The sequence below is a fragment of the Nannobrachium achirus genome (genome assembly GCF_963921795.1).
Source record: "Nannobrachium achirus genome assembly, chromosome: 19".
In the NCBI taxonomy this organism is placed as follows: domain Eukaryota; kingdom Metazoa; phylum Chordata; class Actinopteri; order Myctophiformes; family Myctophidae; genus Nannobrachium; species Nannobrachium achirus.
Window position 1 is genome coordinate 31238245 of NC_137826.1, and position 65439 is coordinate 31303683.

Here is a 65439-nt window from a genome sequence, read left to right on the forward strand (position 1 = left end):
TCTGACAAATTACTCTGACATATTGGTCAGATCGGTGGTGCGAGGCAGGTGTGAATTCTAGATGTGAGGGTTGCATAGCAAGCCAGTTGTTAAAGCTCGCACAACTGGCTGTTCGGTTGACAGGAGATGATTTCAAATCATGTCCTTTTTCCATACATACATTTACTCAAGTGGGGGACAACGCCTCTTGCAAGTTGATGATGATTTGTCCATGTGTGGTCCAGCCCTATGGAATTTATGGAATGCATGCACTAACTAAATAACTACTTATCTTTTCAATATTGAACTATGCCATTAATATACCTTAGAGGAGTTGTGTGGAAATAAAAAAAAAAGTTCCCCCTCTTCTGTGTTGCCTAGAACTGGAGGATTGAAGTTGGGGTTTGTATTGTAAAGTACAATGGTGTGATGTCATCACGTTGTGTGTGTAGAGGCCCTGGGCCTGGAGGGCCCGATAACATTTACATGAAATATCTAAACATTGAATGAAGCAAATTAAAAACTGTTCAGGGTGTTCATAAAAGCCTGATTAGACGATAAAATGACCAAAAGTGAAAATATCCCTTTAATACCTTTTTTTGTGTCTTTTTCTGCCTTTATTGATAGTGAACAGTAGGAAATGAGGAGAGAGACATGGGGAGTGACATGCAGCAAAGGTCATCGGGGTCGGGAGTCGCATTTGCAGCCTAGATGCCTGGAGACGAGCCACCCAGGCCAAAAACAACTTCATACTAAGGTTAATATGAGCAAAGAGCATCAAAACAAGATTTTAAATAGTTTTTTTTTAGCACATGCATTCCATAAATGTCATTGGGGGTGTTGTCCTATTTGAGTAAAAGTATAAAAGTGTAAAAAGGTGTTCTAAAAACAAATCTATATAATTATCATGTACTGTATATTGAGGCATACCGTATAAGGCCTATTAGCCAGGGAACCTTTTAACCTGATAACCTGTGTGATGGTCTGCATTTCTATAGCACTTTTACCTAAAGCGCTTCACGTGCGTTCAGCCATTCATTCACACGCACGCACGCACGCACGCACGCACGCACGCACGCACGCACGCACGCACACACACACACACACACACACACACACACACACACACACACACACACACACACACACACACACACACACACACACACACACACACACACACACCAACAGCAGAGACAATCACGTGAGGCATCAACCTGCTCATTGGGAGCACTCGGTGGTTCAATGCCTTGCTCAATGACACTTCAACACAAAGCCCAGTGATGGAACCAGGAATCATCTGGTTCCTGGAGTGGTGCCCTACCAGTGCTGAGGCACCTGAGCCACTACTAAGCACCTCTGAGTGTCAGTCCAGTTGACACATGCTTTACCCTTTAGACATCTGTAATAGGAAAACTTCAATACATATGGCCTGGCTGACCTGATGAAAATCAACAATGTCAGACTCTATAGTACTGTGTATATTGCCACTGAGCTCACCAGAGGATCCCATAAAGTCACAGTGACATTAATATTCCATCAAAAGGAATACAATCAATACTTCCAGCATCCTTTCAAAGCAGGGGGCATCAATATGTCCGCACGCAGACAAATATGTCCGTGGTAAAGACTTGGTCTTGTCCATGGCAAATTTTCGATTTTCTGTTTTACACAACATTATACAGTATATGTTCTTATTTTGATCGTAAGACCCAATTACTGAATGTCAAGTCTCCAGGTTTTCGTCAGAATATGTATGACACTGATTTTTACTATGACACTATGGCATATTAGGAGTCCACTGGTTCTCAAATGTTTTATTTGCAAGGACCCCCGAAACTCAGAGAGTGAACAAATATGGGTCCATTTGGTTCACACCGGTTATGGTCATTCGGGGCTAGCTGTGTTTCTGGTCATATTATTGTCTGCTCATTTTGTATGTCCGTGGCGAAATAAACATTTTGACAAAAATGTTCACCAAAAGCCAGCATGGCGATGACCCCTGTTTCAAAGTCCATGGTTAAGAGCAGGGGTGTCACACCAAATTCTGGGCCCCGGGTACAAGGATTCACTGTGGGCCACCCATGAATGTTAACTATTGAAAAATAGCAGATCCCGAGTGCTCACACCGAGTGCCACGCTGTGAGCTTGTAGATCTGCAATTTTTCAATAGATAAAGTTATAAGGGCCCCTCCACCTTGGGCCCTAGTAACTCAGTCCCACTTTCCTACCCCTTGTGACGCCCCTGGTTAAGAGTGGAGATTGATCAAGCCGGGCTGCATGTTACAGATGGTATACGAACATAGTGTCTGTCAGTTCTGTAGTGGGCTGCTGAATCCAGGTCAGGCTCCCTCCCCTCCGCAGATTACTGATAATGGCCCCTGAGCATAAAGCCCATATTAAAGATTGCAATATCTATAATCTCCCAATGGGGGGACAGGACTAAAGTGGAAAAGTGAAGGGGCTAAAGGCAGACGGGGGTCACCCTGAGAGCTTATGGGGGCTGGGCAGTGCGAGTACCTCTCATACAGTGGATTATATGGCCCGGGGGCCCAGTGCACTGGGGGGCTGAGGCCCACTGGGGCTGATGGAATAGAGAGGAGATCAGAGCAAACTGCCGCCACTCAGGGCCTGTCTAAACCAGATGCACCACACACACACGCACGCACGCACGCACGCGCACGCATGCACGCAAGCATGCACGCAAGCACGCACGCACACACATGTAAACACACCAATTTGTGAGCTCAGACCAAAACAGACCCGCCACTCAGGGCCTGTCTAAACCAGATGCACCACACACACGCATGCACAAACGCACGCACGCACGCACGCACGCACGCACGCACGCACGCACGAATGATGTGTGTGTGTGTGTGTGTACACACACACACACACACACACACACTGGGGTAAGATAGGGTTGCCATGGTGGAAGTGACATTGGTGAGCTCAGACCAAAACAACATACACCAGTCAGCAATTAACAAGCATTTCACACTGAAAACTAATGTCAAATATATATTATGACATAACTGATTTTCTTCTCATACCGATAGACTAGGGGATAGGGCGCGTACCACTTGGCTGACAGCGAGTCCCTGGTTCGATTCTTGGTCAGTCGAACCACCTATCTATCCGTGTTTCCTGTCTCGCTATTGTAGCTATCAAATTAAAGCAGAGAAAAGCGAAATAAAAAGGAGCAAATATATAAATGTTCAAAAATCGAGTAGTTCACCCCAATCATTTACTCACCCGTTTACTCGACCAGCCAGGTGAATGAAAAAGCCAGAAGAGATTGGATGAAACAAGCAACAGTTCAGTCACATGAGGTCAGACATCACTAATCTAATAAACTCATCACAGCATGGCTGGATTATTAACAGGTAATCAGTCTAATGTTTAACCAAGTAAGAACCATTGCAAAAACACTTCCAAGAGTTGTAGGAGGTTTGTGTCTAATTTGTGTCACAGGCAACTATACCATGACCAAAGATGTTTGTAATACCGCCCAAAGTTTTATACTTAGTTATACTTAGTTGCGTGCCCGTGTTGCGCATCAGAAATAGCAAAACTACAAGCTCACAATTTGGGAAATATAGCTACAGTACTGCCATAAGGTAGTTCACAAACTGTAAAGCCAAGGTAGTTAAACACTTTCAAACTTGATGTTGCCTGTGAATTTGTGAAGTCAAATGTGTTCTTTGGAATTACAAAAAAGGTATGAGAGATTATGAATCGTGTTATTTTCTAGGACGACAGACCATGAGGCAAAGATTGTTTTGCCCTGTCTGTGGGTGTGTGTGTGTATCTGTGTTTCTTTGTGTGTGTCTGTGCACAAACTAATCTCAGACACCACTGGACCAATCAGCATAAAACGTTGCATGCACGCTCCCAGTAGGCCAAGACACCTCTTGGCCTCATCGTGGTGCTATACTAGGCCGCTTTATGTTTGACCAATAACTCTTGAACCGCAGGTGCAAAAAGAATATTGGATAATGATGCAAGTCCCCATATAGCCACGCCCATTTCAGTTTAACAAAATTTTCCACCATTTAGCATTATCTTCAAAACATATTTATATTCATTCCAATTGGCGATAATTGCCTTGCAAGGTTTGCGGGAGAGGCCTATCTCACAAAATGCCAAAGACCATGAACACAGTGTCCCATCTTGATCTATACAACACAGAGTCAAAAGCAATAGTACTGCCCCCATAGGGGGCATAAATATTCAAAATGTCACTATCGCTGAAATATGATTACCGTTTCGTCATATCCTGCCAGCTGCACCCACAACTGAAACAACCCTGGGTAGGTCACCCTGCCTGGTGAAGACCTGCGCTCCACTCCAAGGAGCATGCAGCTTTCTAGCTGCATCTAATTTTACTGCAGCTAATATCAGTTAAGTAAGTAAGTAATATTATTTAGGCATAGGTCTAAATCTACAAGCTCACAACACCTTGTGACACAATGCATTGTGAGCTTGTAGATCTATTTTCATTATTTAAATTAATGTTTTTACTTTTTTTTTTTTTTTTTACAAAAATTACAAATTATTTTGTTTTTACCTATATGACATGGCCAACATGGGAACCACAGGTTGAAAGTGGTTAGGTCATAATTGTCACAATAGGTAATCGGGTGTCCGGTGTCCCCATGTATTCAAGAGTCTCCCATGGAATTCTTTGGACTAAAACCAGTGACATGTGTCCATGGGGGCTTTAAAACAACCCAACAACCTGCACACGTGTTGCTTCTGTCAGCTCGGCTTGAATGTACAGACAAAAATGCAACACCATCCACTACTGCTCACTGAAAAGTGTTTTCTTGGCTGAGCACTGAAGGCCCGGCGACGGTGTTTCTCCAGCTGAGCCATGGGCTGTCAAAGAGTCACAGCCACTATTTTATACATCCTGCCAGAGAGCTCGGCCATGAATATGTATGTCAGAGAGGCAGAAGTCATAACCTATGCAAGGCTTCATCATGCATAATGCAGGTGAGCTAGTACGCCTCTCCAGTAGGCAAATGTGCACACAGACGCACACGCACACTCACAGGCATACAAACGCACACAGCCACGCACACACACGCAAGTGCGCGCGCACACACACACGCACGCACGCACGCACGCACGCACGCACGCACGCACGCACGCACGCACGCACGCACGCACGCACGCACACACACACACACACACACACACACACACACACACACACACACACACACACACACACACACACACACACACACACACACACACACACAGGGGTGTCGCACCAAATTCTGGGCCCTGGGTACAAGGATTCACTGCGGGCCCCTCATGAATGTTCTTCATAGGGAGGGGGTTTAACCCATTTAGACTGGGAACGCATACTATTACACGTTAATTTGTGCTTTAACTATTGAAAAATAGCAGATATACTGGGACCCCCCAGAAGCAAAATGTGAGTTAAAAATATATTCAAAGATTTGCACACATTTTCACGACTTTTCAAAAATAGCAGTTCTACAAGCACTCAGTGCCGCGCTGTGAGCTTGTATATCTGCTATTTTTCAATAGCTAAAATAATGAAGGGCTCTCCACCTTGGGCCCTAGTAACTCAGTCCCACTCCCCCCCCCCCCCCCCGGTAACACCTCTGCACACACACACACACACACACACACACACACACACACACACACACACACACACACACACACACACACACACACACTTAGAAATGATGCACGATGCTCACAACTATATATGTGAGGTAAACAAATGCCAGCGCCCGCCCCCCTCCCACGCACCCCCACGTTTCATGCACATTCTCACACCCAGTGCTCCCTGCACCCAACCAAACGCATGAAACCGCCAGAATTCCTGTTCTCTCCGTTTCGCAGCCTTTGCCTCGTTCTCACTTTAACCCTAGTGTGCCCAGCATGTGCACACGCATCAGCGCTCGGTGTTTTCCCACATCCACCCTCCCCTCCATCTCAAGTCACTCATAGGAATCAAACCCATGACACCACCAACGCATGTTACTGTACATTATGTATCACTACAGCCCACTGAGCTGCCAGGACCATGCCCCTCTCTCAGGCACGTGCACTGCACACATAGACATCAAAGGGGGCTTGAGTCCCTGCCCTTTTATCCGTCTGTAAAAAGTGCCCTCTCCAGACCATGGATGCAGTTTTCACTATGGTGAAAGAAATGCAAATGCCCTCTTTCCATGCCATACCTGAAGGCAGCATTCAAGAGAATTGCCTTGTCCAAACTCTCCTGAACTTGAACCCAGCATCTTAATGTTGAAAGAATTGCCCTCTCTGTGTAGAAATCCATGCCGTTACGCCACATCTCCGGTATTGACTTGATGATGCTTAGTTTAGTGTGGTATCAAGCACCGAAAATAGCTCACAACGTGTCGCGCTGCGACACATTGTGAGCTTGGAGGTCTGCTATTTTTTATGTTTTCACCAAAAGGCCCTTTTAGAAATGTGAGCCCCTGCCTCTCTAACATTCACTGCACGTCCCTGCCCTCTCTGCATTCTGCCACACAGAGCATCTTTTCTTACAACCTAACTCCAGTATTTTTGGGTGTTGTTTTTTCCACTAAAGCACTGGTTCCCAAGCACTGGGTCGGGACCCCTTCATTTTTTATTTCCTCCATTTTGTTTTTAATTATTATTATTTCAAAACATTTTCAAAAAACATTCAGGAAAAAAACACAATATTTCATGAATTAAAAACAAAAGTGTATACTTTCATGAAGAAATCAAAGAAAAATCAAAGAAGATTTAGAAGACAAATGTTTACGGAGTAGTGAAAATAGCCGATCTGTGAGCTTGTAGATCTGCTGTTTCCACTAGCTTGGGTCCCGGGCAAACATCTAATTTCTCTTTTGGGTCTCGAGCTAAAAAGTTTGGGAACCACTTAACTGCACTAAAGAAACCCCTCTTTCCCCCCATCTTTCTATTGGTTGTCATCCAGGTCTCTATCTTTCACCTTTGTTTTGCAACTCAAGGTTTTTCCTTAACCTCCAAAAAAAGAATAGTTGTGATTGCCACTGCGTTTGTGTTTTGTACAGTGGTGTAAAATAACTAAGTACATTTACTGTACTTAATTTTTAGGTATTTGTACTTTACTTGAGTATTTCCAATTTCCAATACTTTTACTTTTACTCCACTACATCTCAGATCCAAATATTGTACTTTTACTCCACTACATTATTATTATTTGAAAACTTTAGTTACTAGTTACTTTGGAGATTTAAAGTATTATTACAAAACACACATTACCCTCTTCAGATCTACAAGCTCACTTCCAAATCATTTTATATTGAAAACATGAAATGGAAGATTTCTGCTTCATGAGTACTTTTACTTTTGGTACTACATTTTGATGCCAATACTTTCATACTTTTCCTCAAGTACATTTAGAATTTTGGATTTTAACTTACATCGACTAAGCCCCCATGTTTCCACCCCCCCCCCCCTTTTTTTCCTCCCCTTTTTCTGCTTTTGTAAATGATGTTATCCTATCCTATGTTCTATCCGTCTGTCTTTCAGTGTTATATGACATACATAAAGTAGTTCCTGTGTAAATAAGCCGTAAAGCTTAGGCCTACTAGGATCTCCTGTTAGTTGACCTTGTTCCAGTGATTTGTGCTGTCATGAAACTGTACTTTTTTCTATTGCAAACTGAGTATTTCTAGTAGCCTACATCGCATTGATACTTGTACTTAAGTAAAACATTTGAGTACTTTTTCCACCACTGGTTGTGAATGTGTATGTGTGTGTGTGTGTGTGTGTGTGTGTGTGCGTGCGTGCGTGCGTGCGTGCGTGCATGTGCGTGTGTGTGTGTGTGTGTGTGTGTGTGTGTGTGTGTGTGTGCGCGTGCGCGCGCACGTGCATGTGCGTGACTGTGTGTGTGTGTGTGTGTGTGTGTGTGTGTGTGTGTGTATGCATGAGTGTGTTCTGTGCATGCAGAAGACGAGAGAAATTGAAGGGAACATGCACTATGGTGTGAAGTGAATCTATATGGATGCACAGACAGGGTAGGGGGCAAAGGCAGGGAGGGGATAGAGAGATAGGTGCAAGTTTATGAATAATACTTGTGGTCTGTTTATGTGTGTGGCGTGGTGCATGCGCGGGGTGGAGTGGGGGAAGGTTGTCGGGGGTTACGACCAGTGGTGTAAAGTAACTAAGTACATTTACTTAAGTACACTTTTGAAGTATTTGTACTTTACTTGAGTATTTCCATTTTCCAATACTTTTACTTCTACTACATCTCGGATCCAAATATTGTACTTTTACTCCACTACAATTATTTGAAAACTTTAGTTACTAGTTACTTTGCAGACATAAATTATAATATTATAAAACACACATAAACCACTTTAGCCCTATTTCACACCCAGGCTGTTTGAAAATAGTCGAAATATTTCTACTTTTACTTTTGGTACTTTAAGTACATTTTTATGCCAATCCTTTCATACTTTTACTCAAGTACATTTTGAATTCTGGACATTTACTTGTAACGGAGTACATCTACAGTGCAGTATTGATACTTTTACTTAAGTACAAAATGTGAGTACTTTTTCCACCTCTGGTTACAACTAATCAAGGCAAGGGTGTGCCCCCCCCCCCCACCTTCTACCAACACCCCCACCCCCACACACCCCAAAAAAAGGACCCCCACCTCCACCCCCGGCCCGTGCTGTGTCAGTGAAAAAAGTGTGCTACTTCAGCAGTCCCCGGGGACCTGCTAGGCCTCACATCAAAGAAGCCAGTTTCTCTCTTAATGTGAATATCAAATCTGTGGATCACAAGTCCCAGCACAGTCTGCATAAACTGCCCCTCCCCCAACCTTTAATTCTGCCTAGTGATGAGGGAGAGAGAGGGAGGGGAGTTACTGTGAGAGGAGAGGAGAGAAGAGGAGGAGGGACATGTGTGGAGAGAGAGAGAGAGAGAGAGAGAGAGAGAGAGAGAGAGAGAGAGAGAGAGAGAGAGTCAACCAAAACAACTACTTGCTTCTTGACATTTGCCAAACACCACATCGTCCAAATACCCCCAAAAACATGCAGATTCAAAACAATACATTTGAGGAGGGCATATGCTGCTCAATGTGCACATCTGCACCATGCAGGCATTATTCAGAATGGCTGCACAAGAAACCTTGCCAATAAAAATACTGCATTTTATAATATGTAAAAGAGCTTGTTTGCGTTCCCTTTATACACTTCTTCTTCCCACACTATAGTCAAATTGCCTTTGTAAACAGATCACATGTCGTGATGTTTAATACAGCGCAAAGTGACTGGATGGGGAAGCGATGGGAGGAAACAGAGGGACAGGGACTAAAACAGGAGAGCAGCAGTGCACAGTGACAGCACGGTGACATCTCATTGGTGAGATGGAACGCGTAAGCCCAATTTTACGTGTGCTCCGTCGGCACGACGGTGTCGCGCGCCAAAAAAACAAACAAACAAACAGCAGAGCTTGTAGATCTGCTGTTTTCGGGCGACGACGGAGGCACGAATCGCGGGCTTTAATGAGCGCTCCGTCTCCCCATTGCGCGCGCGAGCGCGCCAAGCCCGCGTGCAACGCGCCACTCCTGCACTGGCACACTTTTTTTTTTACCCACCGACATCAGCTCAGGCCAGTGGCGTCAGTTCAGCAAAAGCTAAGGTATGGCAACATGACTGGTGTCTTACCAGTCATGTTGCCATACCTTAGCAACAGGCACAATGAAAAGTACATTTTATTATTTCACCCTGTAGCCATGGCAGCTGCCATACCGTGCCATACCCAATTGACGCCTCTGGCTCAGGCCACGATGTTTGTTCTCCATTAAGGTGTACAAATTGATGCTTTAGTTTATCCTGTTCGTAACCAATTGAAAATTGATTTTCCTCTTCTTCTTTTTTTTTCATGTTGAAGAACTGTGGGGCAGTTCATTGTTGAGTCAATAAAGTCCAGGGACTGAAGAATCATATAGGCCTATAAGAAGACATTCAATAAATAATTTCCTGGTGAATCTTCTAAACCAGTGGTTCTCAATCTCAACCAGTGGTCCGGCCCGGGGACCACCAGTGGTCGCTGAGCGGGTTCCTTCCAGCCTTCCAGGTGGTCCCCAAATGAGGGAAAGTTGGTAACCAATTTAAATTATTGTTAAACATCTGCATTAATTAATGTACAAGAAGTCTACACAATTAGAGAATGGAGAAGTTATCTCTCCTATATATGGCACCAACATCATATTGCGCCAATAACAAGTTTCCACCAAAAATGAAATGAAATGTCAGTGCTGCTGCCTTAAGTTGGACTCGATCAAAGAGAATGTTCATGACATCTTTCAGAAAACACACCATCATCATGATGCAGTTTGAGAACACTTCTTTTTCGGCAGCCTGGCCTGGTGGTGCAACAACACGGCACGGGCACGCGTGCGCCGTGTGTGCGTGCGTGCGTGCTTGCTTGGCACCCTTCTGGACCCTGACGCTGTGTCATTGGGTGGTGCCTCAGATTGCAGCGCTAATTGTGCAGCCGAGAAAAAAAAGGCAACATGGGGATCTGGACGAGAGCGGAGAGGAGGGGGCGGGGGTGGAGGGGAGATCAATTTTGCATATTTCTATTTATGGTGGTTGCGGGGTGGAGAAAACGGCAGCTTGGCTGCCGGAGAGGGATTGCCTGTTTTTTTTTTTTTTGTTACCTTTAGCCCTCTACAGTCTAAATGTTCAATTTACAACATAGAACATCAAGCCAATACAAATATGTTTCTTTCATTGGGTAAATCGTTGTAAACTTTAGCTCCAAAAATAGGTATGCCTTGCCCTTACATTAAAAAGTATGTTTCCTCGATACAGGGTTATGGCCTTAATAAGGCCATAGCCTATCAAAACCAGCTATATACTGTAAGTTGTATGTGAATGTTGTAAAAAAAATAATCAATTAATAATTTTCGATGATAGGCCTATAGGCCTACTGTTGATTTCACACCACAAGAATAGTCAGGGGGAAAAAAGACACAATATTATATTTTCTCTAATTGGTTATTAGTCTAAGCTTTCAACAGATAAAAACACCCTCTTTAATTACCTTGATTGCCTTCTGGATAAAATTGAAGGCTTGAATGTAACTAACGTAATTGGACATTTTAATTTCTATTGTCCAGTAATAGTCGACTGAGATTTAAAGTAAACAGACGTGTTTTTTTGTGTGAGAATAAATTGGCTTCACATTATGTCATGTTGGTTCTAATGTAGGCCTATAAACGCTCTATACTATGGCAACCTAGAATTATTCCTGGTGAAATCAATCAAATTTAAATGTATGAACAACAAGCCGGGGGAGGGAGGTCCCGTTATTACATCCCCTCCTGCGCGTGGCGTGTGCCACTCACGCGCACAACACACGCAATTACGAATTCGCGCGTGCACGTGCACATGGGTTCAGGTGCTCTATTAGAGGGAATCGGGGGACTGGGCTAGTCTATATGCACCCCCGCACCTGGAGGTTCTCTAATTTAGTCAAAAAATTAAATCAATTTATTCTAAAAGACTGTGTTATACAGGCTGCTCATAAACCACCACTTTTCAATTCTATCAACCTAATATTTAACCACGTTTATTATATTTCGAAAGGGTTTAGCTTTAGAATAAACAGAAAGGAGACAGTTGTGCCATGTATGGGCACATTTAGCACTAAACGTGGCAGGCGGCAGCACATTCTCCCTGCATGCATGTGGTTTTAAGCGAAAATATTAAGTCTATTCTGTATATCTGAAAAAGCATTAATATAAAAGTCATCGAGAGTTGCCTACTGCCTATAAACCTATTGATAAACGGACGATTATTTGCTTTAAATTGTTGGCCTACAGGTCCAGCAAATTCAATATCTGACTTTGTGGGGAATAAAAATGCTGCACTTTCTTCCAGGCCTCTGCCAATAACGAAAGAATGAAGCCCAACTTATTATAGGCAACATGCATATATACACGTAAACAAAGGGCTTGGAAATGAAAATTGACGTAAAATTTGTGTTGAGTTTCTGTGTTATCTTTGCTGCAGATTTGTAAAGGATTATTATAATGCACTGAAATAGCAGAAGATCAACTTGGTAATAAGGCCAGGGATTTGCTACATATTGAAAAAGAAAATTATGTTTGTGTTATAACGCAAAAGTATCCATATATATTTATGAACAAAAATAGTCGACCAAAAGTACGAATAATGGTCATTTAATTAAAAAAGATACATGGGAAATGATCGGAATGCACTAATTGCGGGCTACACAGTGTTGGGTGTGTAGACTAGCCTATTTAATTTAGGCCTGTGTTAAATGGGCCCTTAATCTATTTTTTTTAATTATTTTTTTGGATTACATTTCTATTATTCCAACAAATTCTCATCGAACTAAACGGGACTTTGGTCCGAAACAGACCCTCGACATCACCTTCCCCAAAAATCACAGCATCCCTCTGGAATGGAGCGCTTGCTCCCATGCGCTCCTCCACCGTACAGTCCCACGAAACAGCTGCAATTAGCATAGGCTACACAATGCAAGCTTAAAAATATAACAAGGCGGACACAAAATCACAAGCATCCACTTGAAAACTGTGCAGCACAGTGTCTATTCAAGTCATTTGGTTCCAGATTTAATCTCTCTCAACAATTGGACTCGTGTTTTCCAGGTTCATTCCGCGCCTCTTTATTTTCACCTCATTCTCCCTATTCAGCCATTTTACATATTCATAACTGTAGTTGGTAATGCGAAAACAAACCGTGCTATCAGCACCATCTGTGGCATCACGGACCACCGTATACCTATAGGACCACACGACCACCGGGGGACCACTTTTCACCTTCACACCTTCAAATATTTCCATAATGTTCTGCTCCAAAAGGCAAATACATGTTGATTTAAAAATAATTACGTTACATTTGCTTATTGCATGGCTCCCCGTGATATAGCCAACATCAAAGCACAATACAGTGTGTGCATCTATAGCTTATACTGCTGTATTGTTTTTAATTATAGGCTGTATAAGCCTATCAATACTTTTGATTAAACTAAAAACAAGTGACTCAATGACCAAACTGTCATATGAGATATGATCAATAGTCCAAAAAAAGAAGAATATATGGCTTACCTTCTTGGAAAGAGTACAGCAGGAGTAAAGTTACAAGCCACATGCCATAAATAGCAGGTATATTTTTCAGGAATGTTTGGCAATCCTGGCAAGTGATGTGCGGCACAGTTTTTTTTGGCCAGGCGAGTCTCCACCGTGCTGGACTGGCGACTATGCTCCCCGGAGGTCTCTCCAGCCCTGCTGCCCCGCTCACCATCGCAGGGAAATGAGGAGCGCCGCGGCCCCGCCCATGTCCCCTCCTCTCGCTAAGTCTATCATGCATACCAATCCACCCTCCGTATTCTAATGAAACACCGCGGAGCGATGCGTCACGGCATATGGATCTGGATGGCACTGCCCGGCACACATCATCACCACCGAGGGTCGAGTTGAGTTTAACGTTGGATTTTTCATTAATTGTAGGCCTATGTGTAAAATAGCGGTCCTAACTTCTGCATCATGATGGGAACGGCCGGGAGGCAGCCGTATCTTTTTGGCACCTTGGAGTGCGCACCCACCTGTGCGCCCTTACCGCCCTATGAACACGTTTATTTGCGCAATGGATCTACTTAATCTCAGTTCCCAACAAGACCTAAACAGGCTACCGCGGAGCTGCAAAATCTCATTAGCCATATATTTGAAGCTGGTTATAGAATATATTGTTATTGTATTGCGTATTGCGTAAGGACCATGCACATGTATTTGCGCACATGTTGGGTTGCGCGCTGTGTGTGTGTGTGTGTGTGTGTGTGTGTGTGTGTGTGTGTGTGTGTGTGTGTGTGTGCGCGCGCGCGCGCGCGCGCGCAAGGTTGAGTGGCATGTAAAGGATTAGTACCCCCCGTGCACCCGCCAAAAAAGAGAGAAAAGGGAGAATGAAGCAGTTGTTGGCTTCTCGCGTCCAAACGTGTTTTTCACTCCAGTAACTAGTGCTCATTTGTCTCACATCAGGCTGCCAGGCCCATATATCTGCATCACACCTGTTAAGCTGCCACATCTGCATAGTCTACAGAAACATTATGCATCTATTCTGAAGACAAGACAAGTTTAATGGAAAAGATGAACTGTCTAGGACCTAGGCTATCAACCATTCAATCAGCTGCTTATAGCTTCCTATCAGCAAACAGGCTGGGCAATGATACTCGAAACGTAGAATCTTGTAGTTAAACAATTGGACGTCCACCTGGTGAAAAAAGACTAGGCTATTTGAGAAACTCACATAACAGGTGTGGGGCTGATTTAGGCTAAACTAGGTGCGAAATCTGAAATCTTGATGATAGGCCTATAGGGCAGTGGTGATCAACCAGTGGTCCTTGAAGGGATTCCAGGTGGTCCCCAGCTAAATGGAGAGTTGATAACCAAATGGACCCTTATAGATCTTTAACTCTTTAGAGTGTAAAATTAAACAAGGGTCCATTTGGTTTCATTTTACGTCTCAAGAGTTAAATTATTGTTAAACATCTGCATTCATTTACAAGAAGTCTACACTATTATATAATGTAGAGGAATTGTTATTTTGATTAACGTTTGCCTGTTATCTCTCCTATGGCACCATGGGATTTGGACAACATCTTACCCAACTCTTCGCATCTCGTTGTCAGGTGGCCGTGTAAGTCAAGAAACTCCGCCAAAGGTTCTTCCTGCAACATCAGCGTCGACTGGAGTTGATCTTCGGAAAGTTTCATTTTGAATAAATACGCAGGGCTTTGCTTCCACCTGCTGGTTGCAAATAAAAGCAGCAATGGCCCTGCTACTTGAAGTGAAGTGAGTACTGAATAGCCTACGATTTTATCTTTTAACAAAAGAAAAAAACGATGCCTGCCCCACACTAACGTAATGGCTCCTTTCTGCCAGATAGCGTCCCGTTGTTGTTGCTGTTGTTTTTAGTTGTTTGTTTAGAGCTTGTTTAGATGTGTCCAAAGCATAGGTCCAAAGAGGGACGTAGAGCCTAACCCTGGACCCTATGTAAACACTGCGCCCGCCATCTTACCATCATTCAACACCGCCCTCTAGTGGTGCCTGTCGCGATATTATTGGTTTTACATTGGTTTACCTGCCGGCTGCCGAATCATGCACAGACTACAGTGGAGTCCTCCTCAGTCGTCCTGACTGAGTCTGACTCCTGCCCATTGAAACATGCCCATGCCCCTCAGATTTATGCAGACCAAACAAGCATCAATCTCTTTTTCTAACGTGTGAAAATTAGATGCAGTTAATAATACACCTTTAGACATTTTATTGCAACTGAGAAAAAACACACTGTGCTCTTGCTGCAAGCCAATAGCTAGCAGGACGTTAATTTTCCATCCCTAAATCTGTTGTTTAGCCTTCTACCTTGCTAGGTAGTTGACGTTATTATTATTATTATTTGATATATGATATGTTTGTATTGAATTTATGCCCCATAATATTTTAGGGGTGACAGTGAACAGACAGAATTGCACTCTATTTCAAGATTAGAGGTTCTGGCCACTATAGGCTAAGGCCCTCACACACCTAGAGTTTGGTAGGCCCTCACATAAGTTGTAACCCTATTATGCCCATATATGGAGATCCCTGATGTCAGTATATGCCCAGCCCATACATGAGCATGACAAATAGGCCTATATGGAGATCTCTGTATCTGTCAGTCCATGTGGTTGTTAATTGCTCCTGATGCCATATTGAGGTTAGACCATACTTGGGGGTTGGAATTCTTTTATGGTTATGGTATTGTACTTAAGTACACTTTTGAGGTATTTGTAGCCTACTTTACTTGAGTATTTCCAATTTCCAGTACTTTTACTTCTACTCCACTATATATCAGATCCAAATATTGTACTTTTAGCCTACTCCACTACATTTATTCGAAAACGTTAGTTACCAGTTACTTTGCAGGCTTATACATTATAATGTTATAAAACGTACACAAACCACTTTAGCCCTATTTTATACCATTGCTATTTGAAAATAGCCGATCTACAAGCTCACGACACGTCGCATGACGACACCTTGTGAGCTTGCTATTTTCAAACATTTTGTAGGCTACTTTTATTTTGGGTACTTTAAGTCATTTTGATGCCAACACTTTCCTATTTTTGCAGTATTGATACTTTTACTTACAAATGTGAGTACTTTTTCCAGAATCTCCACCACTGCCCTGAACTTTAATAAATGTAAAATGTCGCGTAGAGGAAGTAATTAAGATGGAACTTTTGGGGACTTTTAACGTAAACATACAGATTGCACCTGTGTAGTCTCTGCGTACTTTCTATGGCGTTAGTCTCGTGTGACGTTAGTTTCGTATATACTACGGACGGACATAGGGACATTCATCTTCAAAGTGACACACTGTGAGCTTGTATGCTATTCTCGAGAACCACTGTTCTAAATCCTGAGTTTTCTGAAAAACCTGTTGACTATTTACTTCATTTAATGTTTCTGTTTATTTTGGAAATTGCCACAGTCCCTGTCTGATGGTTTAGTCTTATGATAGTTAGTATATCTTGAGGCTAGCACCTCCTGCCATACAGTGCCAGTACCTGCCACAGAGATGTCTGTGTTCTGATTGTCTCACCAGGCCGAAGGCATGGGGAGACTATGTTTTCGCCCCTGTCCGACGGTCTGTCCGTCCGTGTGTGCGGGCGTGCGTCTGTGCGAGTGTCTGTGTGTGCGTGCGTACAGGCGTCCATCCGTCTGTTGCCAGCTAATCTCTGGCGCCATTGGCGCGGTCCGAGCCAAACTGTGCACACACACACACACACACACACACACACACACACACACACACACCCTGGATGCCAATTCCGAACCTCTGCCCCACATTTTTCACATGGGCCTTTTATAGCGCCACCATGAGGCAGATCTTTTGACAGTACTCCTACAAATCTTGCCCAAAAATCACGCACATCTGTAGACAGCATCTCTACAGTCATGTTTCATGTATCTGTCCGATTTTCTATATTCCATCCTGTTTGTAGGATTGGTCAGTTTTTGAGCGGTGGTCACACCGTCTCCATAGCGTGGCCGTGTGTGTAGGTATGTTTGTTTGTTAGTTAGTTTGTTTGTATGTGGGTGGGTGGGTCTGTATGTAGCCTCAAGCCTGTGTAGTACCTTTTCTGACCACACATGTAAAGTACCATGCATAGTAATACATAAGGACCGCAGCAATACATTAGCAACGGATGGGGAGAGTCATTTCCTCCGTTTGGTCCGTTGGTCCGGACGTTTTTTTTTTTGTCCGTACCCTTACGGACAACACTCAACCTGACGGAGAAAAACCGAGAGAAACGTACGTACGCATGAACTACCCGTGGCGAACTTTTGTCAATCGTGGGGGCAGTAGTGAGGGAGAAATGTTTCGTCTTTCTTTTCCTTCTTTTTCCTGCTCTCCACTGCGTAGGTGGAAGTGATGTCATTCATTGCCGTGGGCATAAAAAAAAAAAAAGAAAGTCACAAATCACCAACACGCTAAACAGTGAACAGGACCGGGGACGTGTCCATTCTCCAGTAAGTATTTTTTTAATATATTATTATATATATATATTATATTATTATATTGTCAACAATGTAGTCGCTGTAGCGTTTGCTCATTGGGAAGATGCATTTGCGCTTTGTAGCGTTTGCTCAGCCTTTGCTCTAGCGTTAGCGTTTGAAAACTTCTACAAGTCTTCAATCAATCAAAACTCATTGGGAAGATGCATTTGCAACGCTACATAGCGCCGACGTTGTTGCCGAGGGAGCTGCTGTACGTGCTAATAGCATTAGCAATATCGTTTTAAATCCCTTTCTGTTTCTATAAAAGGCAACCGTTTCTGTTGTGTTCTCTTCCCAGGATTCTGTCGGGAAACACGTTCTCAGAGTGACTGACAGCTTGGTGACTCAGACAGCTTGGTGTCTCCAAGCTTGGTGAGTATGGTTAGGAATCGATATTGACTACAGACTAAGCATAGCCTCATGTGTGCTGAGTGTATGCTCTACAAACAATGTGAGTCGCATGACTTTCAACAAACAGGGTAGTCTGCATGTTTTATAATGCCATGTGGCTATCTTATTGTTGTATTTGTAATTTTTTTTCCCCCTATTCTGCAGGAACAGTTTGTCTCAGCCGTTCTCTGTGTTGACTTCTTCTGCTTGCTCTAGCACCACTGCGCCTCAAGTTGTTGTAGCCCACAACCTGTTCTCTTGACTCAGTTCTTATTTTCTTTTCTAAACCTGATTATACTATAGTATGACAGCTACATTTGAAGAGCAACTCTGCACGCTAGTACGGGAATATCCGTGGCTATATGACTGTACCAGCCCTGACCATAAAAATAAAGAAAAAATCCGCAATAGCTGGGAAGAGATTGCGGAAGAGTTGAATTCAAATGCAAAAACGGTTCTCTCAAAATGGAGACTTGTACGAGATTGTTTTACTAGAAAATACAGGCTGTACAACAACTTGAGGCGTAGTGGTGCTGGGGCAGACTTATTTACTGAGCCACCGCGGATCCTCACCGATCTGGCATGGCTGAAGTCCTTCATAACTCACAGGGATACAACCTCAGCCTCAAACTTCCCGGGTGACGGCGACAGGGTAAATGAGCAAAAAACATTTGGTTTTCTTGTTTGCAGGGAGATTCTTTAATCGTTCTAACAATGTCCTGCCAATCAAAATGTTAGAATGTTTGCTGGCGTGTCATGAAAATGTATGTTGACATGGCACACTGACAATCTAGAATATAAAAACATGGCAATTAATTTCAAAAAAGCGTGCTTACCCCTTGCGTAGAACATTAGTTCTATGCCATCAAAATGATGTACTATGTATGTATGCATGTCTGTATTGTGCATACACACATACTGAGATTGAAATAAACATTCTCTCTACTATCTGACTTTTAGACATCCTCTGAGGACGGCAACAGCGTGGAGGACGGCAACAGCTCTGAGGAGGACGGCAACAGCTCTGAGGACGGCAACAGCTCTGAGGAGGACGGCAACAGCTCGGAGGACGGCAACAGCTTGGCGGATGTGCTCCGCAGGCCTGGAAGTCCAAGCCTAGGTGAACCTTCATCACACTTTTTTGAAAAGACACCAGCACTCACTTCAAAAATTATTCTTTCTTTATTCAACCTTTCAATGTTTGTATGTGCACTGTGCAATATGTGCACTGAGATGCAGTATTCTTGAATAACATGTTGATGATTTCTCCTCTTTGAAGGATTGTCAGAGCCAGCTCAGAGTGTTATTCCAGCAGCCAACTCTAGCGTCACCGTGACCCCAGCTCGTGACCCCAGCTCGACCCCAGCTCGACAGTCATGGCTCAGGAGGGACACATGGAGCACAGCTGGAAACTCTCAGGTGATTACTTTAACATTTAGAAGCTTTCATTGATTTAGAGCTTACAGGTACTTTGCAATTGTATTGAGTTAGCTAGTTCTGTATAACTCTCAGGTGATTAAGGTAGTTTGCAATTGTACTGAGTTAGCTAGTTTGGTATCTATGGGAGCTTTTTAGCTGTAAACCCCATTGTTTCTGATCTGACTCTGTGAGTGGCTGGCCTGTTCCCACTTCCTCCCCCCAATGAGCATGTCACACTGCTTATAAAGGGAGGCATTGGAGTGGCCTGTACAGTCATGGCTCAGGAGGGACACATGGAGCACAGCTGGAAACTCTCAGGTGATTACTTTAACATTTAGAAGCTTTCATTGATTTAGAGCTTACAGGTACTTTGCAATTGTATTGAGTTAGCTAGTTCTGTATAACTCTCAGGTGATTAAGGTAGTTTGCAATTGTACTGAGTTAGCTAGTTTGGTATCTATGGGAGCTTTTTAGCTGTAAACCCCATTGTTTCTGATCTGACTCTGTGAGTGGCTGGCCTGTTCCCACTTCCTCCCCCCAATGAGCATGTCACACTGCTTATAAAGGGAGGCATTGGAGTGGCCTGTACAGTCATGGCTCAGGAGGGACACATGGAGCACAGCTGGAAACTCTCAGGTGATTACTTTAACATTTAGAAGCTTTCATTGATTTAGAGCTTACAGGTACTTTGCAATTGTATTGAGTTAGCTAGTTCTGTATAACTCTCAGGTGATTAAGGTAGTTTGCAATTGTACTGAGTTAGCTAGTTTGGTATCTATGGGAGCTTTTTAGCTGTAAACCCCATTGTTTCTGATCTGACTCTGTGAGTGGCTGGCCTGTTCCCACTTCCTCCCCCCAATGAGCATGTCACACTGCTTATAAAGGGAGGCATTGGAGTGGCCTGTACAGTCATGGCTCAGGAGGGACACATGGAGCACAGCTGGAAACTCTCAGGTGATTACTTTAACATTTAGAAGCTTGAGTTAGCTAGTTCTGTATAACTCTCAGGTGATTAAGGTAGTTTGCAATTGTACTGAGTTAGCTAGTTTGGTATCTATGGGAGCTTTTTAGCTGTAAACCCCATTGTTTCTGATCTGACTCTGTGAGTGGCTGGCCTGTTCCCACTTCCTCCCCCCAATGAGCATGTCACACTGCTTATAAAGGGAGGCATTGGAGTGGCCTGTACAGTCATGGCTCAGGAGGGACACATGGAGCACAGCTGGAAACTCTCAGGTGATTACTTCAACACTTTAGAAGCTTTCATTGATTTAGAGCCATCCAGTGAGTTAAAACATCAGCAAGTGGACCATTCAGATCCAGCAATCTGAGCTATCAGTCGGGGCGGGTGGGGCTCCTAGCCATGGTAGGCAACCCACCTAGGAGAAGGTCACTCTGAGGTAAAAACCAGGACTGTGAGAATTTGCGACCCCACAGTCCTTAAACTAGCATTGAAAAGCCAACCATGAAGAACAAAGTCATCCCAAATCCTATACTTCCAGCGGCGGGAGTCCGCAGGAGCATCGCGGCGGATGGTGGTGCTGGTCCTCCTTCCGGAGGACATCATGACGGCAGGACCTCAAACCCACGGGAACGAGGGAGGGTTCTGTCTGACCACAGCATCCCACCCAATGCACTCATGCGTTGTCGGAGACCATTTGTAATGGGGACCTTCAACGCATGCACAGTGAGAGAAGAAGCTAGACTGGTGGAATTGGCACACTGTGCTGAAGAGCAGGGGGTAGAGATCCTGGGAGTCCAGGAACACAGAAGAGTCCACACTGTTGACCCCACTGATGACCAGATAGTTGACCAGATAGTTTACCGCAAAGTGGAGAAACGCACGTTCATCACTGCATCTGCGTGGCGAAACGGGGCCCAGGCTGCAACAGGGGGTGTAGGACTAATGCTGGGTTCTCTGGCGCGCAGGGCCCTTCGACGGGTTCACAAGCACACCGAAAGGATCCTAATGGCTGAGTTTGCAGGTAACCCAGTAACAACAGTCTTAGTGGTGTACTCGCCCACTAACACGGCATCGCATGAGGATGTTGAGAAGTTCTATGAGGACCTCACAGCAGCAGTCCGAGGTGTCCCAGCGCACAACTTCCTGGCAATCCTTGGCGACTTCAACGCCAGGATTGGACAGGAGGACGCTCCATTCCCATACCATGAGTCTACCAACCGCAACGGCGCATACCTCACAGCCCTTCTCATGGAACACCAGCTCCTGGCAGCGAACACCATGTTCCGGAAGAGAACAGGGAAGAGATGGACCTTCCGAGACCGAGCCTCAAGGCCTGGGGAGCTACCTAGGCTATACCAGTTGGACTACATCCTAGTGAGGCAAAAGTGGAGGAATTCCATCCTGAACGCTGAGCCATACAGCACGTTCAGCTCTGTAGGCTCTGACCACCGTGTGGTCTCCATGAGGGTACGACTGAGCCTCAGGGTCCCCAAGCCAAGCCCCAAGATTCGGCATGACTGGAAGGCATTCACGACCAATCCGGGCCTCCAAACCAGGTACTCGGAGGAAGTCAGGAAGCGCTTTCGGCAGCTGGATAGGGGAGAGGAGCCCAGCCGTGAATATGGGAGATTCATCACAGCGAATGAGGAGGCGACCAGACTGTGCGTGCCAGTGCTGAACAGAGTAAGAGCACCACCACGGTCCAGACACCCGAAGGTTGTAGCAGCACGAGGCAGGATGGAGGAAGCACGACTCAACTTTGAGCGTGAACCAACAGAGGAGGGTCGCGAGACACTGAACGAGGCCAAACAGTCTCTCTTCAGCACCTACGACGCCATCAAAGGGGAAGAAGTGATGGAAAGTGTGCGAAGAGTGCAGGCAGCGCAAGGTGAAAGGCAATACGGGGAGGCCTGGAAGGTAATAAATGAGATGACAGGGCGGAAGAGGGCCAAGGAGGGCCAGGTGGAGGGACACAGTCCAGAGGAGAGGGTGGCAACATGGTTCGACCACTTCCAGAGGCTCCTGGGAACATCAGTGGAAGAGGGAGAGGAGGAAAATATACCGACAGTCCTCCAGGGCCTGAACATCGACGATGGACCCTTCACAATCAGCGAGCTCGCCAGGGCAAAATCCACCCTAAGAGAGGGAAAAAGTGCTGGGCCGGATGGCATACCCCCAGAGGTCTTGAAGAACTGCGACCTAGACAACCTCATCCTAGACTTTTGCAACAATGCTCTACAGCACAACAAGCAACCTGAAATATGGTCTCTGTCTAATATCATCCCGGTGCCTAAAGCTGGAGACCTCTCAAAGCCAGACAACTACAGAGGCATCAGCCTGACATGTATCACTGCTAAGGTCTTCAACCGAATGATACTGAACAGGATACGGCATGCCATCGACCCTCACCTGAGAGAGAACCAAAATGGTTTTCGAGAGGAGAGAACAACCGTAGCACAGATCCTGGCATTAAGGAGATTAATAGAGGAGGTGAAAAAGAACAACCTAGCAGCTGTACTGTGCTTCATTGACTTCAAAAAGGCTTTTGATTCTATCCACAGAAGCAAGATGGTGAAGATCCTTGAGGCCTACAATGTCCCTCCCAACATTCTCCGGGCTATCGAGACCATGTACGCAAAAACAAGGGCCAAAGTGGTGACCCCAGATGGCAGCAGTGAGGTGTTTGACATCCGAGCTGGGGTAATGCAAGGAGACACCCTAGCCCCCTACCTCTTCATCATAGTTCTAGATTATGCGCTCAGGAAAGCCATAGGGGGACGGGAACAAGAGCTTGGCTTCACGCTAACACCAAGGAGGTCAAGACGGCATCCCGCAGTAGTTCTGACAGACCTGGACTATGCGGACGACATCAGCCTGCTCTCCGACAGCATGGAACAAGCACAAGAACTCCTGAACAGGGTGGAGATAGAGTGTGCCAAAGTTGGTCTCAGGCTAAACGCTAAGAAAACTGAGGTTATCACCTATAACCTACCTGATCACTCACCTCTGACAACAACAGAAGGAGCTGTGTTGAAGGAAGTCAAGGACTTCAAGTACCTGGGCGCATGGGTCGACTCAACTGAGAAAGACCTTAAAGTAAGGAAGGCACTCGCTTGGAGGGCCCTGAACGGCATGAACAGTGTATGGAACTCTAACCTCCCCCGCCAAATCAAACTTAGCTTCTTCTTTGCAACGGTGGAGTCTGTTCTCCTCTATGGCAGTGAATGCTGGACCCTGAAGCCAACCCTGCAGAAGTCTCTAGACGGGTGCTACACTAGAATGTTGCGTGCAGTACTCAACATCAACAGGAGTGCACATGTTACAAACGAGAGCCTGTATGAGGGAATACCAAAGGTAAGCGAGAAAATTGCCACCAGAAGAATGAGACTAGCAGGACACTGCCAAAGACACCAGGAGCTTCCAGCCAGCAAATTGGTACTGTGGGAGCCAACACACGGGCACCGGCCGCGAGGACGTCCCACAAAAACATACGTGGACATACTCAAGGAAGACGTAGGGACACAGAACACCAATGAGCTGGCCAGATGTATGGAGAACCGAGATGACTGGAAACAACGATGGAGGGCTCGTCTGAGGACGACCTAGATAGATAGAGTGTTATTCCAGCAGCCAACTCTAGCGTCACCGTGACCCCAGCTCGATCACGTTCTCGTGAGTACTTTCCAGAAGGTTGCTGCTTGAACTGTGACCCGAGATGCAGTATTCTTCAATAACATGTTGATGATTTCTCCTCTTTGAAGGACCCAGCCCTAATCCAGCAGCAGCCAACTCTAGCGTCACCCCTAATCCAGCAGCAGCCAACTCTAGTGTCACCCCTAATCCAGCAGCAGCCAACTCTAGCGTCACCGTCACCCCAGCTCGATCACGCAAGCAGAGGGCAATCCCAGGTGAACCTTCATCACTTTTTTTGTTAAAAGGAAACCAGCACTCACTTCAAAATTATTCTTTCTTGTTTATTCAATGTTGAATAAACAAGAGAATAATCGTGAGTGCTTTTACAAAAGGTTGCTTGAACTGTGCACTGAAATGCAGTGTTCTTGAATAACATGTTGATGATTTCTCCTCTTTGAAGGATCGTCAGAGCCAGCTCGGCGTGTACCCAGCCCTAGTCCAGCAGCAGCAGCCAACTCTAGCGTCACCCCTAATCCAGCAGCAGCCAACTCTAGCGTCACCGTCACCCCAGCTCGATCACGCAAGCAGAGGGCAATCCCAGGTGAACCTTCATCACTTAAAAAAAAAAAAAAGGAAACCAGCACTCACTTCAAAAATTATTCTTTCTTGTTTATTCAATGTTGAATAAACAAGAGAATAATCGTAAGTGCTTTTACAAAAGGTTGCTTGAACTGTGCACTGAAATGCAGTGTTCTTGAATAACATGTTGATTTCTCCTCTTTGAAGGATCGTCAGAGCCAGCTCGGCGTGTACCCAGCCCTAGTCCAGCAGCAGCAGCAGCCAACTCTAGCGTCACCCCTAATCCAGCAGCAGCCAACTCTAGCGTCACCGTCACCCCAGCTCGATCACGCAAGCGCAGGGCAAGCCCAGGTGAACCTTTTTTCTTTTTTGAAAAAGGAAAACAACACTCAACTGAATCAAAATATATTCTGTCTCCCCTAAACTCATAGAATCAAATAGGCCTAATATGGTCAATTTGTACACTAAGTCCATCTCCTTTGTAGCAAATAAAAAAATAACATGGTACAATTACAGTATTCTTTCTTGAATTGCATGTTGATTAGTGCTCCTCTTCCTCTTTAGGAAACCAAGAGCCTCTTCTCTCTACTCTCCCGTCCTCCCAAGAAACGCCAGTTCGTCCACGTGCGTGTACCAGAATGAAGAAGAAGAAGAAGATATTTGAGCCTGACACTGATTACTTGATTTCCAAACACTTAGTGCTCATATCTGAGGAGAGAGAGAGAAGACAGGAGGAGAGGGAGAGGAGAGAAGAGAGGCGGTACAGACAGGAGATGGAGGAGAGAGAGGAGAGACGCAGAGAGAGAGAGACATGGCACAGACGGGAGATGGATGTGAGAGAACTGAGACAGCAATACAATGGCTTTTTGGGCTACTTCATCGACTTCTTGGCTGGTATCGGGCCAGCACAGGCAGATCAGTTTGTCTGGTGGGTCCAAGAGCAGATGAAACTTTTCAGGCAGCCACACACACCTCAGTAGCGTCTACTGAGGTGTGTGTGGCTGCTTGTCGCTTATTTGAAGCGTTGACTTAATAATAATCGTCTCCGGCTCAGTCTCTCTCCTCCTTTTTTATTATTTATTCAAAAATTAGCCTACAAAAACAAATGTTGCTACATACTGTACAAGTACTGTAATGCACTAAAATGTTGCTGTCCTCCGAGCTGTTGCTGTCCTCCAGCTGTTTCGTGGACAGTTGTCGTTTCGTTTTTTCTTATTTAATTTCCTAGATGTGTATTTATTTTTTTGTTGGTTTATTTTGTAATTTATTTTCCTAGATGTGTTTATTTTCCTAGATGTGTTATTTATTTGCTGTTCATTATTTTGTTCATTATTTAGATGCCTTCTGTTAAGACCCACATAATATGGGAAATGTAACAGTTCAATGTTAACATGACTTTGATCTCAAATTAAAAAAAAGTCTTGCTTCTTACAACTTGTGTGAAATTGTTTGAATATGCCTGCAATGAAATGTATTTCACATTTGGCTCAGTTGTAGAAATGGATTGGGACCCATGTGTGGGTTGCTGCTTTGAAAATCTAAACATCAAAAACTAAAGCTTTTCATGACTAAAACATGAAAGATTACATAAATTATAAGTCGTGAAAATGTCCAGCCACATATTGGTCGCTTGTAGCTCTGCTGTTTTTTTTTTCCTTAACATGATAGCCAAAAAAAAAAAGGGCCTCCATGGAGTAGATTAAACTTGAGAAATGGTCCTTCATTGTGGATTATAAATCTAGTCACCTTCCTTGTGGACCCAGTGTTCAAACTGATGAGGCTGGGAGATGGGGTGTTCATTACATTGCGTACTGTATGTACCAGGTAGAATGACTAGTTTAAAACTGGCATTGAGTGTTTACCCACATTTACTGTAGCGGTCTGCCAGTGCCTCCCATAGATTTAAATGTGAGAAATGTTCTTGTGGATTCTAGTCTGGTAACCTTCCTTGGGGATGATGTGGACAAACCATGGATGACATCTAGACCGATTGCACATACAGTATGAAACACAGCTGCAACCTTTAAATGCATTTTGAGAAGAAATAATGCTATTCGTTCTAAAAGCGTTTATACCCTGTATATATAAAATGTCAATGCGACATAGCTCTGTTTACACAATGCTGTACCCCATCCAACTGTGTTCCCCATTTTCAACAGTTATTTGTGACACTTGCTTTGGCAATGTAAACGTATGTTTTCTCATGCCAATGCAGCTCCATTGAATTGAATGGCTAGTCTAGTTATCTCTATACAGAGTACAGACCCCTTTGTTCAAACTGAGGAGGGAGGCTGGGAAATTGGTGTCTGATCGTTATGTACCAGGTTGAATAACCAGTTTCAAAATGCCTTCATTTGAATGAGAAAAAGACAATAAAAGCTTGGCACTACATATCCAAAGACCCATGTGGATTCCACTCGTCTGGGAGGTTGAAATCAAACGCGTTTAGATATTTTTATTTTATTTTATTTGCAAAATATTTAAAATGGTTCTGTTTACAGCAATAGAAACCGTTGCATTGTAAACAATAATTCACACAGCAACACAAACAGTTACTTTTCATGAGATGCACACGATAACCTGTGTATAATAACCAATGTAGTTATTTAGTCAGACATTTCAGTATCAACAGTTAGCGGTGGTTACGTCTGCCTTGCTGGAGGACATTATCCTGCCACTCAACTCTACCTTCTGGAGTCTGGAAGTAATTTTTAAATGCGTTCCGAACGGCAAGCCCAGCTCTTGTTGCTCGAGCTGCAGCATTGCGTACACCAACAAGGTTGTTATCGTCCCTGACAGTATCTCTCCATTCTCCAGGAGCACTGTCACTGTCCACCAGTCCGTTGTTCACATACCGTGGGCCTACAGCACTGTCACCGTCAGTGACACAAAGGTAATTGTGTAGAGCAACACACGCCTTGGTTACATCTACAGCCTTTTCGATGTCACACTCTATAGGACCGCCAAAAATCCTCCACCTTGCCCGAAGAATACCGAAGGCATTCTCGATCACCCGCCTTGCTCTTGAAAGCCTGTAGTTGAAGATGCGCTCATCACCTGCCAGACTCCTCCCTGTGAAACAAAGAAAAGAAAATATTAGATTACAGTAGATATATTTTATTGCATAACAAAACACAAGCTGCAATACACAAATAGATGCAGTGGTCCTTGAAGGGATTCCAGCTGGTCAGAGAGTTGGTAACCAAATGGGCCCTTATAGATCTGTAACCCTTGAGTGTAAAGGGAAACCAAATTGACCCGTCCATTCAATTTACACTTTTTTTCCACTTTTAGGCTAGGTTCATTTTAATTGAATAATTTACAAGAAATGGACACAATTAGAGAATGTAGAAGAATTGTTGGTTTTGATCAATGTTTACACCTATTATGTCCACTAACACATTAATACAATATGTAGGGCCTAATATTGTGGACAAAATCGTATTCAATGATAACAAAATGTATTTGGGTCTGAGCTAAATGTCATCAAACGGTGGTCCATGGATCAAATGGAGAATAAATAATGGCCTTGATATGAAAAAGATTGAAAACCACTGCAATAGATGAAATAGGGTCTCACCTCCATATGGTCTCATCAGGTTAACTTTGACGGGAAAGGCCTCGTCGGCGACGAACACATGTGGTGCTATGACTTCACTCCCTGGTAGCAACGCTGGAGGTGGCAGGGGAAGCTGTCCATCGATGATCTGTGTTCCGAAGGCGCTCCTCGAAAAGATGCCAGCGTCACTGTCTCGTCCATATGCACCGATGTCAACGTAGGTGAACTTGTACCTGGCATCGCAGGCGGCCATCAGGATGAAGCTGAAGTAGCCTTTGTAATTGTAGAAGGCACTTCCACTGTTGACTGGTGCTTGGATTTGGACATGTTTCCCATCTATAGCCCCGACACAGTTGGGGAAATTCCAATCGTCCCAGAATTGTGCCTTCAGCCTCAACCACTGCGTGCCCGAAGGGAAAGCAACAAACTCATCCTTCAGTGCCATCCATATTGCTTGGCATACCTCGCGGACAATTGCAGACACCGTTGAAATCCCAAGCATATACGCTGTTGCCACTGACTGATGGCTGTGTCCATGAGCAAGGTACATGAGCGTGACGCAAAGGCGCTCGGCTGGACTCACGGGGTCACTGTGGTTTGTAGCATGTTGAATGTACGGCGTCACCCTACGAAGCAGATCGTCGAATTTAGCCACGGACATCCTAAAGTACCCGTGGTGCCGTTCAGGGTCTAGTTTTCTGATCCGCGGATGAGTCTAAAAAAATCAAACCTCGTTCGAAGTGGAGCTGTGAATTTGAGCAGTTCCAGATCTATGCTTTTGATTCTATGTGTTTTAGATCTATGAATTCTAAGTGTTCTATATATAAATTCTATGTGTTCTAGATCTATAAATTATGTGTTCTAGTTCTATATTCTTTTTGATTGTTTTTACGTGTACTAGATCCCGTGCCGTGTGTGTGTGTGTGTGTGTGTGTGTGTGTGTGTGTGTGTGTGTGTGTGTGGTAAAGCCGCGCATGCGCAGATCCTGTTCATTCTTGACGACAGACTCTGGTGAGACTCTGGTGAGGACACACATTGCTGCCTATGGGGAGCTTGTGTTCCACACAGCTCCAAAAACTCCCCATCTACGCGTCGTGTTGTATTTAATGGCCTGATATACCATTGTCTGCGCCTCGCCATATCCCTCTCTCGTCTCCTTCTTCTCATCCGCATCCTTCTTCTCAAAGTCATCATCAACAAAAGCTCCTCTGCAGCGTCCAAATCAACGTCTGATGAGTCCGACATGTTTTCCAACAATAACAATAACAACAACATGCACTCCAAGAGGGCGATAGCAAGAGAGTGCAAAAGACCCGTACTTCCCGTTTCTGCATGACGTAGGGGGGACGCCTTTTTAGGAGGCAGAAGCAGGTTGGAGTCTATTCATTTACAATGAGAGAGCTAACGTGAACACAGATCAAAATAATAGTTCAGAAGCTATGGTCACTGAACTAAATATTGGACCCGATCATCACAAGCCACATAATATTAACAAAATTGTCATACTAAAGTGGCTTTTTTCATCGACACAACAAAGGAGAAAATCAACTTTATTATTGCTCTTTAGCTGTCCCAGCAACACACTCTCGCGGGATTTATAGCACCAGTAAACAGGACGTGCGCGAGATTTGCAGTCAGAGCCGGTGCCCACTTAGGAGTCAATTTGTAGGATTTGTGTACCATGTCGCACTCTAGTGGATCCAATGAGGATGAGCCATCTTCATTAATTAAATATCTTTGATGCACTGCAGCCAGCTTTTAAAGCAGTTCCCACTTCCGCCTGGAAGTGTTGCGTTGCATTGTGGGAGATCAACATAGCTCTCTCTACTGCCATCTAGTGGATACAGTATGTAAATTATCTGGATTGAACTCTATGGAACGCAGAGACCGTACGGTAGTATGTATATTGACGCAATTACCGTACGTTCTCTCTCAACCCCAAACGTACACAAAATCAACCATACGTAACTATAAATGGCCCTTTAAGGGAGGGGCGCTGTTGTCCAGGCCACACACACACACACACACACACACACACACGGGGGGGGGGGGGGGGGGGAGAACCACCGCTCAGTTCACACGGGTGTGATTTTTAACAAAATGCCTCAAATCACGAATGCAGCATACAATGTTCGTGAAATTATGCACGCAGATTCCCACTTGTGGAAGAAATGGCACTTCAAAATGTTCAAATCAGCCTCATGGTGGCGCTATAACAGACCGATTCATGTTTTTAGCTATAACTCCACTCCACCGATCAGTGTCAAACTTTGTACGCGCACTACCTGCCTAGAGGCCAAGGAAATTGCCCTGCATTTTTCCTCATCAGCCTTTTATAGCACCACTATGAGGCAGACCTATGTAAAACACATTTTTGGATATTACTCCTTCAGATCTTATCCAAAAATCACACTAACCAATACACAGTACTGGCCTAGAGAGCATAAGGCGCAAGCTCGAATGGAATCTTGTTGAGTGTGTTTTTAACAGCGAAGATTATGTCTTTAACCTGCGGTGTACTGCGCTCCTCCAGGTTCTTGGCATAAGGCATGGGGATGTCCACCCCCACCACCCTATTTACTGGATGATCTAGGTAATGGAAGGCAGGACTCTCGGAGATCCGGGCACTGATTTCTGATCCAATTCCAGACTGTGGCCAACCACCCTCCACTGTCACCAGGTTGTTTGTCTTCATCACACTGTCCTCAATACACCTCACATCCATAGGACGAAGGGTACGCAGGTTTATCACCTCACATTCAATGCCCTCCTTGGCGAGAACAGTAGCTGCATCTAGACAGCGACCCACCATGTATGAGTGTGAAACCAAGGTGATGTGACTTCCTTGTCTCTCTATCTTGGCCTTGCCAATCGGAACAGTGAAGTCCGCGGATTGAGCAGCCTCTGACATCTCAAAGGGAACGCCATACATCAACTCACTCTCCAGAAATACAACAGGGTTGTCATCTCTGATGGCTGATTTGAGAAGACCCTTAGCGTCCTCAGCGCTCCATGGACTCAACACGTGGAGACCTGGACAGTGTGAATACCATGCAGCGAAGCACTGCGAGTGCTGAGCAGCGACACCAGCTGAGGCTCCATTAGGTCCTCTGAAGACAATAGGAACGTGTATGAGACCTGCTGACATGTAACAGGCTTTAGCAGCAGAGTTAATAACCTGGTCAATGGCTTGCATGGAGAAGTTAAAGGTCATGAACTCACAAATGGGACGCATCCCATTCATAGCGGCTCCCACAGCAACACCTGCAAAACCCATCTCTGTGATAGGAGTGTCAATGATGCGTTTGTCTCCGTACTTCTTCCACAGGCCCTTGCTCACCTTGTAAGCTCCGTCATACTGAGCCACTTCCTCTCCTATCAAGAAGACTCTCTCATCTCGTGCTAGTTCCTCATCCATGGCCTGGTTCAGTGCTTCACGCACCGTCATCTGCGCCGAGACCGGAGACGTCTTGTGAAAGTCCCGCCGCAGGACATGGGAGACAGCGGTCCTTCCAGAGCGAAAATATCTTAGCAATGCCATAAATGACCTGTCCTCTCTAGTAGAGTTGGAGGGGTCAGAAACAATATGATAGAATGAAGTCGGGGTTTCAATTTAGACTGGTGTAGATGTATAATGTCAGTCGTCTTCACCCTAACCCTAACCCTTTTCTATAAAGACTGTGATAGGAGTGTTTATTGGAGGTTTCCCATTCCTTTTATACATTCTTGCCATGATGTAGATGTCCATATTTGGATTGGAGGATGTGGATGTCCATATTTGGATATGCCCATATTTAGGGTGTTGACGTTGACTCCACCGGGGGGTTACATGTACTCTGACAACATGTAGTGCACTTAGTGCTCTGACAATAGGTATTGCACTAGTGACCTATGATGTATGACTCCATATTTGGGCAATGTTCCAGCCCGATCCGACCACTATTCACTTCCATTACGAAAATACAAAATGGTGGAAACTTGTACAGCAAATAGTTCAAGAATTACAGGCCGTAACGTGAAGCGTCCTGTTACAGCGCCACCATGAGGCTGAAACATTTGGGGCAGAAGTTCTTCCTTGGCCTACCAGTGCTTCGCTCGATTTGTCCAACTGTGCCTGTTCATAGTTCTCGACCTTTGGTCGTTTTGGATATTGACAAGTTCAACTCATGTTGTTGGATGGTGAAAAGGGGAGGGGATGATTTTATGATGTAATATTATATCTGTGTATTTTAATTGGGCTTTTTGACTCAGAGGCTCTCAGCTTTCAGCCAGGAAGTAACCAATACACAGAGAAGACATATTCACATATCATAACCAGACCTGGTGATCTATTAGAGTAATGTTAACTCCATAGACACATACAAAACAGAAAAAGTACAAAACTATGGCACAACCTCTTAATATCATTAAATCACTTTGTGTCATGGGTCAATTTGGACCACGATGGAAACAAGCCCTCAGGGCTTTTTGTGCTATCATTTTAGCATTATGGTATAACTGTACATCTGTACCTTTTCCAAACTCTTTATAAAGTATTCAATCAATCAATCAATCAATCAATCAATCAATCAATCAATCAGTTCCATTTGTACACAGTTAGATTTGTTGATTGGAGTTTCAAGGACATTTCAAGGACCCCCAATTTATGCTCTGGGACCACCAAACAGATTCTCCAGCAATCCTAAACCTAGAGCAAAACTGCAGGAAAACTTTTGAGACTGAATTACTTTATTTGGTATTAGTTATAGTGACGTCCTTGCTGTCCAGAGGTGTCAATCCTGCTATATCCTACAACACCAGATATTGTTGTCGCCTTTCAACCATACGCCAAGTGGAAAGTAGGAACACCCCTACTTTAAATTGGAAATGTGTTCTACATGGAGACTGAGAGCTGCAGTAAACATGAAAATATGTTGACATCCTCTAAACTTAAGACAGACAGTGACATCAAGTGGCCAAAGTGGGCACAGCATAATTAAAGCAAGACCACTTGGTTCAAAGTTCAAGTTCAAACCCATGGAAACATCTACCCGCATCAAAGGTGAATCTCTCCTGGCTAAGGGAGATAATAGTCCTCTGGGACCGGGCCTCAGACAGGGCTACTCTGCTATGCATTAGTGCTGGTCATCTCATGGCCGGTGAATGCCATAGTATAGCACAGTATAACTAACTGTCTGTCCTTTCAAAGTTCCTTTCACCTTCCTCTTTGGTTTTTTCAAATGAAATATCAATCTATAATGTAATGTGTTGACCCCAAAAAGTGACTAATTCTATATACCGTATATTGTTCATACTGTAGCAATCTACTGAAAAAATGACATAAAGGCAGCGTTTTGATGTACAGAATATGTGAATCTGTCCACCGAAACCTTCATCATGAACACCAGGGACGTGCAGAGAATGTTAGAGAGGAAGCTAGGGGCTGATATTTCCAAAAGGGCCTTTTGGTGGAAGCACCGAAAATAGCAGACCTCCAAGCTCACTGGTCTAGATAATCTCAATCGGGTTCTTCGAACAGGTGGGGACGTCCAGTGTTGAGTGCCCCCTGGAGGCCAGTAGCCTGTAGAGCCCTGCCAGGAGGAAGATTGCGGTGATGGCAGCAAAGTAGCTGGCGTAGATGAGGAACTGGGTGAAGATGGGGAGGCCTAAGCCAGCGCTGTCCACCACCACCAATGTGAGCAGAGACTGCAGCAGTAGAGCCACAAAGGTGTTCACTCCAAACACCAAGGCGTATCGCTGCGCACTCAAGTTAGCCGCTATCTGGTACGTGGCGACGGTGATAAGCAGCATGTAGGCAGCTTTGAAGAGGATGTAGGAGGCATAGCACACCCAGATGTTCCTCACCGTGTCCATGGCATAGACAGACGCGGCCATGAGTGCGGAGAACACACAGAGGGCCAGCTCTCCCCACACGGCCCAGGACACCTGCACGTAGCCCACCGCGAACGCTGCCAACGCGCCAAGCACCTCGGAGAACGTCTCCACGTAGCCGTTGTAAATCGCAAAGTCCTGCGAGGGCAGGAGCTCCTCCCAAAGGGCCTGGATGTAGTTGATCACCTGATAGTAGCCGCAGGTGGACATGGCCCACCACACCGACCAGGCCAGCAGGAGGCGAGAGGAGTAGCACTGGAGAAAGCTCTCCCACAGGAGGTGCATGACCCCTGCCAGGCCGCGTCTCCCTCCAGCCTCGCCGGCCTCAGGGGACGACGTCACGTCGTCCTCAGCTCTCCGAGGCACCACGCTCCCGGCGTCCCTCGGGCCGCAATCGTCACCCTGAAGCTCCTCACCCTCGCCCATCCCGGGGCTTTTGTGGAAGAACAGGCTCTTACTGGCCACGGGCAGAAACCAGGGGACCAGGAAGGCCAGGGCGGCCGCTCCCAGGGTCAAGGCAACCAGGTAGCGCAGGGGGGCGTGGAGCTCGGACACCAGGAGCTGTCCCAGCAGGGAGCTCGCTGCCGCGCCCAGCAGGCTGACGCCGCGGCAGTACCCGCTCACCCTCTGGTAGCGCGCCGGCTCCACCACGCTGTAGATGTAGGAGTTGTAGGCCACCTCGGTGGCCGAGGCCAGGCCAAAGGTAAACTCCATCAGCTGCATGGCTGGCACACCCTGAGCCGCCAGGAGCAGGGAGTACGTCGCTACGAAGCTGGCCCCCTGCAGGATCAAAACAGGCTTGTAGCGGAGGTAGTCCGTGGCCAGGAGCGCGGGGAAGGACAGCGCCAGGTAGGAGTAGGTCCACACGGGGTAGATTTCATTCACCACCTGCGTGTCGGTCAGGTTCTTGTCGGGTCCCATGAGGAACGGGGTGAGGAAAGGCTCGGCCGGCCTGAAGCTCGAGAAGAAGCCGTAGGCACACAGCAACAGTGTCGGGTAAACCGTTGACATCGTTAAACGTCAGCGGTTTACAAATTCTCAACAGTCTGGGTCACACTACGTATGTACTTGCTGTCAGAATACAGAATACTTGAATGTCAGTCTATGATATCAGTACTATGACATCAGTAGTATGATGTCAGTCTATGATGTCAGTCTTCTCCATATCTTGCGCCAGCAGAGCGTGCAAGTACTGCGTTCGGTGATGTCTGTTTCAGTGACGTCACCATCAACAAGTGCGGCCTGATCGGCTAAGAAGATGGTTGCTACGTGGTGGAACCCCCTTCATATATGCGATTATCACAGATATATTGTAGGATTTCAATGTTCCTACATGTTGTGTTAATCAACATTACGTTACTGTCCAATGATTTCCAATGTGTTCTTCGTTCTAATTTAAGTCTTTAGTTGTTTTTAAAGCGGAGAGAAAGACCAAGAGAGAGAGCTGGTGTCTCCCACGAATAGTTTTCCCAGTAAACTGAGACGTTTCTATTGAGATATACAAATTGACCCCCAATATAGTTAAACAGTCTTTATTTGGATTTATGTACATCACAGGCCTACTAAAGACAGACAGTGACATCAAGTGGCCGAAAAGGGCACAGCAGAATGAAAGCAAAACCACCTGGATTCAAAGTTCAAACCCATGGAAAAAATGTAAATCTACCCACATCCAAGGTGAATCCCTCCTGGGAGATAATAGTCTTCTGGGACTGGGCCTCAGACAGGGCTACTCTGCTATGCATTAGTGCTGGTCATCTCATCACCGGTGAATGCCATAGTATATTACAGTATAACTGTCTGTCCTTTCAAAGTTCCTTTCACATTCCTCTTTTTTTCAAATGAAATATCAATCTATAATGTAATGTGTTGTTTAGCCTTCTACAGTTGTCATACTAGTCAACAGTTATTTTTTTGATATGTGATGTTTGTATTGAATTTATGCCCGATAATATTTTAGGGGTGACAGTTTTGCACCAATTTTTTTGCCAATTCGTGTTTTTACTTCACCGATCAGTGGAAAACTTTCTACGCGCACTCCCTAGAGGCATTTGTCTCCGTACTTCTGCCACAGGCCCTTGCTCACCTCGTAAGGTCTGCCTTCCTCACCCACATTCTCTCCTATCAAGACGACTCTCTCATCTCGTGCTAGTTCCTCATCCATGGCCTGGTACAATCCAAGAGGGCGATAGCAAGAGGGCGTAACAGACCTGTACTTCCTGTTTCTGTGTGACGTAGGTGGATACCTTTTTAGGAGCAAGGAAGGTTAGGCAGGAAGAGACAACACCCGGAAGTTGGCACACCATGGGACCCCGCATGGACGCCGTCATGACACTTTTGGGTGGCGGAAGTGACGAAGTGCTCATAGACGCTAATGTTATTTTGGGTGGCACTTCCGCCACCCAAAGTGTCATGGCGGCGTCCCATGGAGCCTAAAGCCCGTATCAGAGTGTACGGTGGAAACCTATCCACCGCAAATTTGACAGAAAATAAGTGCAGGCCATCATAGTCACGTCATACTAAAGTGGCTTTTTTCAGTGACACAACAAAGGAGAGAAACAACTTTATTATTGCTCTTTAGCTGTCCCAGCAACACACTCTCGCGGGATCTATAGCGCCAGTAAACCAGTAAACAGGACGTGAGCGAGATTTGCCGTCAGAACCAGCGCCCACTTAGGAGGCTTTTTGTAGGATTTGTGTACCATGTCGCACTCTAGTGGATCCAATGAGGATGAGCTATCTTCATTAATTAAATATCTTTGGTACAATGCTCCACGCACCGCCATCTTAGCCGAGACCGGAGACGCCTGGTGAAATTCCTGCCGCAGGACATGGGAGACAGCGGCCCTTCCAGAGCTAAATAATCGTAGCAATGCCATAATTACTGTGCTGCAGGCCACTGTACTGAAACAGTACAAAAAAGAAGAAAATAAATAAATATATATACATGTCCACCAGGTGGACTAATATAGTTTTTCTTGTATTGTATTACCACTGCCTATTTGTGGGTGTGTCTGACATGAACAACCAACTGACTAATTGTGTTGTCATTGATTGCAGGTGGTTGTGGGTGGGAGCGTGTCACAGTGTGTCCGCGACGCGACCCACGCACCGGTCCCGACCCCAGTGTCTGGAAACAGTGGTTCTGGTTCACCATAGCCACTAGCCCAGACAGTGTACATTAGCCAGCAGCATAGCATTCATCATTACTCTAATATAGCCATGAGTCACTAGGTGCTGAGGACGAGAGGAGCAGAGGACAATGTTTAATGCCTTTATAGTCTACATGGTCTTGTCTTGGTGTTGTTTATATTCCTTTATGCCTGTGTTGTTAATTTCACCACAAGTCCATGACGCACCGTACGCACGGAGATGGACGACAGTTAAAAGGGGCGTCCTTTGAAAGCCATTTCCTCTCTAAACAGTGCACAGAAGTGCATTACAAAACAAGAGTCTTTTTTTGATTTTATTCATCTATACAATCGATTATTTAACACATGTTTATTTTGAAATTGTCCTGGAAATAGAAGTAGCCAATAAGCCCCTACTTCATGCCACTGATGACATTTTTTAATTATATGAATATTTATTTTGTCCACAGGCATGAAGGGGTTAATGTCCTTTAGGGGGTGCGGTAGGGGGGCGGTGGGACCTGGGGAAGAGGGTGCTGCCGCCCCGGCCCTACTTCCCTCGGTAATGGTGAGCTCTGCCCAGTTTGTGCGCTGCTGTTGTCTCTTGCCTTGTCGTCCTGCTTTCGGAGGACCGGGCTGTGTACTTTTTGCCCCGTGCAAGGCTCCAATGAGTGAGAAATACACTAAATTAAAGTGAAACTCGATTTGACGATTTTCTTATTTTTTAAATCGTCCAAAGGAAAAAACCCGGATTTCGATTAAAAATCGATTAATCGAAAAACTCTAGTTTGGAGCGCATATACCGGCTACAATGTACTGTAGCAGCAGGAGTCGGCTCTCACTCGCAGTTTAGAGGTGGGATTTATGGCTCTTTGAAGTGAGCCAGAGCCATGGATCTGTCTCACATAAAAGAGCCATTCAAAAGACTGGCTCATTTGGCTCCTCTCTCACTCAATCACTGTACTCAGTCAGTACTCAGTGGAGTAGCAAGGAGATGTTGAATTTGGGGGGAACGGCTTTCTACTGCGCGAACCGGATCGCATCGTTCACTTCAAAGAGCCGTTCAAAAGATTTGATTCCTTCGCAAACGTGTCCCACCTCTATCGCCTAACGCTGTGTGGTGGTGGACATTAACCCCTTCATGCCTGTGGACAGCTCACCAAGACAGCAGCACACACAGGCACCCACAAGGACACCAGTTCACCAAGAAAAGGCTTCATTCTGAAGAAGACGTTTTAAAGGTCAGTCACTAAAGTGAATAGTTAAAGGTGACAGAGTGAAGCTTATAAGGAACTGTGTCAAAGTCAAGGAGAATATTCGTTGAGTTGCATCTTCATTAACCAATTTAAGAGACTCATTTGATTAATTCACAAGAAGTTAAAAACGCCCTTATGCAAAGGGCACAGTGAACTAAGGATATTTTCCTTTTGAGTGGTTCTATTTTTTTCTTTTTCTTTTATAGCGCTCCCCCTGGAGGAAAAATCACCAGCCGCCACTGGTCCAAATGGAAAAAAATCGTAATGTGCCATAGTGTCATAGTAAATCAGTTTCATACACATTCTGAAGAAAACCTGGAGACTGACATTCAGTAATTGGGTGTTATGGTTAAAATAAGAACATTATAATGTTATGTATGTTTAGGAAACAAATTCAAAAAATCTTGTAACGTGTATGGACATATTGATGACCCATGTATTGACATTTACTTAGTGATGTAGTCAATGTACAGTAAGTGACCTGCAGTATCAATACTTGTCAAAAGTCTGGATACAAAATGACACCATTTGATATGTTTTAAAAAAATGTCTTAGATTTTGTTGCTTTTATAATAAAGAGAACTAGAGCTGATATGCATGGATGAAAGGTTGTCAATAGGGTTAGGGACATCATTTGAAGTTGACCTGGAACATATCTTTAGATAGAGATTTGTGTTCAGAGAGCAGCAGCATTATGGTACCAGGTGGTCATGCACTAGGGCTGGGCAATTAACCGAAAACTATATCAAGATCGACATAGGACCAATAACCGACTTATAACCGATTAATCGTGAAGCATATATATATATATATATATATATATATATATATATATATATATATATATATATATATATATATATATATATAAATATATATATATATATATATATATATATATATATACAGTATATACAGTGTATATACAGTATATACAGTGTATATATATATATATATATATATAAATATATATATATATATATATATATATACAGTATATACAGTGTATATATATATATATATATATATATATATATATATATATATATATACATATATACAGTATATATATATATATATATATATATATATATTACTTTTTTTCTCTCCTTAGTTATCAGCTAATCAACACATATATATATATATATATATATATATTATAATGGACTACATGGATTAGTCTGATTAACCGCTTGTGTTATTTCTCGTTGTAAAATAGTGGCATACAGAAAATAGCAAAAATTGCTCACAACACTCCATGATGCAACGCGTTGCGAGCTTATAAGATCTGCTATTTTCACTGTATGTATATTTTGTTCATTAATCGTGATTAAAAAGTTCGAAACAATTGTCATATTGAAGTCATATCTCCCAGCCCTAGTCTGCACTCTGCAAGGCTAAAGTACAGGGCTTCAGTCTACTCAACTCACTGCTCCAGTCCGAACTTTCCCCGTTCACCCTGAATCCCAATAGTTCAAATCCATTATCCCAGGGTTCATTTCCCACATTGTTATTGCTTAGAATAGCATTACAGTTAACTCCCAGGGTCAATGCGTTGAACTGTTATTTACAGTAAGAAACAAAGTTAAGTTTGAAATCCCACATTTGACTCCCTTTTTATGTGACAATGCACCAGATATACTTATGTGAACAGTGACAGCTCTTTCCAAAGACGCGAACCAGTGATGTCATCGAAATGTAAAATCAACAACTGCTGAAAAGGGGTTTAATAGGGAAACATACAGCACTTATTATGAAAGCAGAAGAGGCTTAAGGTACAATTGTATGGATCAAAACTGTGTTGATAATGGTATACAATTCTATGGGAAATCAGTATAAAAACAGCATAGGCAGCTAAAATACAGTGTCATTTTAATTCTGAGTCAGAGTAAAAAATAATACTTAGCTGTGTACTGATTGAAATGTAGCAGCACACAGCTAAATGTGTGCAGTACACACAGTTAGCTGTGTACTGCACCACATTTAAATGATGCACACTGACAGTCTGTGACAGAATAAAAAAAAGAGGAAAAATGCTAATCTGACAGATATATTCTGTCTATTGTTTTAACAAAAACATTAGTTTCTCAAACTTGTATAAAGCACCTGATTTAATTTGTTGATGACACCACAGGGTTGAATCTGTTTCCTCATTTCTGGCTTTGGGAGTCAAATCAAATATTGATTGGAATACAATGGAACATATTAATTATTTTAGAACATTTCAATCAAAATATTACACAGTGTAATCAGGTTTCCACTGGCTTACAAATACAATAGGCCAATACAAACACAATAGGCCAGTGGTTCCAAAACCTTTTAGCCCGTGACCCAAAAGAGAAATTAGACGTTTACCCGGGACACAAAACTTGTGAAAACAGCAGATCTACAAGCTCACAACGCGTCTCTTCGCACCGTGTTGTGAGCTTGTAGATCAGCTATTTTCACTACTTAAACATAATTCATGGAATTTCTTAGATTTCTCCTTTATTTATTCATTAAATTACTTTGAAAAATCATTGCATTTTTTAAATAATAATAATCAAAAACAAAATGTAGGAAACAAAAAATAAAAAGGACCCACAAAAATGGGTCCCGAACCAATGTTTGGGAACCAGTGCAATAGGCCATGTTCATTTGAAGGAAGCCAGGTGGGGGAGGACAATTTCTTTGCACCGCTGACCACAGATATAAAGAGCTAGATGCCTCGTTCGCCTCTGCATTTCATTGGAGCGACGTGCAACAGTTGTAGTCCGGACATCCTGGAAAAACTAAGGGAACGCTGTCAGTCAAAGTGACTACTGGCCAATCACAGCGCGACTTTTCCGGGACTTATCCAAGGACTACAATTCAATTCAACAGAGCCAGTTCCGATGTTGCGCGTCTCAGCTGTTCTTACAGGCTGCGTACGTAAAGACCCGCCCCCACCTACCTCTGATTGGCCTAGCAACTTCCCTATGTGTGACGCACGTGGAAGCAATGCACACGTGATTCCCTTAGTCGCTCGATGCACATGCATCAGAGTCGAAGGAGGCGTCTACCTTTCTATGTCTATGCCGCTGACTCCTACAGGCTGGGCAGCACCTGTCAACAGGGGGTGTTGAACAGTGAGGATTAGTGTGTTTCTGCACACATGCCATGTCCTCCTGGTAGGGGCTCCTCAGGTGAGCCACTAGGGGTCAGCAGTGTCAAGACTAGACGGAAATTGGCATAATGACTTAATTGTGAGAACATGGGGTGGGGGGGATTAGCAACACTACATCTCAGGGGTCGGGGATAAAGAAGTATATTAACGGTATTTCCTTTTAAAACATACTGTATCTGCACCTTCGTACATGTGCTATATGGTTTCTATCCCTGTGATTTGTGATCAGGCACACCAAAAGTGATTATAGATTACACATAAGTAGCGGACTTAAAAAAATAAATACATGTACAGTGTGCCTGCTTAAAGTGCCCAACAGACTCTCCCTTTACAGTATTGCTTCAAACCAGCGATTAAAGACTGGAGGCACATTTTTTGATGACATAACGATGGGTTGACAACAACCACCCAAACCATTCACTCATTCACATTACAGTACTTTCATTTCATGTAAAGATAAGGGAGGTACATTCATATGTTACACTAGAGGGTATGTGCGTGACATCATCATCATCATTACCGGAAGTTATGCGGGAACGCCTACTGAGTGGCAAAAAAAAAGAAATCTGGCCTTGACAGCTGATACATCCAAACAGAAAAGTCCTATTTGATTGCATTAAACAACAACACTTTGCCACTCACATTGCCATTCAATTTGTCACACACTTTATGCATGCACATACCCTCTATAATATCATATGACTGGTACACCTTATAGTGTCCCAGACACAGTGTTATCTGTCTCACATTCCAGAGGTATTTTTTTTTTAAATTAGACATTCAGCGTCTTGCATGAGCAACGGTTGCAAATACAACATTGTATTTCATTGGTTGAATCATTGCTACAGTATAGCATTAAGACAAAGATGAAAATGTGCATTCCTCTCCTGATAGGACGATGGATTGATTCTCAGGGATGATCCCAGTTTGGCACAGTCAGGGCTACAGAGTATCATCACTTTTCCAAATCCATGCTTAGGTCACGACTGTCAAGTATAGTTGAGCTGCAGCCCCCTACTCCAGTGGTTCTCAACCTTTTCAGGCCGTGACCCCCAAAATAATCATATTTTAGCTGGGGACCCAAGAGTTGAGGAAGTACATTTTGTATAACACAGCTCTATTGTGAAAATAGCCGATCTACATGCTCACAACGCCTCGCAACGTGAGGCGTTGTGAGCATGTAGATCTGCTATTTTCACAATTTCTGTCTCTAATATTTGACAATTTGGCCAATGTTTAATTTGTCATTTTAGAGGTATTAAGAAGTCCACTTAGACAATGTGCAGATACCCTACATTTAAACCTTATGTCGGTTTGTTTACTGTTAAGTGAGAAAACAATGTTTTACATTAAGCTAATCATCTGGGGACCCCCCAAAATATTGTGGGGACCCCCCTGGGGATCCCGACCCACAGGTTGAGAACCACTGCCCTACTGTACCTGCTAGGTTAACTGCTACTGACCCTATGCTCATTTTAAATATGAGCTAATGGTCAATTTACAATATGTATGGGCTGAGGGAACCCATAATGGCTTTGATATGGCCTATGATAAAACGTTCCTTTTCGCTGCACTGCATCTGATAAAAGATTACTTATTGCAAATATGAAATCTTTTGGTAAAATGGATGTATGGTATGCTGTAGATTAGTGTTTTGGAGAGACTAGCCATCAGCGGTAGATGGCACATAGCAAGGTTGTGATAATTATGTCTGATCTCGGCTTGTCCGAGAGCATTTAGATCTACAGGACCAAAAAGTGCACAACGCTCGCCAGGATAAGTTGGAGAGAAATTGATGTGATAGACTGTAAAATATAGAATTAACTAACCTCAGCATGACACGTATACTGTATATCAGACAAGTATTCAACAAGTGTTCCAAAAAGGAAACACATAAAAGCACATGATTCTATTTTCAAGCTTTGTGTCTAAAATCTGGCCTGTGTTGCTTCACATGCTTAAAATGCATTGGTTATTTGTCTTTAAAGCAGCATCACCGGAGGAGGGTCATTCCGTTTTCTAGGGGTCAGGGGAGGGGGAATGTCTATCATTTCAGTTTATTAGCTTGTATTCTTTTTTTGCATTTGTATTTGAGTTTTATAAACTGTTTTGCGATATTTAATGTTTCCTCAATTAGAGAGGAATATTAGAAGCTCTAACAGGCACCTGTGTTTTGCATCAAGCAAACAAACAAACAAACCAACCAAAAAAGGAGCTGGGCTGAATCCTTCTAATTATGCTTAAATCTAGAAACAAGGCATACGCGTTTATTTGCGAAAAATGTTACTCAAAAGTATGCAATGTATTGTTAGATGGATTCTTTTTTTTTATTACAAATAAAATCTAAATGTTTTTCAAAAATAGCAATTTGTTTTAGTTGACCATTTGCTATAGGATGATGCAGAATGCAGCCCAGGTCAAAGTACTACTTACATTGCATTATGCCCTGTCTCAAGCATTTAAATGTTTGCTTTTACTTGGTATGAAAAACAGTCCAAGTAGGTTTAAGTTTTTTTGCAGCCCGACTGTGGCCTAAAAATACTTTTGTTGTATATAAAGGGCACAAAAGACCACTGTCATAAGACTATAGTGTGCCCCTGTTTTGGTTATTGCATCTGCACAATTCAATAACCTTGCCATAATTTCACATATGTGCAAATAGTTTCTGAAGTTGCACACACAATAATAATGGACGTTATTTTCAGATACTGTACACAGCAGGTACCTTTACCATGTGCATCTGTACAGCTTAGTCAATTGGATTTAATCTAAACTAGCAACACAAAATGAAACAAAAACAAAGAAAAAAATATATCGAAATAATATATATAGAAATAATGGTTTTAGAGATTATTTGGTTATTGATTGAAATAAACATACATGTCTTCATAACCTCTCAACTGACAGAGAGCAGGTTTCACAAAAGGCCATTCTTCAAATGCGTCCATCTCCACTTTCCACAGGATGAGTCACACCTGAAACAGAGTGCCACCATTGTCAGTGGGCAGGGTAAGACAGTATAGTCGAGGACCCACATGGCCAAAAGCTCAAAGAAAAGAGGGGTACCTGTGATTTTCTGCCGTACTTTTTATTTCAGTTTTATCTATTAGGTTGGTCATTAAGCTCCACAGAATGAGAGGCCTGCTCTGCCGGAAACATCGCGAAAAAAAATTATGGCCATTTGTATATTCACTGTCCCATTGACTCCACTAGAAATATTAAAAAAAGAAAAAAAGTCTGCTTTAATTAGCATGTGAGGGGTCAAATTAGGGATTCTTCGTGATTCTGAATCCATTGCAAGCATTTGTTTTGCATGAAAAACATTCCTTGGGCAAGATATCAACCCTCCAAAACAGTCAAAAGTGATGAGTCATCACTTTTTTTCCCCACTTTTCACAGTTTTGGGCTGCCGAAAAGTAACCCAAGCAATGTTTTTTATGCAAAACAAATGCTTGCAATGGATTCAGAATCATGAAGAACCCCTAATTTGACCCCTCACATGCTAATCAAAGCATATGTTTTAAAAAAAAATAATATTTCTAGTGGAGTCAATGGGACAGTGAATATACAAATGGCCATAACTTTTTTTCGCGATGTTTCCGGCAGAGCAGGCCTCTCATTCTGTGGACCTTAGTGACCAAACTAATAGATAAAACAGAAATAAAAAGTACGGCAGAAAATCACAGGTCCCCTCCCATTTTGGGGACTGGGTCCCCGACTAGTATGGAGAGAGAGAGAGAGAGAGAGAGAGAGAGAGAGAGAGAGAGAGAGAGAGAGAGAGAGAGAGAGAGAGAGTGTGAGTGTGAGTGAGTGAGTGAGTGAGCGTGTTTGCGTGCGTGTGTATACACACTAGTTTTTCTGGTGGTCAAGAATGGAAGGGAAGATTTAACCCTAACCCTATTAAACTCAGTGTAAATAGTCATTGGTCAATAGGCAGTCCTGAAGTGATGTTTCACTTTTTTTATGTCAAAAAATGTAAAGGTGCAAGGTCTCCATCAAGGTTAAATTTAAAATGACACAATCAGTCATATCCGAAGATCAGAGAGACATAGAACAAGATATGTTCATAGGGAGGGGTTTTCACCTTTACTTTTGTTTTGGGAAAGATTATAGCTGGGTTCATAAATAAGTCAAAGTGTCTCTGGTAGCTGGAATTAATAGTTACGTAAAGCATTGCATTATTTTGTGTGCACTTGAAATTTGCATTGTGTAATACGTACACATTTTATATAATATTTGCCAATTTCGTTTATTGAGAACCCACCATAACATTTTGTGCAGATTGCATTTTGTTCACCTACTGTGACACACAATAGACAGGCCACAGCCAGGTCAGTGCCATACTTCTTTTTAAATATACAGCCTATACTATACTAACTTGAACATAATGGAGTTGCACGTGAACAAAAATATATGCATGTACAATACAAAGTACAAACATATCGTCGTTGTCGGGTGGAAACCTTGTATGTCCAAGACAGTTCGTTTTGTATTTATCATTTTAAAAATGAACTAAACAAGTGAAAATAGCAGATCTACAAGCACACAACGCCTCGCACCGCGAGGCGTTGTGTGCTTGTAGATCGGCTGTTTTCACTACTTTTGTGCAACAGCCTTGTATGATGAAGCAGGACTTTGCTTGGTGAAAAAACATAAAAATTTGAAACTTGGAGATACAAGGTTTCTGCCCGACAGTGACGATATACATGTGCGTAGATATAAACATACAAATAACTTTATATGGATTTACATACACACGTCAACTCATTTCTTTTTTGGTGTAGGCTTTGAAGAAGCTTTAGATCCTTTAGAGCTTAGGCCATTTTCTGTGTTGTCATCTCTTGATGCTACAAGAGCATCTCTTCTCCTGTAAAAAAAGAGATTAGATTAGAATATGAACTACAAATGTAAGAGACAATTGCAGGACACAGGATACTGATATCATTAGAAACAGTACAAGTTTGCTACAGTCAAAGTTGGTATTTTTTATTTTATCCTGCCTCTCATCGTGACTCACTTATTATCGTCCATTGTTTTTAGTACGTAGAGAATGAAGTTCTTAATCAACATGATGACCATCAGCGCAGCGATGCCTCCACCCACCGCAGCGGCTATGATGATGGTTACTGTGTTGTCCACTACCCTTACTGTAACAGAGGAAAACATCTATGATGATGGTTACTATTGCGGCTGTAGGCCATTCAAAAAGAGCCGCGAGGAGCTAAACATGAGAGTGTAGACACTTGTATGACGCGCACGCAAAAGAATTCAGGTCCACAGCAGGCATCGCGTTTGACCATTTAATTCTTAGTAAAACAGATAAAGTATAACAGTTCCCAGCACACTATTATACTACCGTTGATGTTATTTTACGTTTGATGCAGTCAACAGAAATTGTCGCTCCCACGCTCACCCCCTCTCCGTCCAAATTCCCCAAACTACTGGTGCCCAGGTGAACGCCATAGTAATCAACGTGGCAGCGCCCCAACTACGGTGCCCGCGCCCACCACCAGTGCAGTGCCCAAGCTGTCAATCAAAGGTGCATCTATTCATGTCAATAATAAAACACCAGACCTTACATTTAAGTCATTCTGGCTCCTACAGTTACTGTGTTGTCCACTACCCTAAGGGCGAATGCATACTCCACTGTTAGGGGCCTTTTCCACAGGCAAAGACCCGGTTCGGGTTTTTTCTCCCGCCTATGGGATGAACCAGAGGTGAGCTTTTCCACCGAGAACCGAGTTGATTCCAAACCGTAAAAGTTGGTTCACGGCCGGTTGACAAGAATGAACCAAGGTTCCAAGAAAATTGCCATCCCATAGGCGGGAGAAAAAACCCAAACCGGTTCTTTACGGGTGGAAAAGGCCCCTTAGAGCCGAATTCATGAGATCATGTGTACTGATTCGCGTGAAATTTTGATAAAATCTGTAGGAGTAATATAACGATTTTTTTTACATAAGTCGGGCTCCTGGACAGTCCTGGTGGCGCTATAAAAGGCATATGTGAAAAATGCATGGCAAAGGTTTTTCCTTGTTAAAGGAACAAGTTGATGCGCACATCCTTTTCAAGTGCTGGTGCTGTGCTCAGTATAGAATTGAAAAGGAATAGAAGCCTGCACAACAGCTGATGCTCCACAGTGTTTTTTAAGTTTCAAAAACAAAGTTTGATGACGTTTTGACCATCAGCTGGCCTTCATCAGGAGGTATATCCTTTTAAAGGTTTTTCCTTGGCCTCTAGGGAGTGCGCATGCAACGTTTTACACTGATCAGTGGGGTTATAGGTAAAAACATGAATCAGCCTGTTATAGCGGAAATTGCACAGTGTTCAGGATTTGAGGCATTTCGTTCGAAAGGGAGCACTCCTGCAAACTTTGGAAGCTAATCAGAATTGAATCTGAAACATCTGAAAGAACCGTTTTGTTTAATGACCACAGTATAGAAATACTGTGTACCAATTTGCGTGTTTATTGGACAAAATATGGAGTACAGTCTAAAAATGTGTTTTGCACAAATCGGCCTCATGGTGGCGCTATAGAGGGTATGCGTGTGCATAAAGTGAATGGAAAGTTGAGTGGCAAATGGAGTGGCAAAGTGAAAGTGAGTTTAACGTTGTTTAACACAATCAGATAGGACTTTTCTGTTTGGATGTATGGGCTGTCAAGACCAGAAAGTTTTTTTGCCACTCAGTAGGTGCTTCCCGCATAACTTCCGGCTATGATGATGATGTCATGCGCATATCCTCTATAACAGGCACATGTGAAACAATTGGGCCAGAGGTCAATGAGACAATGTGGTTGAGTTAGGTGTGTGTGTGTGTGTGTGTGTGTGTGTGTGTGTGCGTGCGTGCGTGCGTGCGTGCGTGCGTGCGTGCGTGCGTGCGTGCGTGCGCTTGCGTGCGCGTGTGCAAGAGAGGCAGCATGTGATCATAGCAAGGCTTTGTTGAACAATTTATTTTCTGGATGTTTGATTCCACAGGAGATGACAACCTTGTCAAAAGTTCCATATCATTTCATTGGTTGCCAGCACAATCATTAGGCTATTTTGGATTCATGTCAATTTGTGTTTTCAGATATTTAACCACTTGAACTGTCAATACCTATCCCCTCTACACCAAACCTCTTTGCAGAAAATAGCCGATCGTCAAGCTTACAACGCCTCGCAGCGCGAGGCGTTGTGAGGTTTAGATCTGCTATTTTTGGCCAAAGTTATCAGAATCTGGTTAAGAATATGGCTAAAAAGCCACTCACACTCGTCCACCACATAGAGGGTGAAGATGGCAGTGTGGTTCCTGCCCTTCTCCTTGGGGTTGCGTCCAAAGCAGTGCCACTCGCCCTGGTCATCAAAGGTGATGTTCCAGATCAGGAGGGAGACGTTATGCAAGTCAGGGACGCCGATATAATCCACTCTATCCCTGTAGACTTTCAAACCTTCTGGGAATATCCCATCATCAGGAATCAAACCCTCAGCCACCTGAGTAGAGAAGCAAGCTGTCAACCACACAACTGCTACTTACAAAGAAAAGAAAAATAACACAACATACCAGGAGGGGATATGGGAAATGGGACAGATCCATGTTGATGACACGACTTTAGAGAGATACTGTGTATCGCTTTGCGTGATTTTAGGCCAAAATCTGTAGGATCAGTGTCCAAAAATGTGTTTTGCAAAAAATCGGCCTGATGGTGGCGCTATCCACTTGTACACTCTCAGAGTTAAATTAACATTAAAAGTATCCCTGGCTAATGAGCCTTATATGTCTTAATACTAGGGGTAAAAATCTTTTTTTTTCCAACGATCTAATATATCGATATGCAAACAGCAAAATATCGTATCGTTTGGCTTTGTATCGTATCGTTTTACAATGCAAATAATCGTTTTGAATCGTTTTGCAATGCAAATGATCGATTGTATGGAAACTAAGTATTTGGACCTTGTATTTAGCATATATAGACTTTATAGCTACTCTTGGTCTATCGATAAATGTGTGTAATCACTCTTTGCACTCTTTGCCTGCTTTATCAGCTGTCTGGAGCCCAGTGTTGTTGAGAATCAGCTATAACAATGACTGATATGAGGGAATTGTTTTGGGAACTCATGCCATGGCGGCGCCTATATTTTTGTCTAGCTGAAGACAGCTTGAATCTTACAGACGCTACAAGACACCATCTTTGCCCAATGGAAAATACCAAATCATAAACTATTGCCACTGACCAACGTACCCAATATTGACAGCAGAGTGTGTTATTATTTAAAACATATCCAATAGTGACAACACTATAACAGTAAAGAAGATACATGTAGCGCCTGCGCTATACATGTACTTGGTTGTGTGGTGGTGTCCACAATAAAGATTGCATCGCTCACAGCGTGACCCATTGTGGGCTTGTAGGTCTGTTATATTCCACGCCTGACACCACGCACACTTTAAGGGATATTTCACTTTCAAACATGTTTGGGGTCATTTTAAGGTCTGCTCCGGCTTTTGTGAGGAAGTTGCTTGATTCAGTTTATATTCATTTTATCAGACATGTGTGTTTTCTCTATAACCTTTTTCATCCATTATTTAAATTATTAACACGGCCCCCTCGCAACAATATCACGAACCAAAGACAGATGTTTTAGACAGATCATGGTTAAAATGGAGTTTGACGTTACAAAGGGATTGTATAAGAAGGGGGTGTGTCTGATCAAATATCTAAATATTGAATCAAGCAACTATGGCTTAGGCTTAGGGGTCCACACACCAGAGTAGACGTTATAATGACCGAAAACACATTTGAAAGTGAAATATCCCTTTAAGTATATCAATCCTGTCCGAGACTGTGTGCGTGCCTTGCCTTCTGCATGGTGCCATTGTCATTGAACTGCCAGTTGAAGTACAGATTCTCGATGCCAATACAGCTTGCGTATGTACAGGGGATGAGGACTGTGCTCCCATTGAGTGCCTCCAGGAAGGGGATCTTCCCAGTATTCATCTCAAGGGCCTGAGCAGACCACGCACCTGAGGAGCATGGCAGGAGAGAGAACAACATATCAGAACTGAAGATGGACCACTGGGCACAGTCAAAGAGACACATTTAGCATGCAGCAGTGTTGCAGGGTGTTTGAATCCATTGGTGTGGGTGTATTGTAATTACTAGACCGGTGGGCACCGGCCTACTCTGGAATGATGCAAGTTGGGAAAAATGCAAGTTGTGATTCCCCACCCGGTTTTGTAATACCCACGTGTCTGTCTGTCTGTCTGTCTGTCTGTCTGTCTGTCTCTCTGTCTGTCTCTTTTAAAGGAAAAATAGGTAACTTTAAGACTATTCAATATATATATATATATATATATATATATATATATATATATATATATATATATACCTGTATATATATATATATATATATATATATATATATAGAGAGAGAGAGAGAGAGAGATTTTTATTATTGTGCTGGGGTTTTCCTTGCAGAAAGACACATCCCCTGGCTGTATTTCTGTTCTGTTCCACTCTTTATGTTGATTAAATGTCAACAGAAACAGTGGAGGGACGTTTATGTCAGGGGGAGCTCAGCCAGAGCTCTTAAATGCTCCCTTTGAACTTCAAAGGGGTTGTGCACTAAGGTTATTGATTGGGCCATAAAAGTGTCAGGTCCTCATTAGTGATCTCTCTAATCTTTTAAACCCTATTCCTAACCCCACGTGTATGCCCATATATGGAGATATGGGGCATACAGGCATTGACAAACAGATCTCCATAAATGCCTATATATGGGCATGTTGTTCAGATCAGCGATGCAAGTCGAGAACAATGCAGATCGTGAATGAATGCCCCAACCGGTTATGAAATACCTGTTGTACCCATTCCATTGTCTCAAGCACTCAATAAATGTCCCTTTCACATAGTTTTATTTACCTCTCTCAGACAGAGCAACAGACATATTTAAACCTAATAGATCTTCCTCAGCGCTGAACCCATTGTCAGAGTACCTGTTGTACTTGTTTGTCTGTCTGTCTGTCCATTTATGCCCATATACTGTAGAGATCTTTGTATTTCTCTGTCTGATACCCGATGTCCTATGTCCGTAGTACGAGACTAACGTCAAACAAGACTAACGTCATAAAGTACGCAGAGACCGGCATCACCACAGCTGATGTCACGGACAGAACGGCTCATACAAGGAGATATGCAGATGTGTCGTGTTTGATGCCATGCGAAGTGAGCACCGCTTACTTGGATGTCGGTCAGTCCCATCTATGCACATAACCGTACAGTATATAGGCATTGCGGTCGGTTCTGTGGTTCTGGACAACAGGATCTCCATATACATGTACAGTATGTCTAGTCTATATATGGATGTAATGGTCAAATCAGTGGTTCTGGACTGACCGACTCAACGGAAGTCGTCCCGCCCAGCTGTAGTCAGCTGTCAGTCAGCTTTGTTCTCATACCTCATTATCATATCTGTTGGTCATTACGTCACATGACTGCCATACTCAATCAAAGCTCTCAATCAGTAGGGAAGGCCCCTTTCTCGCTTTCTCTACCTATGCTTGGTTTCCGAAGCTTCGGAATCATTCGCTGCTAGCTGCCTCCTCCACCCCAGCCTCCACCTTTGCACGATCAGTCTGGCTAAGATCAAATACTTGTGATTGTCTGATTAAGTTACACATGTCAATGTTGTTTAGCTCAAATACTGTGTTTTGACTAAGTTACATGTCAATGTATTTCTATTGTTCTGCTATTGTATCCCTATGGGGGGTATTGCTTAGCGTTACCTGATTTTGCTTAGCATGCTCAGAAAGCTTGCACAAAATTCAGAGAACATCCCTAACTGTATTCCATTTATGCAATAAATGGTTAAATCTACTTAGACGTGAGTGTTTCTGACTAAACTATTGTTATCTGCGTTCTTACTCATCACCTCATGTAACCCTTCAGCCAATCAGACATCACGATACCTTGATATCGTGATGTCATCCCTTTCCCCCTTTTAAGAGTCAACGGCAATCACACTTGCAATTTCCAATTGCACCTTTCTAGTTTTATATTACTCCTACGCAGTAAATGTACTTTCCACCACTGCTGCTGATACTAGCTCTCTGGCCTGCCCAATGCTTGTGTGTTTACTGCAGTCATTTATGCTATGCTTGTTGTCATATGTAATGCTTGCTGCGATTGTATGCAAGTAGTTGGTGTGCTGGAAATGTTTGGATGTGTGTAGCTGACTTTTTAACTATAGCCCCCTTTCATTTCATTTCTTAAAATGAGAATATTCATTGATTTGTCATTTGTCATGTAGTGGAGTAGGATTGAGACATACAACATGCCACAACCTTTTTACCAGCAATTATTTCACACTCATGTCTATCCTCTCCTTTTCCTCATTTACACTAGACAGAAACTCTTCCTTCTGCTCATCTAAACCCGGAAAGAACCAAATAACACCGGCAAGTCAGTGACATCCGTTTGAAAATGCTATCCTATTTAAATGTTCTGGTCACTCAAAAATCTTGAACTTTAAATACGCTGCCATCTAGTGTATACGTGTGTGAAGAATAGAGATGGAGCCCTAAACAAGGGTAGCTCGATAACCCGATAACAGATTTATTGAGTACCCGGTATCAATAAACTTTGGGCTTATCAAGCTTGTTATCGAGCATAGCGGCCCATGATGTCATGTTTAAACAATCAAGACAAGAGGCGATCAAGAAATTATTACAATACTATCCATATTATAAAGCCATTTAACACTTATTGTACACTATTTGTTACTTTTGTCAATTGTCATCTTCATACAGTAGATGGTGGTCAGCCAAACTCACAGTCACAACAACTGGCCAATAAAAAAAATATACCAGTTATGTTCTGAAATTTGTCGTCTCATATCTTTCCACAAAATATTAGAAAACGCTCAATAGTGGGCTTGATAAAAGCCCGGCTCAATAAGCAGGATCGATAAGGTGCTCATTATCAATAAAAATTAACAAGCTCCATCCCTAGTGAAGAACACACAAACAACCCCCCTCATGCTGGCACATGAGCAAACACAAACAACCCCCAGAGAGACAAATATGAATGCATTAATTATTTGCTAGGCTGACAGGCATTGTGTGTGTGTGCGCGCACGAGCGTGTGTGCGTGTGTGCCTGCATGATATGAGCGAGCGAGCGTGCGTGCGTGCGTGCTCATTGCTAGCCTTCCTCATGTCCTGACAGCTGCAACTCACGACTGAAACAGTAGACTACCTAGCTTGAAGACCTTTCTAGCTAGCTAAGGAATCTAATTCTCGAATTCTCTCTTCTTCCACTGATTCTTTCTTGTTAAAATAGTTTCCATCTGTGTAATTCTCCCCTGCAATAATACCTCATTACGTAGTCAAGGTCAAGCCCCACCACTGCAGTGAGGAGTGATATATTGCTTTGAACTCCAGAGAAGGACAAGCACATGTTTTGTTGTAGTCCCATCTCCCTCTCTGTCCTTCCTGTCCTGTCACACTGCAGCACGGTGATCCTGCAGAAACTGTATCAGTATCAGAGACAGACCAACAGCATCTTCACAGTGTCTGTCTCTCCCTTAATGCCTATTTTTGCTCTTGAAATCTCGTTCTATTAAAGTGCTGCGCATGCATACATACACACGCACAGATATAAGCATCTATTTAATAACATAATTATTAATATTTTCCCAATGGAAATATTGCAGGACCGGACAGTACTTGAAGATGGGGTACCATGATCAGGTATTATGATTATACTAGAAGGAAGATGTTTTCCAAAAAATGTGTACAGAAATTGTTATGTTTTTATGTGGCCACAGCTGGGTGGTGAGTGACCCAGCTGAAGTTAGCCACACCCACAGTGCTGGGTGTATGGTAAAAGAGGAGGGGATCATTTTATGATGTCATTAAATCAGTGTTTTTCGATCTGGCCTTTTGACTCAGAGGCTTTCAGCTTTCAGGAAGTAACCGAAAATACACAGGGAAGACATATTTGCATATTAGACCCCCAGGTGTGAGTAATGTTAGTAATGTTAGTAATGTTAACTCCATAGACACATACAAAACAGAAAAAGTACACAACTATGGCACCACCTCTTTAAACATTGCCGTGGACTGAAATACATTTTGGGCGGTAGGGGATGAAACCATTGCAGGAGCAGGCAGAATGGTCAGATACTGTATCCGGTGGGAGGAGAACTAAGAAAACAGTCCTGCGTGGGGCTCTATCATGCATGGGGCCATCACAATCTCTAGGGTTCATCATCCTGCAATTGGCCTATTAGAACATCTTGTGTTCTCATTTTGGCCCCAGGGTGGCAAATAGTTAGGGTTCTTCCACTATGCATATCAAGTGGGCTCAAGTTTCATGGCAATCCGCCTGTTTGATTTTGAGATAGTTTGCATGCAAGTGGACATTTTAGCCTCACCTAAAGGACAAAAGGAAAGGCCATGGGATCCCTGAAATCAGTATGGGTCATCTTCTGGGGGACATGAATGTGCTCAGCAGGTATCATTCATGCCAATCCACCAAATTGACAAGTTATCTTGTGTCTAAGTGAATCTTTTGGGATAATGGTGGGGCTAGAAGAACGCCTGTGGGGTCACCTAAAGCATGCAGGGTTCATCCTCCAGTAGTTTTTTAAATATACTGTATTGTTGGGGATCAAAGGTGTAGACGGACCAACCAATCCTCGAGCAAACTGTAAAACCATTCTGTGTTTTGTTTCAAAGTTTTGTCTGCAAAGCAAAGTAAAACTTTGCAGCTGAGGCTAAAGTAGAACAGCGATGCTCCAATTTCTAGCCTACATTTGTCATCTTTATGAGAGTGCTTCTAGCATGAACCTGGATTAGCTGACTGTACTTGGGCTATTATATTTAGAATATCTAATAGGCAAAAGAATACATTTTACGTAAACAAACAAATAAACAAATAAATAACTATATATAAATACACACACACACACACACACACACACACACACACACACACACACACACACACACACACACACACACACACACACACACACACACACACACACACACACACACACACACACACACACACACACACACACACACACGCATATACATACATATACAGTACATGACAAAAATCAAATGCTCATCATAATAGTGGTACTAATTCTAGCCTGGGCATTCAGTAGATTTACAAGGAGCACACGTCCTTTTGAGATAGAATTTCATCTAGATAAATATTGAATCAGATGTGTGATGTCATCATCAGGTGTAAAATCCAGAACTGCTCAGTGACATTGTGTTTTTGGCACTGTGCATTAGTCAATGCTGATGCTGAGCTGCCTTATCCACAGAATGATCACCTGCAGCTGCTCTTATAAAGAAAATCGAACCTCTGTTCGAAGTGGAGCTGTGTGTGTGTGTGTGTGTGTGTGTGTGTGTGTGTGTGTGTGTGTGTGTGTGTGTGTAGCACCTCTCTGGTCACCCAGGATCATGTGTACCGATTTTTGTGACATTTGAAGAAAATATGTAGGAAAAGGATCAAAAAGTGTGTTTTGGAGAAAATTCAAGATGGCGGAAAATCTATCCTAGCGCAAATGGGCGTGGCCTATATCGGGAGATGCGTCTTGACCCAAGGAATCCAGGGAAAAAATAATTTTAATTTTCCGACCTACGGTTCAACAGTTACAGGCCAAAACGTAAACTGGGCTGTTATAGCGCCACCATGAGGCCAAATGACACTATTATTTTTTATTTAATCCTTGAAATCATTATGAACCTCCTCTCCAAGTCTTGAAACTGTAGCCCCTATGGTTTGCGAGAGAAAAATAATTGAAAGTGAGTTTTTGCGATTCCCATTATAAGTCAATGGGGAAAATTAATTCACTAATAAATTAATATCAATTAAACTATAGAACCTTTCTCTTAGCAAGTTACTAGCACACGATTCCCGAGTAAGCCGGTCGATTTGACATATGGCGCGAGTGTGTGGTGCAAAAACTGTGGGAGGAGTAGCGTGCCAAACTTTAGGCTACATACAGACAGACACGGACGGACGGCCACACACACGGCCACGTATAGGGAGGTTGTGTTCCACACAGCTCCAAAAAGCTCAGCATTCATCGTCATCATGACATTGCAGGTTTTAGCCTGACTATTAGAATGTATACATTTGCCGTTGTATAGTAGCAGTTGATATCCTCCGGCCAATCAGAATAACAGTATTCACGCAGGCCACAGTGCAGATCCATGACATTGCATTAAAGCAGTGGTTCTTAATCTTTTCAGGCCGCGACCCCCAAAATAATCATATTTTAACTTAGGACCCCCCAACCTGACTTGAGGCATTGCATTTTGTATAACATGGTTTTATTGTGAAAATAGACAATCTACATGCTCACAATGCCTCGCAACGCGAGGCATTGTGAGCATGTAGATTGGCTATTGTCACAATTTCTGCCTCCAATATTTCACAATTTGGCCAATGTTTAACTTGTCATTTGGAGCTATTAAAAAGTCCTTAAATTGTCACTTTAGAAACGTGCATATAACCTCTATAATACACTTAATCGTTATGTTGGTTTGTTTGCTGTTGAGTGAGAAAACAATGTTGCACATTAAGTTAATCATCTGGGGACCCAAAATAATTTGGGGACCCCTCCTAGGGTCCCGGCCCACAGGTTGAGAACCACTGCATTAAAGCTCATGAGTGATACAACTAATGTCAATCTCACATCTGTATATGCAACAACACTTACTGTCATGGAAATTACTATTAAACATATACTGCAAAACATTCTTTACAGCCTGACTCTGATTTCTGGTTTATGAGTAAAAGACGTCAATAGGCCTTCTAAAGGATTACGGTAATACCTTTGATAAAAATGAATGAAACGTTATCGGATCGTTTTCCTGGTTCATGTTGCTCTGGATGACTTTGGTACCTTAATAAACTGAGGGAATATGAATCCAGGTCAACTAGCTTCCACTGACGATTTGCTAGGCTGAATCTAGACTGTCTAGACTTACAGCACATACCCGTTCGATCATTGGGCCACTTTCCTTTGCAGTCATTCGCTTATTGTGACAAAACGGTGGAAATCCATATCCAATCATCTATATCCACCTATTTTTTGACAACTATATAGTTTGTAGTTTGTATTTTGTATAGTATATCCATGTGTATATGTAATGTATTTTGTTGACACACAGGATGTATCATGCATATACAAGACATCACTATACATACATTTGCTCCATAATTTCGTTATCAATGCAGGCAGAATAAAAGGCCACCGTGTCCTCAATGACAGGACACAATATCTCAATAACAGATGATATGATATTACAATACCAGATATGGAACCTTATGGAACCTTCTAGAGCAAATGTTGCACAACTTTGGGACTGCTGACCGATCATGAGGCTATCATATTGTTATGCCAAAAGGTGTGTGCCACGCAGTGTTGCCAGAGAGAAATGTGAGAGAAATAAGAAACCAGGTCTAGGAAAACAAGCACAAAAGAGAATACATTAATTTGGGGGTCCATGACATGAAATATTTGAGAACTACTGTATAATATTACAATTTTAACTTTACAGAAAAAGAAGCCCAAAGTTGCTTATAATAAGCAGACATGGCAACACTGGGGCCAAGTTGTACAAATACAATTCAGTTACTTTGCAAACCTAACTCAGGTCTTTATTACTTGAATAAAGGTCTAGAACCCATTGATGACTTTGCCTCCCAAAATCTCTCACATATGACACCAAATCTATTTATATTTTACAGACACTTTAAATAGCACAATTTCAAACAGTTCTTTGTTTTTATCTATAATCTAGAAAAGTGTTTGTCAACGTCAGGTCTGGGGATGTGTCTGTAACTCAATTAAACAAATGGGGGTCCGCGGCCTAATGCATTTCAAACAGCGAGTCCTTGACATTAAAAAGGTGGCAAAACTTGAATCCTCGTCTCCTCACCATATATATATATATTGCTGAATAGAACCGGAACCATTTTTCTGCATCCTACTGATGAAAAATCTTTTTCACACAAACTATATTAGTCGTCTGTTACCAAAACCAAAATCCTAATAAAAAACACAAAGCCTAATATGCAAATATATTCCAGAAGCGCTGCTACAAAAAAAAAAAAAAAAAACAGTGCTAAGGATAAGGAACGAAACTCAAAACAGGCAGTGGTTAATGGCCAAAGAGGTGTGTAGAATAACACGTTTTAAAGTGTGTGTGTGTGTGTGTGTGTGTGTGTGTGTGTGTGTGTGTGTGTGTGTGTGTGTGTGTGTGTGTGTGTTGGGGTGGGGGGGTCATTTGGAGCATAGTGCCTGTGAATCAAATTACATGAAGCATTAAACAAGCAGAAGTAGGTGAAGTGAAGTAAGGGGTGGATCTTACCAAGCAGCATGGAGAAGACCAGGCTGGTAGCTGTGTGTGTGTGGAGCAGCCTTGTGGGATCAATGATATTCCACTGGACCTCCATGGTGGTCTGCGGGATCCAGCCCGGGTTGTATTGTCCTCGTGTCTATCCGTACCCCTTGTGTCAGTAACTGTAATCCTGTCTTGTCCGCCTGATTTAGGATCTTACGATGCCCCGCAGAGGTGAATCCAAACGGTAAACCTTAATCGAGGTGCTTTGAACCCGCCTGCCAGCACCCCCCACAGCTCTCCTGTGAGAGACACTGTAGGTTAGACAGAGGGCACCGAGTTGAAAGATAAAAGGGAAAAGAAATTCACGTTAATAAGCCACAACCCCAAATACATGAATGACAAAAACATAAGGAGAATCCAGAAAATAAAAACAAAAAGTTACAATACATTGGAAAGTGCTACATAGTTTGAGTGTGCATGTGCAGGCACGCAGGTGAGTGCACAAGCAAACGACATACATGTGCTTCCTTTCCTCGAATGCAAGACATGTATGGCAGGCTGCGAGCGATGTCTCGTGGAGACGTTACAGCAATCGCTGCAGAGCACTGAACTGCATGGCAGAGAGAGACTCAATGCGCACGCAGCCAAGGAGAATCCAGCCGGCCAGCCAGCTAGCCAGTGATTTCACTGCAGAGACCGGCACATTGCAGCGCCAAGGTAGGGCAGGAGACAGCCAGAGAGAGAGAGAGAGAGAGAGAGAGAGAGAGAGAGAGAGAGAGAGAGAGAGAGAGAGAGAGAGAGAGACAGACAGACAGACAGACAGACAGAGACGGACAGATAGAAAGAAAAGGACAGAGAAACAGATAGACGAAGACAGACAGACAGACAGACAGACAGACAGACAGACAGATGAAGACAGAGAGTACAGCAGCAGTTGACCTTACAGACAGGAGGCGGCCGCTTGTCTTCCTGGACAGCAGAGCCCCAAACGATGCTGACTGTTCCTGCTCCGCATGTCCTTCTGGCTGTCTCTCAACTTTTCCCCGTCCCTTTCCTTTGGCTCTGTGCCACCGCACTCTCTCCTCCCCCTCTCCTCTTCTCTCTTCTCCTCTGCTACCCTCCCTCTCTCTCTCTCTTTCCCCTCATCCCCCAGCCCCTCCGTTTCTCCTCCATCACCCCGTTTCACTCCTCCTCCTCTGTGGTCCCCCGCCTCTCGCCTGCCCCTTACAATCGACTCACTGGGGGTGTGTATGCAGACCCAGGCACTTTTGTCTGAGTGTTTGTGAGGATCAGAGAAAGTTCTGCAGTGCAGGCTGAGGAAGGGAGGTATAGCACAGGCCATACAGACCATCATATATAAAAACAGTGCTTAAATACTGTATGCCGAGCACACTGGTCAATGTTAGGGCCTTTGCGAAGTCCTGCCACTCATTCTATCAGGTTAGGTCTTGTAGCACAGCATAGCAGAATTCCACGTAGATTATTGCATGCCGGTAGGACACAACACAATGTCGTTATTTTCCATATTATCTCTGATAACTGGACATGGGAGAATATGTTTCTGTTTCCCTGCAATGTGAATGTGACTTTGAAAGCTGTTCTTCATCCACACTATTCCAATTGCTTCCCTGTCACTCTGCACTTATCCTTCACTGTGATAGATACACGACTTCAGTATCCTGTGACTCTGCATTTCTCTCTCTCTCTCTCTCTCTCTCTCACACACACACACACACATCTTCTCCCCTCTCCTCTCGGTTTTTACATTGCTATGGTAGACAGGCAGACAAAGATTGTAACCCTGGCTTAGTGGCTTTTCCCTGAAAGGTGAGCTCTAGCCAGAGTCATATTCTCCTTGCTAAGGGAAATCAACAGCCACAAGCCATAGGCAATCTGTATGTGTGTGTTTGTGTGTCTAGGTATGTGCAATACTGTATGTGAGACATTTGAGACAGAGGAAGGTCAAACTTCCTAGTATCAAATCAAAAATGGTTACTCTCTTGTGATAAGCATGACACAGCTGGAGGAGACATTAACATAATTACATTGTTACACATCGTCATCCACAAAAACACTGGCCCATTTCCTTCCTGTTGTATTATATCAAAGCATTAGTCAACAAATGCTGACTGTTAATGTCTGTGTTGTTTATCGAACACAAACATAACAAAGGAATTGCTTAGCTCAGTGTTCCTGGAATTTAGCAGGTCGATTTAGCTCTGATTAGTTTAGTTTAGTTTGGAAACTTTAAAGGAACACGTCACCTCAGTTCAACCTTATCTCCATTTATCAGTCGTCACTAATGCTCAGGATGGTACCACAGAAGGGCAATGTGTCGAGGTGTCCCTGAGCAAGCAGGCAAGCAACCAGAGAAGCCAGAACCGATGCCTTCGCCTCAGACCTCACGATTCACAGAATTCTGTGACTACGACTTTTTTGTCCTCTGGGTCCATTAGAATGTAAGATAGCCAAAAATAGCCAATCTACCAAGCTTAAAACGTGTCGTGCTACGTGAGCTTGAATAAAGGCTATTTTCTTATTTATTTATTTTGTTAGAAGAATATGGAATCATTAAAAAAAACTCTTTTCAGATGGCTGTCAGTGTCCCCAATCAAATATTCAAATAAATGTGGGGGTCCTTGACATGAAAACGTCTGAGAACCACTGTTATGCACACACTAGGAGAAGATAGGGTCTCCTATGACTTGCAACTTTAAGAAGCTGAACCGCCGGTTTAAGCTGACACTTACTGTAGTAGCAGCCAGCTGCCGTTCCAGCCAGATAAGCATATATTTCACTTCCTATGCAACTACAGTGCTTTTGCTCAGTAATCTATTATTCATAATCATGGGGCAAGTTATTTCCTGCCTCTTATATGTGGGGACCCTATTAGCTGGAAGCTGATACAATGGTTTTCTAATTTGGAGTACACATTGTTTGTTTATTTCTTGTCAGAAGCTTAAGTTCCAATGTATTATTTGTTTATGGGTCTGTGAAAATGGGCATACAGTAGTAGCACTGCATTATCCATGCACTTTCAACCTGGCGTCTCTGTTTTGTGCATGGCAAAGATTTTTAAAACATAAAAAAAGAACAGATTATATATCGTATAAGTAATGTAATTGGGACTGGGATACCAATGACATGTTGTTGATTGATTTGGCCTGCATTGCTAGTCATAACTCAAATTGTGAATAGGTATAAATGTGACAGAGAACCCAGAATTGGACATTGAGTAGAATGTTGCAATGAGAGGCCATCAAAAAACTTGCTATACAATCATGACATGCTTTAAATTAAATCATCACCGTTTCTGTGTTTCCTTAGTGTTCTCGGGGGAGTGGGGGTGGACCGTGCTTGTTCGTCTGCTTTCGGCGCTTCCCTAAAACTGTGCGACCCAATGTGACCAGTGCAGGTGTCGACACTAAAAGCTTGTTCATACTCCAAGGTGAGGTGAGTAGCTACTCACCTTTTTAGGTGATAACAAGTTGGGCAACCCGAACGCAAACTCCACATGCCAGGGGCAGGAGGGCAACACTTAGGAGGGCAACCCTCCGTGTATTCGGCATCAGACGCTTTCCAACACCGCCGCTGACGTCGGTGCAGTGGAGAGCTACCGTAAAACATTCACACACACAAACAAATATACCTAAATCCCACTCAAATTATCAACTATGACTATCACATTCTATTCACAAAATATACATATAAAAGTAATGCAATAGAAGAAATAACACTACAGGAATGAATTAAATACTACCCAGTATACATGAAGCCAGATAAACAAAAAATAAAAAGTAGGAACAAATAATAAAGAGTACGGGAATGAATTACATGAAGCTAGATAAACAACCATGAACAACAATGTACAGTAGATGTCTGGATGACATGTCCCAACATCTCCTTGAAGGAGTGGGCTGTCCTTCAACCATTCGAACCAATCATCAAAAGGTTATGCAAAATGCCCACATTCTGACATGTAGATGTGGCCTTGGGCTACTCTCAGTCAAAACTTTTACATTGTAAACATTTACCAAATAAAATAAATTACTTATTTCCTATCAAGTACACACAACATGAAGCCTTGAATTCACGTAGATTCCTTTGTGTTTTTGTCGTATTCCTAAGCCATTAAATCAATGATCGGGTGGCTGCTCAGTAGGAGACTCTTCTACTGGATCGACGGCGCCGGTAATGAAAATAAGTCCTTTTTTTGGGTGAACTACTCACAGTAGTTAAAAGACAACTCCGCCCTAAATCACTTCTAGGCTCATTTTCCTACTTATATTGATCCAAAAAGACTGTCCATGGGGTCTATTAGGCAGAAATGCCCGTTGTCCAGTTCCCCAGCAGAACCTACTGTAGCAGCTTTCATAACATAGAGTTGAGCCTATAAGCTTTTACACTATTTGTTGTGGTCAAAAGTGTTTTTATTTTTCATGAATGTGGTACTAGTTGTCATTACAAACACATCCATGTCATCGTTGTCCCACACAAGTCATCACACTCTGCTAAACAGATGTTATGCTTTTATGTGTTTTGCTAAGTCCCGGAAAAGATGCCCTGTGTTTGGCCAGAAGTCACTTGTGCCGAATGCTCACCCCAAAATATTATTTATGATATTTTGGTGGCTTGTTTGGGACAACCAAGGCATGGATGTGTTTGTAATGAAAACTAGTAACACATTCATGAAAAACAAAATCACTTTTTAACACAACAAATAGTGTAAAAGTGATAGGCTTATATAGCCTCCACTCTATGCTATGACAGCTGCTGCGTTCTGCTGGGGAAACTGTACAACAGGGGCATTTCTGCCTAATAGATCCCATGGACAGTAATTTGGGATCAATATAAGTAGGAAAATGAGCCTAGAAGTGATTTAGGCCGGAGTTGTCCTTTAACAGCCCTGAAAAACATCCCTGTGCGTGTGCAGGCATGTGTGCCCGTGTGGGAGCTCTCAGCTTTTGTCAGATCTAAGAAGGGGGGTTCCACAGAAAAAAGGTTGGGAACTACTGCAGTTACGTATAGGCTACATTATAAGGGTGTGTGGTGACTGGTTGAGTAATTCAAACTCGTACAAGGAAGTATAAAGCAGGCTTATGAAAGCTAGAGAGGGTGTGGAGGTCTAAGTCAGAGATAGAGTGTGGAGGTGCCTGCCAGTACTTGAGTAGAAGTAGTAATACCAGAATGTAGAATAAGTCTGTACCAAGTAAAAGTCTATTCAGAATTTACTTGAGTAAAGGTACAAATGTATTGGTATCAAAATATAGTAAAGGTACTCATTAAGCACAATGTCCCATTTCACAAGTTTCCAAACTGCGTAGAAATCTTTTGAAAATAGTAGATCTACAAGCTCACAGCGCGTTGCATCGCGACCCGTGGTGAGCTTGTGGATCGTCCGAAGTAAAGAAAGTGCTAAAGTGGTTAATGTAGCTTATGTTTTGTAATAATAATAATCAATAATAATTTCAAATAATTCTAGTGGAATAAGAGTACAATATTTGGATGTGAGATACGTATTGGAGTAGAAGTAAAAGCATTGACAATTGGAAAATACTCAAGTAAAGTAGTTGTACTTAGGTGCAGAAGTACTTGAGTACTGCATGTACTTCAGTCACTTTACACCACCGGAGGCTGCAGGCTCACTGCTCTGCTGTCTATGCCCCTCCACTGGAGTATCATTGCAGCAGTGGTGGGAACTCTTCCAGAACTGCAGGAGAAGGGGGGGGGGGGGAGAGACAGTGTTTTGCTGCAGAAAGCGGGGGTGCTGCAGATCTCTGCAATATTGGAACTACAGGAGGCTGCCGGATCATCACCACACCACACTGCATCTACACATGTAGTCCTATGTTGTTATTGTTCACGCAACACACACACACACACACACACACACACACACACACACACACACACACACACACACACACACACACACACACACACACACACACACACACACACACACACACACACACACACACACACACACGCGTTTGCATCACTATAATTGTGAGGACATCAACATTTTAGGACAGGGATTTTATGAATGTCATTTCTTTTAAAACACTAATCATAAATAGCTAACTCTGCTATTTTTGGTGCATGACGTCTGAATATGAATAACTCCAACCCCTAAATCTAATCTATGAAAGTCTAACCCAAGCTGAATCTTTTCCTAATTGTAAGACGCCCAACAAACAAAAGAATTAACCATAGTACCACCATTTCTCTGAGACCGGGAAAATGTATATTTCTCCAAATCAACTAAACTTATGGGGACATTTGGTCCTCACAGGTATGGTAAGGCAAGTACTCATGCACACACAGAGGTGTCATCTGCTATTACTGCAGCAGAACATCTACTGCTCCAAGGGGGAGAGAGATGGGAAGAGCAGAGACAGCACATGATTTAATCCAGCATAAATTCATGCATGTGCAAACACACACACACACACACACACACACACACACACACACACACACACACACACACACACGCACAACAGTACGAGTCTAGCCCGCAACATCTAAAA

At 43.3% G+C, this 65439-nt stretch overlaps 5 protein-coding genes across 5 annotated transcripts in view; all 5 read right to left on the reverse strand.

Moving 5' to 3' along the window:
- The window catches only part of LOC308304758 (cell adhesion molecule DSCAML1-like), a gene marked incomplete at both ends in the record, with an annotated part of 123259 nt that extends 109943 nt beyond the window's left edge, over nt 1-13316 (reverse strand). The window contains 1 exon segment of the mRNA XM_080749388.1: nt 13121-13316. Within this exon segment, the coding sequence (XP_080605514.1) occupies nt 13121-13316 (196 nt within the window).
- Nucleotides 13317-27225: 13909 nt separating this feature from the next.
- LOC308304759 (uncharacterized protein) lies at nt 27226-28813 on the reverse strand (the record flags this gene model as incomplete). The annotated part of the gene is made up of 2 exons (XM_080749389.1): nt 27226-27665; nt 28174-28813. 2 exons carry the CDS (start codon nt 28811-28813, stop codon nt 27226-27228), a joined length of 1080 nt encoding a protein of 359 aa, XP_080605515.1.
- A 1773-nt stretch (nt 28814-30586) lies between these two features.
- On the reverse strand, nt 30587-31693 carry LOC308304760 (pyruvate dehydrogenase E1 component subunit beta, mitochondrial-like; the record flags this gene model as incomplete). The annotated part of the gene is made up of 1 exon (XM_080749390.1): nt 30587-31693. The coding sequence occupies one exon, from the start codon at nt 31691-31693 to the stop codon at nt 30587-30589; it is 1107 nt and encodes a 368-aa protein (XP_080605516.1).
- Nucleotides 31694-33639: 1946 nt separating this feature from the next.
- Nucleotides 33640-35034, reverse strand: LOC308304761 (thiamine transporter 1-like; the record flags this gene model as incomplete). The annotated part of the gene is made up of 1 exon (XM_080749391.1): nt 33640-35034. The coding sequence occupies one exon, from the start codon at nt 35032-35034 to the stop codon at nt 33640-33642; it is 1395 nt and encodes a 464-aa protein (XP_080605517.1).
- Nucleotides 35035-36064: 1030 nt separating this feature from the next.
- LOC308304762 (sodium channel regulatory subunit beta-4-like) lies at nt 36065-59051 on the reverse strand (the record flags this gene model as incomplete). Its single annotated transcript, XM_080749392.1, has 5 exons — nt 58934-59051; nt 50392-50555; nt 48802-49024; nt 46599-46702; nt 36065-36190 (listed from the first exon to the last, which is right to left on the reverse strand). The coding sequence occupies exons 1-5, from the start codon at nt 59016-59018 to the stop codon at nt 36065-36067; spliced, it is 702 nt and encodes a 233-aa protein (XP_080605518.1). The 5' UTR covers nt 59019-59051.
- Between the last annotated feature and the right edge of the window lie 6388 nt (nt 59052-65439).